At 41.4% G+C, this 72,089-nt stretch overlaps 2 protein-coding genes across 3 annotated transcripts; both read right to left on the minus strand.

The window, feature by feature from the left end:
• Positions 1 to 35,829: 35,829 nt before the first annotated feature.
• LOC121779062 (neuroendocrine secretory protein 55-like) lies at positions 35,830 to 36,366 on the minus strand. The gene has a single exon (XM_042176410.1). The coding sequence runs from the start codon at positions 36,364 to 36,366 to the stop codon at positions 35,830 to 35,832; it is 537 nt and encodes a 178-aa protein (XP_042032344.1).
• A 16,619-nt stretch (positions 36,367 to 52,985) lies between these two features.
• On the minus strand, positions 52,986 to 56,009 carry LOC121778423. 2 transcript variants are annotated; one of them, XR_006045668.1, is made up of 4 exons: positions 55,877 to 56,009; positions 55,656 to 55,771; positions 55,505 to 55,575; positions 52,986 to 55,284 (listed from the first exon to the last, which is right to left on the minus strand). XR_006045668.1 is itself a non-coding variant. In XM_042175778.1 (4 exons), exons 1-4 carry the CDS (start codon positions 55,899 to 55,901, stop codon positions 55,112 to 55,114), a joined length of 378 nt encoding a protein of 125 aa, XP_042031712.1. In that variant the 5' UTR covers positions 55,902 to 55,997; the 3' UTR covers positions 52,986 to 55,111. The 2 variants fall into 2 exon arrangements, 1 of the variants encoding a protein (XP_042031712.1); XM_042175778.1 differs by having other exon boundaries at positions 55,656 to 55,764; positions 55,877 to 55,997.
• Between the last annotated feature and the right edge of the window lie 16,080 nt (positions 56,010 to 72,089).

The raw sequence follows: 72,089 nt of genomic DNA on the forward strand, positions 1-72,089 counted from the left end.
ATGTTCGCGTTATCCATCGGCATAACGTGTAAGTTGTGAGCCACTAAGCTAAGTTCTCCCATCATAAATTCTATGTTCGAGCAAGATTGTGAAAGGTCTATAAGGCCTCCTACCGGTGAGTTTACGTTCATCTTATGTTCAAGTTCATCAACAGGTAGTCTTAAAGCATTCACGCATGAGTGCGATATAAAGGAGTGTGACGCACCTGTATCAAACAGAACAGCAACAGGCATGTCAAGTAGTGTTCCCATACCTGCCAGATTATCTTATTTTGGATCTCCCTGTGGGGCTTTAGCTTGCTTGCGTCCCAAGGCATAGGCCCTAGCTTGAGTTGGGTATGGTTGGCGACGCTGCTGCGGTTGCTGAGGTGGTGTAGGATTCCCTCAAGGCCCATTCGGTGTTCCCCCAACTCCAGTGTTGTTGCTCGGGCACTCCTTGGCGAAGTGTCCAACTCCACCACACTTGTAGCACACGTTGGTCCCGACTCTGCACTCTCCTATGTGGTTCTTCTGACATTTGGCACAAGGCGGTGCTCTCTGACGGAAATCTCTACTTTGGAATGGAGTAGCTTGCTTTCCTTTTCCCCGGGAAGAGTTTGGGGTACCCTGGAACCTCTTGTTGTCAAAGGGTTCGAGGTTCCCGTCCTATTTCCTCTTATCCCGGAAATTCTGCTGTGGGGTCGGCGGTGTTGGAGTAGTGGGTGTAACTGTCTTTTCCCGTGGCATCGCTTCCTCCACGTCCAATGCACGAGACAACGACTCGGCATACGAGAGTCTTCCACGGCATGCCAAAGCCATCCTGATTTCATGCCTCAGACCGGCACTAAACTTTTCCGCCATCTTCTCGTCAGTGTTTACCTGTTCCGGTGCATATCGAGACATGTCACATAGGGCACGGTCATATTCTGTCACGATCATCCGCCCCTGTTTTAAGTTGTAGAACTCGGCCTCCTTTGCCTTGCGGTAGCTCCTTGGAATGTATTTGTCATACAGTTCCTCCTTAAAGTCTTCCCACGTCAGGGTGTCTAATTGCTCTTGCGTCATTGTCCGCTGCTTAGTCTCCCACCAAAATTCGGAGGACCCGGTGAGCTGGTAGGTCACGCACGATAGGCGCTCCTGGTCGGTGCACCTTAAGAACTTAAAGATGCGTTCTATGGCCCGAATCCAGGTCTCGGCCTTGGTTGGATCTCCCATTCCATCGAACACGGGAGGACATTCCTTTCGGAACTCCTTCTCGATGTTCCGTTCCGGCTGTGGCGGTGGTGGAGGTGGTTGTGATTGTCCTTCAGGACCCACACTGCTTTGGGTCTCGTTGCTTGCCTCATTCTCGTGGTGAACGGCTGCAGGTCGGGGAGGCATTCTGTTCAACACATGCGTTAGTACTAAAGTCCAATTTTACCATCACCACACCACACCACACAACCTTTCCAAAAGTGATATCACAAACTTTCCCATTCGAACACAACAAGGCAAAACGAACACAACAGTAAAACAACAGAACTTTATTTAACTTCAAACAAAAGAGGTACTTGATTCCACAAGGTCTTTGCAACAAGAGAACAAAACAAAACTTCGAAAGAAACATTACATAGTTCGTCAAAACAAAACATTCAAAAGCTAACAAACAGCAAAAGAAACACTACTCCTCGGGAGCTCTCTCATAATTCGCCCCTTCCTTGCTGTCAACCTCAACCTCCCTTTCAAGGGGCTCTTCTTCGGGGTCTTCCTCATCCTCCATGGGATCCTCCTCGTCTTCAAGGGGTTCTTCCTCATCTTCGAGAGGATCTTCCTCTTCTTCCTCATCATTCTCCCGCACATAAGTAGCGACGTCGATATGCTTATCGACCACAAGAACTTCCGTCGCGGGAGGTGCGGAGGTACGCATCCCAAGCCTCCTCCTCTTGGGGAAGTTTGGTTGCGGAGTCTCACTCTCGTACCGACCCCCGCTGTAGGGGCTGAGACTCGATGAGGATGCCTCCTTCCTAGGAGGGGCATAGGGTGGTGATCCGTCACGAGCATCGACCAGGGCTTCCAAGAGGACCTTCACAAAACCATGCATGTCTCCTTGCATACTATAGTCGGGGAGCTTATGCCAAATGTAAGACCGTGAAGCCTCGTCGGCCCACCTATTCCAAGGCGCTGGTAGTCCATCAATCAACCTCTTAATCCCCTCATAGTGCCTCACTCCACAGCCATGAGCGTCCCGCCATAGTGTCAAGTAGTCGGCGACATAAGATATCAAAGGGGCCTTCTCGTCCCTCTCGAACCCGCGATACATTTCCACCGCCCACAGTCCATTCTTGACGTACCTTCCCCTTAGCGGTGCGTGGATCATGATCGCCATCTACATGAAAGTAAGTTCCCTTAGCAACCAGTCGCAGAAAAAGAATAAAGCAAGGTAGAGAAAGATAAAACGCGTAGAGAACGTCATACGTGCTACCGTGCATACACCTGTCGATTTCCATAAGGAAAAGTCATAACAATTCTTTCTCTTTAAGTTATCATCTAAGGATAGATGTTTCGTATTTTAAAAACGTGGTACTTTTGCAGTTTCGCCAATCCTTCGTTCTAACGCAAATCGCGCTTCACAAGGTAATCCTTGTCTAGTTATCTCATCATCCCTTGGAATTCGCGCCCTTTCGCGCCCCATTCGCTCTATCACTTCTAATATGCTTCGTTTCAAACTTTTGCCTTCTTTCGTGTTGAGCGCGGTGAGACGGAGTGTTGAGCCTTAAATGGATACTCTTTTAGTCTAGCGAAACGAGTCTAGACTAGATTGAATAAACGACTCTCGGTCTAGAGCGGAAGGAAAAATTGCTCTGATACCATTCTGTCACGACCGCACTTCCTAAGGATAGGAAGCACGGGAAATCGTGACTAGTGGGGAATTAAGAAGCGGGGAAGAACAGGGAAAACACTCAAGACAATGCAACTTAACGATCAAAATATGAAATTCCATTTATTCAAACCAAAGGTTCGAACCCGAGATTTACATAACGAAAATGACAGAGTTCAACAGTTCAAAAAAAAAATAACAGAAATTCTTAAAACATTGAGTAGCGGAAGCAATTGAGAGTTTGACTACTACTATGTATGAGGACACAGTAGTAACCGGAACATTTATTGAATAAAAATCTTGGCTCATTTCTCAACATCCTCCGGCTCCCGTCCTCGCTCAACCTGCACACAGGGAAAACATATGCAGGGGCTGAGTACTTGATGCACCCAGTGAACTCATGCCCGAAATACATTTATCGTTAAAATATGTCAAGCCATCATGGAGTGAATCTCGGGTTTTACTTTAAAAGGCCGAGAAACACTAAAAAAATCATTTCCATAAAAAGGTGCATGCGCATGCAAATATCATCGTCATCCTCCATCATATACCATATCTGAACCATTATGTGAAACGAGACGTGCCCACAATCTCGATCACTGGACCGGCCGACCTAGGGGACGGCTCACGATCCCCATCAGTGCACTAGCCTAAGTAGGGCGTAGACCCTAGTTAGACCCGAATTCGTTAACCATCAAAGTCTAGTAGAGTTTTATTCTAGTAGACAATCAGATAGGCAGTTTCAAAACATAAGCACGGCATGACATACTTATAAAAACATCCTTATAACACCGTAAACATATTGATTTAAGATTAAACGTTAAAGAATAAAGCCCACCTCAAAAGCTTAGGATTCTCGTAAAAAGTTCCTCGTTCCGACTTTTAGCGTGCGTGCGAACCACCTTTTCGGAAAACACATAACATTCATATCAATTCTCGGTAACGAATGTATTTAGAATGCATGCACTCCAATTAGAATCTTTTAATTCTCTTCCTCGGTTTTCATGCGTTTTTGGTTATTCGGCGGTCGCCCAAGGCGTAGCGTGCGACGCCGGTTGGCCGCTTACGCTCGTTCTTTCCTCCGTTGGCTCCTCGTATTTTCCATGTCGTTGAAAATAATTTCTAAAAATTATTCAAGCGTATAGTTAAACTATCGCAATTATTTCTCTTCGCAACTATATTATTTCGGACTTAGGATAGAATTTATTCATACTTCAAAATTAAATCGGGATTTAATTAAATAATTCATCACGATTAATTATCGGCCCAACAATTTATTTAAAAACCAAACTCAAGTATTTACCTCACCTCTTATATCTCAATATTAATTCTTAAAATCCAACAATTTAAATAGAGCCCATCTAACAACTAATCCAATTTAAATTAGAGGCCCAATTCTTTTAAAGAAACAAAAGGCCCAAACTTTATCTCCCTCTATATCTTCTCTCTCTCTCCCCGTCTCTCTCGGCAGACCGAACAAAGCGGCCAGCCGCCGCCTCTCGCCGCCGGATGTACCGCTGCTCGTCGGAAGCTGCTATCGCCGCCGGAGAAAGGAACGTCGCGACGTCGTGCTGCCTCCTCCCTCCGTTCGCCCCCGTCGCAGACCGCAGGGATAAGAGTCGCGGTCGTCCCTCTGCGCCCGCCGTCGCCGCCTGTTCCTGCGCCTCTGCTGTCTCGCCTGGGAGATGAACGTCGCGGTTGTCGCCGTGGGAGGTCCAGCCTCTGAACGTCGTCAGCACCGGCAAGCACGGCATGTCCGCCGCTGCCCGTCGCCGGCGTTGACCTTTTCTGGTTCGAAATTTCCCCGAACAATCCCGAATCAATCCGCAACACGCGTTTTCATTAAAAAGTTAAGTTCTTTCATAGTTTCGGTTACGTACGGCGATCGTTTGGTTTTTTCTTAGTGGATTGTTATATGTTTTGGTTATGGAACAAGAAGGTATAAAAACTTATAAGCAAAGCTAAAATAAACTCATGCTTTGATAGGAATGGATTATACCTCCAAAAATGGTTGAAAATGGTAGAAGAAACACAAAAGATGGTGGCCAAATCTTCCTCCTTTCCTCTCGGCAATTTCCTCTCGGCCCTCTCACTTTCCTTCTCTTTGATTTCTTTGTGGTGTAATGTGAAGTGTTTAGGGAATGGATTAAAGAGGAGTGGTGAGGCTCTTGGATGGTAGCATTGATGGGGAAGATGGGGAGGTGGAGAAAATGGAGAGTCCCCTCCATGAGGAAGGAAACCGTCGGCCATATGTGTGAGGAAGAAGAAGACAAAAGCTTTTGGGCTTGTTCCCAATTGTTTGGAAAGAATAATGGGCTACTAAATTATTTTAAATGGTCTTGGGCTCAATTTAATTGGAAGCCCAAGATTGAAAATAATACTATTATTTGGTGGATTAAAAAGAATAATTAGGATCCAAATTATTTTGTAGTTAATTGGACTCTAATTTATTTTGAAAAGCCCAAAATAAATTCATACTTTATTTTTCGTATTTTCCTTTGTTAATTAAAAATTCACGGGTTTTTATTTTATTTTGTTATCTTGTTCTTCATAACCAAAAATTAAAGTACGGGAAATCGTACATAATTTATATTTGGTGTTGTTCCAAATATAATATTCCTTCAACCGTTCCTCGATTTACGTGCATCACTATCCATAGAAACATATATTCCTTTCCACGTATTTCATTCGTTTTGCTAAACAAATAGCAATTTCATCGTCATTCTTTCTACAAGACCTTCCATATGTCTCCCATCGTTCACAATAAAAAAAAAATAAAACAAGCATGCTCCTTTTCACATTAAACACATAAACCATAATTTTTCCAAATCTCATTTATCGAGAAGCATAGCATTCCGAAATAATTTTATCAATTATTTCGCTACATAAAATTCAAATTCGTACTTTAAAAAGTACGAGCGTTACATTCTACCCACCTTAACAGAAATTTTATCACGAAATTTACTCATTTCTAACGAACAAGTCTGGGTATTTCTCTTTCATTTTATCCTCGAATTCCCAAGTAGCCTCCTCGTGACCATGATGTTTCCAAAGCACTTTCACGGAAACGATTGACTTATTCCTCAACTCCTGCACTTTCCTGTCCAGAATAGCTTCGGGCTTTTCCTCATAACTCAAGTCGGGATTCAAAACCATTTCCTCTTGATGAACCACGTGTTTGGGATCGAACACGTACTTTCGTAATTGTGACACATGGAAAACGTTATGCACAGTCCCAAAACTCGGTGGTAGTGCCAACCTATACGCTACGGGTCCCACCTTCTCAAGATGAGTTGTGTATGGAGTCTCGTGTGCCTCGGTCAGAATTTCATTTCGAAGTCCTTCATCGCTTGGCACACATAAGCTCCCCTCGTAGGTGAAAGCATTATCAACCTCCTCTCGAAATTTCTCTTGTTCTTCCTTCCTCACCTTCAGTCGAACTTTCTCAAAATTTTCAACATTTCATTGTCCTTCTATTATCCTTGTTCGCAGATCGGATGCAATTACCAAGGTGGCGATCTTTCCCTTCATGGTCTCCGGAGGTCTCACTACTTCCAATCGCATCTTGCTAAATTCCCGAATCAACTCCGCTTCCTGAGTGAGAAATGTCGCCAACTGTGGTTGGGCTTTTCGGCTCAATGCATCTGCCACTACGTTTGCTTTGCCGGGATGATAGTTAATGCCACAGTCATAATCCTTGACTAATTCGAGCCATCTGCGTTGCCTCATGTTCAAGTCTTTCTGTTTGAAGAAGTATTTCAGGCTCTTGTGATCGGTAAAAATCTCACACCGAACTCCATAGAGATGGTGCCTCCAAATCTTCAACGCATGTAAAACGGCCGCTAGTTCTAGGTCATGAGTAGGGTAGTTTAACTCGTGTGGCCTCAACTGCCGTGAAGCATAGGCAATCACCTTACCGTTCTGCATCAAAACACATCCCAGTCCAACTTTCGACGCATCAGTGTAAACCACATAGTCTACCCCTGGTTCCGGCACGGCTAAAATAGGTGCGGTGGTCAACTTCTCCTTCAACAATTGAAAGCTAGCCTCACACTCCGGTGTCCAATTGACCTTGGTCCCCTTCTTCAGTTGTTGAGTCATCGGCCTTGTGATTTTAGAAAATCCTTCAATAAATCTCCCGGAGTATCCTACCAGTCCAAGAAAACACCGAATCTCGTTTGGGGTCTTTGGCACCTTCCACTGTTGTACGGCCTCCACCTTTGCAGGGTCGACTCGAATTCCTTCGGCCGTCACAATATGCCCCAGAAAATTCACTTCTTTTAGCCAGAAGTCACACTTACTGAACTTGGCGTACAACTTCTCCGTTCGTAGTGTTTCCAACGTGATCTTTAGGTGCTCCTCATGTTCCTTTTCATCCTTTGAGTAAACTAGCACATCATCTATGAATACCAGGACGAACTTGTCCAAGTATGGATGGAATACTCGATTCATTAAATCCATAAATACTGCCAGCGCATTTGTTAGTCCAAACGACATTACTACAAACTCATAATGCCCATACCTTGTTCGGAATGCCGTCTTGGGTATGTCTTCCCTTCGTACCCTCAGCTGGTGATATCCTGACCTTAAATCCATTTTCGAAAATACTCCTGCTCCCCTGAGTTGGTCTAACAGGCCATCTATTCTCGGCAGAGGATATTTGTTCTTGAGAGTCAATTTGTTCAGTTCCTGATAATCTATGCACATTCTCAGTGTCCCGTCTTTCTTCTTCACATACAGCACATGTGCTCCCCATGGCGATACACTGGGTCGGATAAAATCCAAGTCCAGTAGTTCTTGTAGCTGGATTTTGAGTTCTTCCAACTCCTTCGGTGCCATCCTATATGGTCCTTTCGATATTGGTGCGGCACCTGGTTCCAGATCGATAGTAAATTCCAACTGTCGTTCAGGCGGAGGGCCTGGCAAAGCATCAAGAAATACGTCGGGAAACTCACGTACTACAGCCACATCTTCCACTTTCCTTTCTTTCTTGTCATGTCCTTGTAGATACACGAGATAGGTCGGACACCCCTTTCTAATCATCGTAGTTGCTTGAAGTGCCGATATTACACAAGTCCGCTGATTCATCGAAATCCCGTGGAAGGTAGAGGGCTCCTTCCCCGGGGTTTGTAATGAGATTTGTCTTTCTTGGCATCGGATGGTGGCATAGTTCTCAGCTAGTCAGTCCATCCCCAGAATAATGTCTACGTTATCCATCGGCATAACGTGTAAGTTGTGAGCCACTAAGCTAAGTTCTCCCATCATAAATTCTATGTTCGAGCAAGATTGTGAAAGGTCTATAAGTTCTCCCATCATAAATTCTATGTTCGAGCCAAATCTTTCTCCTTTCCTCTCGGCAATTTCCTCTCGGCCCTCTCACTTTCCTTCTCTTTGATTTCTCTGTGGTGTAATGTGAAGTGTTTAGGGAATGGATTAAAGAGGAGTGGTGAGGCTCTTGGATGGTAGAATTGATGGGGAAGATGGGGAGGTGGAGAAAATGGAGAGTCCCCTCCATGAGGAAGGAAACCGTCGGCCATATGTGTGAGGAAGAAGAAGACAAAAGCTTTTGGGCTTGTTCCCAATTGTTTGGAAAGAAGAATGGGCTACTAAATTATTTTAAATGGTCTTGGGCTCAATTTAATTGGAAGCCCAAGATTGAAAATAATACTATTATTTGGTGGATTAAAAAGAATAATTAGGATCCAAATTATTTTGTAGTTAATTGGACTCTAATTTATTTTGAAAAGCCCAAAATAAGTTCATACTTTATTTTTCGTATTTTCCTTTGTTAATTAAAAATTCACGGGTCTTTATTTTATTTTGTTATCTTGTTCTTCATAACCAAAAATTAAAGTACGGGAAATCGTACATAATTTATGTTTGGTGTTGTTCCAAATATAATATTCCTTCAACCGTTCCTCGATTTACGTGCATCACTATCCATAGGAACATATATTCCTTTCCACGTATTTCATTCGTTTTGCTAAACAAATAGCAATTTCATCGTCATTCTTTCTACGAGACCTTCCACATGTCTCCCATCGTTCACAATAAAAAAAAATAAAACAAGCATGCTCCTTTTCACATTAAACACATAAACCATAATTTTTCCAAATCTCATTTATCGAGAAGCATAGCATTCCGAAATAATTTTATCAATTATTTCGCTACATAAAATTCAAATTCATACTTTAAAAAGTACGGGCGTTACATAAGTCGCGTTCTAGGCTTTGATTACTGAGAATAACGTGCTTAATTGGATATTGTGAGCAAAATTAGTTGCTGAAGTGTGAAGGATATGTTACAAGTCAGGAGGAAAGGAGTCGGAAGGAATTCAAGTGAAAAGGACGCAAGAAGGGTGCAAACTGGTCAGGATGCATGCCGTGGAGCTTGAGCACGAGAAGGAAGGAATGCTAGAAATGATCAACTATTCAGAAGGGCAGAATTGTCATTTGAGAAGAGAAGTAACCTCGGGGATTGGGGCAGATGCCCTATGAATAGCATGAAGAAAAGAAGGACATACTTGGAGACTAGCTCCATTCCACTCTCTTAGCTGGCTCTCTAGTCAAGTCTCCCTTGAAACCTTCGCCCACCTGCCGAAGAGGGAAGTCCGTCATTCCAAGCCAGCCAGTTCATTGTTGCCGTAGCTATAGTTTCAGAATTTCATAGCTCTTAGGAGTCACAAACACTTTATTTTGCTTAGGAGTCACAAACACTTTATAGTTTCAGAATTTCATTGTTGCCGTAGCTATAGTTTCAGAATTTCATAGCTCTTAGGAGTCACAAACACTTTATTTTGCTTTGTTTTATAAGCGTCTAGTTCAAGTACTTGTTTTACCTTGCATATAACGTTTATTCCTAGTTAATCGCTTTTGTTGAAGTACATCTTTAGGTATTGACAATCGCGAATGCAATGGAGGTTCTTTGGTTTCGATTAGAGGTTTACTTACTTTGTGTTTTCTTTCTGCCTAGTTAGATAGATCTAGTGTTTTTTATGTTGAGTTCGGTCGTTTACATGCTTCGTTTTACCTAGTTAGTTAGATCCAGTAATTTCTTGAGTATCTACAAGTTTTAATCGGCTCATCTTTTCTGAAAATGCATGAGTTTGTATTTTGTTTTGTTCCCATCACCTTGGACGTGGGTCAGTTTACGTAATCGTCGACTACTATATGGTTTCGAGTTTTTCCTTGTTCGTGATTTGACTCCCGGTTCAGATCGGGATTTTATAAGTAGATTTCGAGCATTCATCCATGGAGCCTTGATTTTTTTGGTTTTTGTTACTTGGTAGAGAAGACAATGTCTCTGAGAGTAGGATCACTTGAAGCTTTTTGTTACATTTTACTTTTGTCCTACTTTTTCAGCTTTTCTGCATATCTGGGTAGTTGGTTAGTCAGCATAGTCTGTTATTCCCTTTTACTTATGTCTATCCATTTTTAGTAAGTTTTCACTTTTCACATGCACACTAGTAGTCCAGCACACACACTCACGTAAACCCTTCGCATTACATTGCACTTAGAGACATACTGGTTAGGATAGGAACATGTTCCATTTCAATTAAGGTATAGTTGAACTCAACCCCAAAAGTGTGGTAGCAAACCATCCCCAAGTGTATACACTCGAATTTATCCCTGTGGTGTTGATCCTTTACTCCACTAACTAACCAGTAGAAATGGGTTAAGGTTTTGATGAGAGGTTTAGGCATAGAGCCAACGACATGACTAGGTCTACCCTCCTGGCCAGTGGAAGCACACACAACAGAGCTAAAGAGCCAACCAATCCATACCATACAACACTAGCAAATATCTCTCACCACTATCTCTTGCTTTACTAATTTGCATTAAAACTCGTGCCATTTCAAAAATTTCTATTTTTAGGAGACGGAGAGAGTAATAAAATGTTTAGTGGAATGAGTTAGTGGAATGTGAGGTTCATTGCCAAAAGTACTAAAAATTAAAGGTGTCAATTAATTGGGAATAGATGAAAGAGGAAATTTGTACCAATTAATAGGGGATGGAGAAAGTATATTAAATGGGTTTGATAATAAAATAAATAAAGTGATGAGATGAGATGATTTTATTATTAATTTCCTCTTTAAATGAATATGATTTACTCTATATAATTATCCAAACTTACGCAATATATTATTTTTTTTCAATTTATTTGAATTCAGTTTTTCAGTTTATCAATTTTGTAGTCATGTTTATTTGGTTTTTAACGTTAATTTATGTTTGTTTTCAACCAAAAAATGCAGTGCAATAAAAATAAAATAAGAAAAATAAGAAAAGAAAAATATGTCTGAACTTGACTCTTCGCTCCCACATGAGGGATGTCAATTGGGCTAACCTGCTCAGGTTCTGGCCAACTCTAACCCCCCGAGTTTCGGGCTAACCCATCGGGCTATTCGGGCCTAAAAACTTTCAAAATAATCTCTTGTATCAAAATTTTCCTCTATAATGATTTTAAATTTTAGATATTTTTTCTTTCTTATTTTTAGAATCATATAAAATCTTTAAATTTTCATAGTTTTCTTCAATAATTGTTGGAGAGAAGCATTTCATCTCAATCAAGTAGTACAACATAAACAAAGATAAATCATAATTAAATCAATCAATTTGAATTAAAGCTTGTGTTCGTGTCATTATTTTGACATTGTTCATAATTAATTCTTTACAAAAATTAAAAATCATATCTTACATGAATTATTATTAAAATGATAAATATATTGAGATTTTGATTTGTTAGTTCTTAATTTTGTTGGTGGTAAGACAATATTAACAAATGATGGGACGATGAAATAATGAGTTGAGATAGAACTTGAGAGTTGATAGTGTGAGATCGAGTGGAAAAGTGTAGAATGAAAATTGAAGAAGACTAATGAATGTGACACATGAAATTCAAAAATACAAAAAACCTCTAAAACTTAATATTTTTCAATTAAAACTTGCAACCCGTTGGGCCGACCCACAACCCGTTCGGGCCAACCCGTTTGACCCGTCAACCTATTCGGGCTAACATGTTTAGCCCGTTTTGTATTTGGGCTATAAAATTATAGCCCTAACCCACTAATTTCACAGGGTTATTTGGGCCAACCCACGGGTTTCGGGTTGGATTGACATCCTCCCTCGTGATACGGTCAGATCGCTGGACCCACCACTCCTAGACGTTATCGCGGTGGGGATGGCGTCAATATCTTTTACAGACCTCCCTCCTCCCCTATTTCTAGTCAACAAACTTGTTTGTCCGTCGCCTGCAGGCTCCATGGCCACCGATTGAAAACCATAGAGGGGCGGTGGGAAGTAATTCATCTCTTTTTGTCGGAGAAAGAGGAGGCGGCAATGGTTAATCTAGCCATAGAAAAATTAGGGTCTGGTAGAAGATGGAGACATGAGAGGGGGAGAAAGGGGGAGAGGGTGCGATTTCTGTAAAGGGGGCAGAAATTAGGATTTTAGTGTAGACGGCGAAAAGAGAAGGGAAATAGAATTCGGGAGAGAGTGTGAGAGAGGGAGAATTAACGTACTCCCTCCGTTCCTTCATAGTTGAGCCGAAATAATTCACCACAGAGTTTAAGAAATGAATGTTTAATGTATTAAGTAGAGAGATAAAAAAGTAAGAGAGAGAAAAGAGTAGAGAGAATAAAATAGAAAGTAAATAAAGTAGAGAGAATAAAGTAAGATAGAGTAATGTGAGAGTGAGAAAAAATGTAAATTATTACTCCATCCGTCCCAAACGAATATGTAGTTTGGGTTCGGCACGGGTTTTAATGCAAATTTGGTAAAGTAAGAGAGAGGTAGAGAGAAAAAATAATTAAAGTATTATTAGTGGAGAATGAGTCACACTTCATTAGAGAAAACAGAGTTTTCCAAATTATAAAGTGCATATTCTTGTGGGACGGAGGGAGTATTATGTATGAAAATGACTCAACTATGAAAGAACTTCTCAATTTGGAAAAATGACTCAACTATGAGAAAGCAAATTTGAAACATATTTTCTACTCCCTCCATCCCACTCAAGATGGCCACATTCTTGAGTGGCACATGATTTTAGGAATTGTTGTTAGGTGGAATAAAGCAGAGAGGAAAAATGTAATTGAATATTTTAATGAGGAGAGATAAGAGAGGAGGTTATTTCTAAAATTAGAAAGTGATCATCTTGATTGGGACAAACAAAAATGGAAAGGTGGCCATCTTGAATGGAACAGAGGGAGTACATTTGTTTGTTTCTTTCGAAATACTCCCTCCGTCCCCTATTAATTGTCCACTTTTACCATTTTCATCCGTCCTCCATTAATTTTCACTTTCACTTTTTATCATAAATGTTAAGTAGGTCCTATATTTCACTAACTCATTTTACTCACATTTTATTATAAAACTAATATATAAAAGTGGGACCTCATATTCCACTAACTTTTTCAATCCATTTTCCTTTACAATTCTTAAAACTTGTGTCGGAACAAAAGTGGACAATTAATAGGGGACGGATGGAGTAACGATTATCGAATACTCCCTTCGTCCGTGAAATGATGTCCAATTTTGTCATTTTGGTCCGTCCGTGAAATGATGTCCAATTTTGTCATTTTGGTCCATCCGTGAAAAGTTGTCCACTTTGCTTTTAACTATTTTTGGTAAATGGACCCCACTTTCCACTAACTCTTTACCCTCAAATTTTATTATAAAATTAATATATAAATGTGGAACTCTCATTCCACTAACTTTTTCAACTCACTTTTCTTCACATTTCTTAAAACCCGCTCCGAATCAAATTTGGACAATATTTCATGGACGGAGAGGGTATGATATTGCTATTTGGTTGGTTCGGATAATAACCGATGACTGATTAGATAATTAGCATCGGCATTGGCGGACGTCCACGCGGAATTTCCGTGGTGGACGTCCGCCATTGTGCGTCCCTTCCACGGATACGGAATTCTATGAAGGAATTCACAGTTCCGCGGCATTCTGCGGAATTCCGCAGGGAATTCCGTGCGGACGTCCGCCATTGTGTTGACGCCCGCAGAATTCCGCAGGGAATTCCCGTTTAATGCATTAAATGTTTTTTTTTTCAGTTCCTATATATACATCCCGTTGAACTTCATTTCATTCGCACCACTTGTATTAACAAGTTTCTCTCTCTCTAAATTTCTTTTATATATCCGTAATGACCGGTAGTGGTAGTGGTAGTGGTAGTTGTGGTGGGCATTATGAACACATGATGCGGATGATACACGCACGTGTACGGGAGGCCGTGGAGAGGGAGGAACAAGCGGCTTCTGCGCCGACGGTGCCTCGACCCATCCATCGTCGCACTATAGTGCCCCAGGATCACCTCGCTGCCCACCGGCGGTTGTACGAGGATTACTTTGCGCCGGAGCCACGGTTTGGGGAGAACCTATTCCGGCGACGGTTTAGGATGCATCGGCTGCTCTTTATGCGTATCGTGTGCGCTTTGGAGCGTCGATATGAGTTTTTTAGGGTGCGGGAGGATGCGGCTGGTAAACCCGGCCACACGTGGATTCAGAAGTGCACTGCCGCAATTAGACAGTTGGCATACGGAGGTTCAGCCGACATGTTCGACGAGTACCTCCACATCGGCGAGACGACTGTGCGGGACTGCCTGAAGTATTTTTGTCAGGGCGTTAGAGAGATATTCGGGGATAGGTATCTTCGGAAGCCTACCCCCGAAGATTGTCAGGCTCTGCTGGATATGCACGGGAATCAGCACGGGTTTCCGGGGATGTTAGGCAGCATAGATTGTATGCACTGGGAATGGAAGAACTGCCCCGCTGCCTGGAAAGGGATGTACACTACTGGTTTCAAGGCCAAAAACCCCTCGATGATCCTTGAAGCGGTAGCTGACTACCGGCTGTGGATTTGGCATGCGTATTTTGGAGTAGCCGGGTCGAACAACGACATCAACGTCCTCCAGTCGTCGCCCCTTTTCAACGACCAGTGCATGGGCGTTGGTCCGGCCATCAACTTCGTCGCCAACGGCAACCAGCACAACATGGCTATTATTTGGCAGATGAGATATACCTTATGTGGGCCGTCTTTGTGAAGACGATCAGGTGCCCAGCAGATGAAAAGAAGATATATTTTGAGGGTCGCTAGGAGGCAGCGCGCAAGGATGTGGAGCGGGCATTCGGGGTGCTACAGGCTCGATGGGCGGCAGTGAAGGGTCCCGCACGGCTGTGGTATGTTGACAGCATCGCCGACATCATGTACGCATGTATTATCATGCACAACATGATTGTCGAAAATGAAGGTCCAGCACTGACTGATTGGACCAACGATGACGCGGGTCCAAGCCACGGCGTGGCCACTGGCAATGTCCGCATGGGGATACCCCATGACGATGTCTATCGAGTTCGTGCATTCGCCGACATGCGCCAAAAACAAGCCCATGTTCGACTCCAGAACGATATTATTGAAGAAGTATGACAGCGGAGGGGTTGTCGTTGATGTGGGGGTGGACATTATTGAAATGTATTTTTTAATTTGGTGAAATGTACTTTTTTTTTATTAATGGAATATTTTTCCCTATTTGTGTCGACTATTTAATTCCCTAAATTTCTTAATTCCAGAAATTGTTTAATTTGTGAATTTGTGAATTTTTTTATTGTGGGAATTCCGCTACTGTGCAGTGGGAATTCCGTATGACGTGGCAGTGCGGTGAGAAGTCCGTATTACGTGGCAGAAGGTGTTTTGAGAATTCCGCCAGAAATTCCGCACCACTGTTGATGCTCTTAATAATGAAAAGTTTAAATTTAATATTTGCAGAAGTTTGGTGGGGTGAGAGGGAGAGGACGTGGTGGAGTTTGGTAGTTAATGGAAAATGAGGAAGACAGAAACGGAAGCACAAAATCCGGTCGAGATTCCTAAAAGAAAAGTCAGTCACTTTATTGACTACACCCATATATGACCTTGCAGTTGTTTTTTAAATCGCCTTATTCATCATCGTATTTCGCAACTCTCAACCCCAGTCACATGTTACTGTTACTCGTTTGAATTTTACATCTATTTTTTTACTCCTTCCATTTCCCCATTAACGAGCAATTTTTAGCACACAAGTTATTTAAAAAGTTAGAATAGAGAGTAAAATAAAAGAGAGGGAAAATTAGAGAAGTGAAAAGAAATAGATGGGAAAATAAAATTAAAAAAATTGATTTTTTGCTTAAAATGAAATTAACTCAGTTGTGGTGGGACATCTTAAAAAGAAAAGTGACACGCTTATAATAGACTAAGGGAGTATTTTTTTTTCATCTCTTGTTTTCTATTTAATAAATCTCCAAATAAATGACCAAGTTCTTGTAGGGCCATCGGTAGCATATCAAGAGAAAAATATGATAGAGGGAAAATTAGAGGAGTGAAAAGAAGTAGATGGGAAAATAAAATAAAAAAATTGATTTTTTTTTGCTTAAAATGAAAATAACTCAGTTGTGGTGGGACATCTCAAAAAGAAAAGTATGAAATTTTTAATTTTAAAAAATTCAAACAACACACTACCCTACACATTATTTTATTTACAACTTATACCATCACCATTAACATTTATACCATTATAATAATGTGGACTTCACTCTCCACTAACATTATTTCCACTACTATTTCTCTCTTTCTCTCTTACTTTTCCCTAATTTATTAAAACCCGTGCCGAACCCAAAGTTCATACTCTTTGGGGACGGATGGAGTATTAAGAAAAGTGGATGAAAAATAGTTAATGGAATAAAAATCTAACTTGAATAAATTAGTCTTAAATAAAATGTGAGTGAAATAAGTTGGTGGAATTTGAGATTTTAAGGACACTAACAATAGTCTTATAAATCCACTCATCCTTGTCATGTCAGCATTTTATCTTACCCCAAGCACCTGCAATAACATCCTAAATTTTTCCCTTAAATCTGTCAATCCCAATTTTCACTATTATTTTTATTTTTTTATATTACCAAATAAAATAAAAAATTTTAAATAACATAAAATAAAGAAAATACCAAAACATACCTAGATTTTTAAAAAAATTACAAAAATATAGGAAATAAAAAAAATAGTAGAAAAATGTAGAAATAAATAGGATATTTGTAGAGAAGAGATTCGAGTGAAAGGTGATAAATGAGGTAAAAAAAATATGGTATTTACACAGTGAATAATGTAGAATTTTTTAAAATTTTTTTTAAGAAGAGATCGGTGGTTATATCTTCCGAAGGTTATGCAATAGCACCCATCCCTCTGATAGTCCGCCGATGATCGGCGCGTTCGATGCATAGGGCGGGTTTGTCAGCGGTTTCATCGACGCTATTGCGAACGGCCCTATATGGTAAAAATGAAATGAGGCTCCTATTCGTGGTCGGATTTAAATGGAAAAACGAGACTACTATTCACGGATGGAGGGAGTATTTTTGTAGAGCATGAATCACAGTCGCATCCTCCGAGTTTTACGCTGCTATTGCAGGGTTGAGGGGAGCTGAGCGGTCCACCCTTGGGCGCGGTGTTCGCCTCGACGGGGCGATCCTGACGACGATTTTTGCGGTGCTATTGCACGCGGCTCCAATGCGAAATCCGTCTCCAAATTTCAATTGTTCATGTTTTTTACTTTATAAATATCCCACTTTACACTTCATTTTATCATCTTTTCACTTCAATCTCTTCTCATCTTATTTATTATATTTTTAAATCTATGTTAGTTACTATTTTATTTTTTTTACTAGTTTAAAAACTTAAAAAACGGAGTAAAATGGCAAAAAAAAAAGAAAAAAAGTGGTTGATATTTAAAATAATAACATGGCAAGAGAAAAATTAAATTACACTCCATCCGTCTCAAGATAAGCGAAGTACTTTGGACACGAGGTTTAAGAAATTGATATTTAAAGAGTTAAAGTGGAGAGAGTAAAGTATGAGAGAGAGAGAGAGTGAAGAGAGAATAAAGTAGATGGAGAATAAAGTAAGATAGAAGAATTTTTGCTTATAAAGAAAATGACTCATTTATGGTAGGATATCCCAAAAATGAACGTGATTCACTTGGAGTAGCAAATTTTGGAACATGTTTTTGTCCACTACTATGGATGCCATGAATAAAATTATTGCGAAATTTGTGGAAACGGATGTACTTAAATTATTGTGGATTATGGTGAAATAGTATAACCTTGTACTGGTCTGCTAGACGGTTTCAGTCACTTTCAACCTATCAAATACGGGATTTTGTTATTTTGCAATTTTGGTTATATGTTTGTATACATAGGGGAGCACTAGGGCGTATTCTTAATTAGAGTCTCAACGTACTTCCAATCTCGTGCTGCCACGTGACACAAAACATGCAATATAGTAAACACTAAAATGGAATATACATTATATATATATATATATATATATATATATATATATGGTCATGATAATCTACAAACCCTCTATAATACAAACTATACAAACTTTAGGCGTTGACATTGTTAACCGTTGATTACTTACAAGGAGTGTGTAGGATTAAAGTTTGTAGTTTGTATTATAGATAGAGGTTTGTATTTGATCACACCTCTCTATATATATATATATATATATATATATATATATAGTCACATTATTCACAAATCCAGTCTTAAAGACCGAACTAGAGACTAAATTTGGGCCCTTAGATCTTAAATTTGATGGATTAGATGAAATGATGTAGTGTTAATTTTCGCAGTTCATTATGTATACAAATTACTTCAACACGGGGGTATTTACGTCATTTTGCACTGGGGGTAAAAATTTTAGGGTTAAACACATCCAAACAATTTACTCTAATTCACATTCACGTCTATTCTTCTCCCTAGAATCTCCAAATCGAGAGCTGATTCATCTCATCTTCAAATCTCCAAATCGAGTTGACGAATTTGATAACAACAGTCGCTGAGTTCAACAACTACAGCAGCGAATTCATCTCCATCTTCAAATCTCCAAATTGAGTCGGCGAGTTCGACAACTACAGTCACCGAGTTCAACAACTACAACAGCGAATTCATCTCCATCTTCAAATCTCCAAATCGAGTTTCCTGAGTTAGACAACTACAGCCGTCGAGTTCAACAACTGCAGCAGCGAATTCAAATCTGACACAGATTAAAAAATGGCTGAAACAAGCAACTCGTCGAACGAAGGCACGCTGATTAATTTGTTTTCCAATTCTATTCAATTAGTTCATAGGCATTCAATTGTGATCCGAGCATGAAGAGACATAGTAGAAGAGGAAGGCAATCTGAGGTAAGAGATGGTTGCTTGGAATTGTGCCTTTGATGTGTTCGTAGAAATGTTTCATAGAATGTAGAGGTTTGATGATTAAGTTGTGTGTTTTTTTGTTATTTATGTCAGCTGTTCTGGCCCTCCAGTACGATAAAAAAATGGCTGAATATTAATTCTAATGTTTATGATTTCAATGAAGATGAAGTGGACACAGAGAGTGAAGATGATGATATAGCTTATCATTCATGTTTTTTGCTTCATCACTTTGTGATCTTTGCTTTTGATTTCTGACATGACTATTGTTTTTGAAAGCTTGCTCTTGTAAAAATGAATCTATTATGCTAGATGATCATGTCGACTCGACTAGTGGATTAGAAAATTCTTGCTCAAATAAAACTACAGCAGCTGATCATTATTAATTAATTCATAGACAGTGAAAACGCAGGGAAACTTGGTTTTTCGAATGTATATAGCATTTGTTTGATCAAATACTGGAATGAAGTAAAACCGTAGTCCAATGAAGTAATAGTATTTTAGAATGAAGTAAAATCCTACTAGAATGAAGTAATATCTATTCATTTTCAATTTATTACATACCGGAATGATTTGTGTTTGTTATGATTTTTGACTAACAACAGTTAGTTTTTAAATTTTATACCAGTGTCTTGTTTTATTTGCCAAATAAAGTATATGCCCAAGCCTGGTCGTAGATGTGCCAAATGAAGAAATAAAGGATTTGTCCAAGCTTGGTCGTAGATGTGGCAAATACCACGTGGTTGGTCGGCATGAATCAAGAAATTGTGACAAAACAGATGAGAAGAAGAAGCAAATATAAGTGATGAGTTGCTTTATTGATATTCGTTTGTTAGCATATTGATTTTCTAAAAATGATGTGATACATTTATTTGTTTGTAATGTATTAATTCATTCCAATAGGTTTGATACTTCATTCCAATAGTTAACTACTTCATTTTGGCACTTTATTACTTCATTCCACTTTGAATTTGAATCTTTTTAAACTTTTTGCAAACTTTAAAGCGAATAGACTGTATGAAGTGTTTAATTCATATGTTAATACTGAACCTATTCATTTAATGATAACTATATGTGCCTGCATTATTAAGGTATTTGGTGAGCTCGAGATCGACGGATTGGAATTGGATCAAGTTATATTGAAGATAACCGAACCGGTCGGATCAGTTAGCAAATTGTCGTTGCCACTTAATCAAATCAATCCTCAACCGACTCACGCAAGAATATATTTATAAACTCCCAATTTTGCACAACTTTAATAGTAAAGCGGCAAGTTCGGGGTCGATCCCACAGAGAAGTTGGTGTGTCGAGTGTGTGAGTAGTGAACAGGGGGGGTTGGCTGCTGCCACGCTTTAACTTGGGAGTTTTTAACTATTGTCTTTACTCTAGGAAGAATTTAACTAGCTAGCTTGATCAATGGAACTTTAACTACTGGGTCAAGTGAATTGCAGTTAACAGCAGAAAAGTAAATGCGAGAATGTAAACGAAAATAACTTTGATTAAACTAAAAACTGAGTACATCGTGAAATTTAAACTAAGCTAACACTTCGGAAGCTAAGAAAGCGGTAAAAACTGAGAAGAATCTCAGAGGCAAAATTTAAGATAACGCTAACAGAAATGAGTATTCTGCAGCGCTCCCTTCGGTCGCCCTTTTAACTAAGTGATAAGTCGTATTATAGGCCTTGGTTACTGGTCAGTATGATGTGCGTAATTGATTATATCTGCAAAACAGTTGCTCAAAGTGTGCAGGTTGAGTGTTCTAGCCAGTAGGAAAAGCTTCAAATACTTCAGGTGAAAAGGGCGTCAGGAAAGTTACGTACTGACCAGTACAGATGCAAAAATGGCTCGAGATGGAGAAGAAGGATAGTTGGGACTGATCAACCACAATTAAGGGCAAAGAAGTCATCTCACCACAAGGTTTTACCCTGAAATCAAGGGTAAGCCTCCCTATAAAAGGAAGCCACATGGAGAGAAAAAGAAAAAACTCATAATCATTATCATCACTCTTAGGTAGAATTCTCTCGGTAGTTCAGTCCTTCAGCCCAGTCCAGAGTCTCGGTCCTCGCCACATCCATGGTCACTTGAAGATCGTCAGTTCGCCGGAGTTCCATTCTCTCATCTAGTCAGCAAGATCGTAGTTAGAAGTTCCATCGCCCGGTGTGGCAAAACACTTTTATTTCGCTTTCGTAGTTAAATTGCTTGTTTTTCCTTACGCTAGATCTTTGCTTGCTTTTGAATTTCACTGCCTAGAAGTACTTTGTTTGAAGATCCGGACATGTTTTATGCTATGAAGTTGTTTTCTGTTCAGTTTACTTCGCCGATCTCCTTTCCTTCTGCCTAGTTAGCTTAGATCTAGAGTTTCTGGTCGTTTTGAGTATCGAATCATGTGTTTCCAGTTCGTAGTTTATTTCTTCGAGTTAGCATAATCTGTTTACTTTTATTTCATAGAGGTTTGTTTCATGCAAGGTGCAGTTATGTGTTACCTGTTTTCTTCCATGTTGATCAGTAAGCATAATTGCAGTTTTAGTGTTCGATCTGTTGATTTGAAGTTTTAATTGTAGATCTGTGTTCTTGAAGCTGTTAATCTGTGTTTTTATGGTGATGAATCTGGTTTTGCTGGTCTGATTCGATTCACGTTGAAGAAGACAACATCTCCAACCAAGTTTGGGACCACTTTTGCTTTTTGACAACTTTTTACTTTTGTCCTTACCTTTCAGCTGCTACTTTTCAGATCTGCAGACCCAGTCACCTAACTACCACTACCTTCTGATATTCTGTTTAGCCCAAAATAGAAACCTAGTACTCTTCGAATATTTTCTGTTTCACCATGTCCACGTACACGGCTGCATATCAGAGTCCTCTCACGCCTACTAGCCAGTAGGATACCACCTTCAATTTCTTGCCTAGGTAGAGACTCAACCCAAGCATGGTAGCTAACCAGACATTTCCAGAATATCACCACAATTCCAAAAACACATTCATCTCTGTGGGATTCGACCCCTACCTTCACTATACTACCCAGTAGAAGAGGGTTGAGGATTTATTGATACAAGGTTTAGGCTTAACAGGGGATTGTTTCATCCTGATCAGTAGGATACATCCTTGCTTGAACGACACCTACGCAAACCTGCTCTTTCAAATGGCGCCGTTGCCGGGGATGGATGGCGTTATTAGCTGTTATTGTGTGTGATACTTTGGCGTATATATTGTGGATAATTTTTCTCTTTCTTTTTATTTCAGTTTATGAGAAGCAGTTCGGCTCCTGACCAGTGGAGGCCGAAGATATTTCAGCGAGGATCTATACTCGTAACCACTCGATCCGGCTTGTCGACGGCTTTGTCTGACTTAGGTTCGAGTAGTGACGAGGAGCAATACACCATAGAAGGACCAATACCGGAAGAGATACCAAGGATAGAGGGAAACCCGAGAAGGATGGCCACTCAAGGAGAAGAAGATCCTGAGATCGGGACGCTGAACGCACATACCGAGGGAGAACCACCTCAAGCCATAGTTGTGACCCCAGGACAAACTGCCTGTGATGTGAAGCCTCATGTGATCGCAATTCTGCCTACATACTGCGGAAAGAGTTACGAAGGGCCTTACGAGTTCCTTCATGAGTTTTGTAAGATTTGTAGGGCGCAGAGGAGGCCACCAGGGGCGACCGAGGATGATTACAGATTGAAGGCTTTGCCGTTCGTTTTGAAAGGGGAGGCAAACACCTGGTTCATGCGCCTGCCCCCTGACTCCATTGAGAGTTGGGCCGATTTCAAGTCAGTATTCCTAGGCGAGTTTTTCCCGTCATCCAAGACGAGCGCGCTAAAGAGGGAAATAACTAGTGTGAAGCAAGGGTACGATGAACTCTTGAGCGATTATGGGGCGAGGTATATGAGCCTTTTAGATGCATGTCCCAATCATCGCATGGCGGACATTGAGATACATCATACTTTCTATGAGGGGATGAACATAACAACCAAGGACCTGGCCAATTCGTCGTCGGGAAGAAGCTTCACACAGCTATAGGTCAACGAAGCAAAGAGGGTCCTAAGGAAGCTACTGAGTGCGAAGAAGGAGTATGACCATTCAAGGGATGGATACAACCGAGAAAGGGTTGCAAGTGCCTCGTCTACTGACCAGGAGTAGAAGCTTGAACAGAAGATGGACTTGAAGATGGATAAGCTGAAGAAGTCACTCCTGAGCGCAATCGAGAAGAATACACCGCCGGTTTCCCCAGTTGGGAACTACAAGGGTGCAGAACAGGGAAACCAAGGACAGAGCTATGATCAGCCAAACGACTCGGTCAGCATGGAACAGGCTAATGCTGTCAGGTATTTTAACTCAAATGGGAATTGGATCCAGGGGAGACAACGGGACGCACCATGGAGGGATCACCCAAACTTTCGATGGGGAGATGGGAACCAAAATCGAAACCAAAGTCAAGGTCAGAACCAATATAACCCCCACCAAAACCAAAACCCCAACCGTGGACCAGCAAACCCGGACCACCAGTTCAACTGGTCAGGAAGGAACCAACAATCCCAAAACCAAAATCCTGTTTATGTACCACCCCACCAGAGAAACTTCCAAAATTATCAAAATCAGCCGAATCAAGTACCCCAGCACCATCAGAACCAAAATCAGTTCCAAAACCACCATCAGAACCAATATCACCACGACCAGTACAACCCTCCTGGCCAGTATAACCAGTACCCACCTAACCAGAACCAACAAAACTTCCAAAATTTCCAGCCCAACCAAAGTTCCCAGTACAGCCAACACCAAGGCCCAAATCAGTCACAATACCCTAACAGGTCAAGGAGATCCATGGAGGACATGATGTGAGAACTGCTCGCGTCGCAGCAAGGTATCAAGGGCGAGTTGCAATCCCACAACGAAGTAGTGCAGGGGATGCAAAATGCCCAGAAGGAACATAAAGTAAACATGGATATGATGAATAAGCAGTTGGCCCAACTGGCCAATTCTATGGGTGAAATAAGAGGAAATGCAGGGAAACTTCCGTCTACAGTCCAAATACCCGAAAAGGCGAATGTGAGTAAGGTTACATTGAGGTCAAGAACTACTTATGATGGACCTCGACCGAAACAACCAAGTGGAGAGCCGAGTGGAACAAAGATAGGGGGCGACACCATCTCAGTGGAAGAGCTTAAGAGATCCATGCCTCGGAAGCAGGACCCATTTCTCTTGGGGGAGACGCCATGTGGAGGATTAACTGTGCAGAAATGCCGCTTGACCAAGGAAAGCAAGCCCAAACTGATCATGTGGGCGTAGAAGGCGAAAAAGGCTCAAAACAGTGTGGGTTGATCAAGTTGATGTGCAAGCAGTTAGCCGGGGACCACTACATTCCAGAAGAAGGATACGTATGGTCGATGCGCTGGAAAACGATCCTCAATCAGTTATCAAGGACCACTGCGAAACAGAAAGGGGACACGTATCGACGGATGAGACGCGTAATTCCAGCAAGGACGAAGATTCTCTGCCAAAGTTGTTATCACAACTGGAAGTTATTATGAAGAGGCTATAAATAGAGGACGCATCGCTATAGAGAGAAATCTTCCTTCTTCTTTTCTTTTAGTTTTTAGCTTAGTTCCTTTTAGTTCCACTTTTCCAGTTTCGTTTAGAGAGTTAGCAATGGGAGCTAGAGAGTAAGAAGGAGTGCGACAGAAGGGAGCGCGACAGAGAAACCCAAATCTGTTCGGCGCAATTTCAGTCTCCGACCGAGGAACCTTTGGGATTTTATCGCTTTCTTACATTTCAGATCTAGTTACTTAGTTAAATTTCGTGTTTGTTACGTAGTTAAAAATCGTTCTTATTTTGTATTCTGCACCTTCCAAGTTCCGTTTGAATACTGTCTTGAATTAAAGTTATTTGTTTTCGGAAATTTCGTCGACTGTTCTAGCTTAGTTTCAGTTTTAAATTTCCAGATCCAGTGTTTGAATTTGCATAATGTTGAATGGCAAAGTGATTCGTAGATTCGTAGCATGCTTAAGTAGTTAAGTCATTTATTTCAGTTGTCGCTTACCTGATCAGTTCACTGTGACCAGCATTATATGTCACTTGATCAAGTAGATAGTTTACATTCTGCCTAGCTTAATCCAGTAGTTTAAAAACTCTTAGCTTAAAGTGTGGCTGCAGCCAAAATCCTATTCACTAAACACACACTCAATGCATCAGCTTCTCTGTGGGATCGACCTCGTACTTGCTGCTTACTGTTTAAAGTAGTTGCATGTTAGGGAGTTATAAATAGTTTTGAAGTAGATATGGGCGTCTTGATCAAGTCGCAACGACAACTGCAAACTGATCCATCCGATCGGTTATATTTTTGTATTGCTTGATAACTACGTGCAAAAAATCATTTCTATCAAAGTTACTCCTTGATTACATTGTTCGGGCCTCATGGGCTTGTTGGGCCTGCACTACCTATTTTGCGCATGCCCCTCTTTGTCTCACTTTATATTTTCACAGATGCTCCGGTCTACACTCGGTTTTTACCTAATTTTGAAATTATGATTTAATAGTATTAAAAAACACCATTAAAAAGTATAATAATATTGCTGTCTTGAATGGTTCGATACATGCGGATGTATTTCTAATACTTCATTTATCAGTCGTAATCTAATAATGTGACAATTATGTGCCCATTACAACATAGAAGTCACATAGATCGATCAAAATTACTAGTAATATTTTAGAGTGAGTCTAAGAAAGTAGAATAAGCATGTGCGAACAGTGGTGGACCAGGATTTTAACGTTGGGGGGTCCAATCTCCTGATAACAATTGTAGGATATTTTTTTATATCGACGTAATCAAAAGTTCTGATATTATTAAGATGCGAGGGAGGAGAGTTATGAGATAATAATTATTAAATGATAGAGTACTTGAAAAGTAGAGATAATTAAGTTGAATAATGATGTATATATAACCTGAATTTGTTTTTGCATAGTAGTTGAAGAAAAATAAAAAATCATCACAGAAAATAGCTAAAAGAAAATTTTAAAATTTCAATTATTAATAAATTTTGAAATAAGTTAATTAATGTAGTATTCTAAAACAAGAATTTTTTGTGTGTAATGAAAGTAGAAAAATAAAAAATATCATAAAAATTACTAGTAAAAATACAATTTAAAATATTAAAAAGCCAACCAAGCTTGAAGAGAATTGAACACTGCCTTTGAAGATGCTAGACTTTGATGATTACCAATTATGCTATCAAGTGAATACATAGATATTATGCTTAGTAATATAGGAGTACTATATTTTGAAATTGTTGGGGGTTCTATGGGTCCCCCAAACCCCTTCTTAGGTCCGCCACTATGTGCAAAGATACTTCAATCTTTTAAATTAGTATTCCCTTTTTTTTATACTCCATCCGTTCCCTCATAGTTAAAACGAAATATTTCGGCACAAAGTTTAAGAAAGAGATGTTGAGTGTGTTAAATAAATAGATAAAAAAAGTAAGAGAGAGAATAAAGTAGAAAGTGAATAAAGTAAGAGAGAGTAAAGTAAGATGAGGAAAAAATTACCAGTACTATATATGAAAATGACTCCACTATAAGAGAACTTTGCGAAATAAAAAATGACTCAACTATGAGGAATCGGATGGAGTATCTTTTAAATTAGTATTTCCTTTTTTTTAACATGATGCACATTCTTTCTTAGGATGTTCCAAGTTAAGTGAATCATATCATTTTTTGACACTCTTTCTCTTACTTTTTTCCTCTACTTTTTTATCTATCTTAATTTATTCTCTCCATTCAATTAACAAAACTCCACTTTTTTAAAACATGTGCCGAAAAGTAATGCCTCACTTAATAAAGAACGGAGGGAGTATTAACAATATTTCATCTCTTCCACAATTCACAACTATTATGCAATTCAATTTTAGGAATCTAATACAGAGTACTCCCTACATTCTGATGTTGATGTCACACTTTTATTTTTAGTTTGACAAATAAAATATGTCATATTTTATTTTTTTTGCGCTAATATATTACTCCCTCCGTTTTGCAGCAGTGGATGTGTTTCTTTTTGGCACGTAATTTAAGAAAAAAATATTTTAAGTGGATTAAATAAATGAAGAAAAAAGTGGGAAATAAAAAAGGTTGAGGGATGAAGAGATTAGAGTAAGAAAGAGTAAAGTAAATGAGAATAAATGTGTTAGCTTTTACTAAAAAAAACGTATCAAAATTATAAAATAACTCCACTACTAAAGAACAAGAACGAAGGGAATATGATAATATATTTTCTTTCTCAACTTAACACACAAAATAACATTTACTCAAATTTTGTGTCATCACCCAAATGCGACATCTACTTTTCGACCAAGGGAGGGAGTATCATCAACAATATTTCGTATCTTCCACCTTTCGCAAAATATTCATGCATTTCACTCTTAGGAACTTAATACAGTAATACAGTCTTTATTTTTATTTTTTAAAACTTTATATAATTTTGAGATATTATTCTAAAATGCATAACTTTGTCTGTTTTCATTACTTCTTTTGATTTTAATTTTCGAAGATGGAATAAGGAAAGTAAGTTTGGTAACATTTGGAATGACTATGTGAAAGCTTCACTATTAGAATACTGTGTGCGCTTTTGTGCTAAGTCAAGCCCAGAGAATCTGCTAGATCACAAGGTCTAGGAACTCAGAGGATCCTGGGAGTCTCGGTCGTCGAACACACAAAAATACAGCGTTCAAAACCCTCAACCCGCTATACTATGAATTAGTACAGGGAAATAGGGATCGATCCCACGAAGATGGATGCGTAAGAAGGCATTCAAGAGATTCTGGAAACGGGTTTGGCTGCTGCCACGCAAATTTGGGTTGAGACAATTATAACTAGGTTGGGGAAAAGAAAACTGACACTAGACCTAGGAAACTGAAAACATCATGCGGGCATGGAACATCATCTTAACTACAATATCTCAAACAAACTTCCTCGACCTAGTAAACGACTTCCTAAAGTAACTAAACAGAGATCATATATGCAGTGGGGACCATTTCCAGAAAAGGTAAAGTACGAATGAAAAGCTGCAATTAACTAATTCTGAAATTAACAAACAACGATCAACATCTTATCACCTGATTCAAGCTCGGACATGGAGAAAAAACAGAGTAACAACAAATTCAAACAGAACAACATAATTCGGACGTCGGAAAAGTTGCGATTAATCGGAAACTGAACAGATCTACACCTACTAGACTAAGCAAACATAAACACGATAACGAGTCATCAAATTCATGCACAATCAACCAACTCAGCTTCAGATCCACACGTCGGACGGTTAATCCACTTCGGATCCAAGCAATCCGAACCAAACTACAACAAAAAACAACTCCATGAGCTCCGATTCAACAGATCCACTCCGATCAATGATAATCCAACCTCGATTCAACTCCGATTCACCAGATCAAGTGCGAAAAGCATCCATTCAAGTGAACAACACCAAACTCAGAATCAAACATAATCAAAACTCAACATCAGCATCATCATGACATAAAATAAAAGTTCCATAGATAGATCAGGAATATTTCAGCAAATACGAAAGTCGAGCTTTGAACATAAAACTAAAATGAAAGCAGTAAATTGTTTCTTCACCCGACGTAAGGACGGTGGTACACAACGTCAAACCAACCAGGTCAGTTATACTCCCTCTGAGGGCCTTCATCTCTTCTCGGACCTCGTCGAGCTCCTTTCACATCTCGCCCACCTCTTTCTTCATTTCTTCATAGTCCACGCTGGCCACTGCCTCGATTCCGTCTAGCTCCGTCTTCACTTGGGTCTCTATCCTCCCCACCTCGTAGAAACAGACGTCCTTCCCGTGCATGTAAAGGAGCCCTTTGTTGAAAAAGTACTCAACGCTGAATGACTCCGGAGGCTCACACATGATCACTTCAGGTGCGGACTTGGCTATCTTCATGATTATATTACGCTGGAGGTATGCACCGTGAAGATGGCAAGTGTACATGTGGCGAGAAGGGTTGGCGGTCATCTGATGACAAGTTTGAGCCAACCAGTAGCCCAGGTGCACCTTAACACCCTTCGCCATGCACCAAGTGAAGTAGAGGTCTGCTATGGTTAAGGCAGAGTTAGTTGTTCCCATCAGATTGTAACTGATAAACGTCTGCGCGAAGCGGAGGATGCGGTTCTCAATGTGGAAGCCCTTGGAATAGTTGGTTTTAAACATCCCCACCTTGGGATGGGTAACGAATTCCCATGCTGACTGTGCTTTGAAACCAGGGGTGTACTTGGGGTGGGGGCTCCAACCATACGCTCATTCCAGATTCCATCATCGTCCTCAGCGCGGGTGAACAAACCCATCCTTAGGGACCACTCCCTTATGCTCATCTCATATTCGTCGGTGAAAATCCTGAAGGTGATGGAGTCAGCGTCGAGGTCAGTGGTGGTTTTGGGCCGGAAGGTTGAGAAGAATTCTCGGGCTAACGCTGTGGGCACCTTAGTCGTGCTATGGTTCAGTAGCCAGTTGAACCCAATAGCACCGATATATTGGCGGAATTCCTCGGCCGAATCAATTTCCCTCAGCTCCTCTGGATCATACTGCTTCCCAGACATCGCCAACTTTCCAAAACCACTCCGCTCCTTGTAAGTCGCTGCCCTCTTCGGATCATTAAATTTTCCCATGGCCTCCAGTAACCCCTTGGTTACCCAGACCTTCGTTGGCTCATAGTTGAGCTCTTTCTCTTGCACTTCTTCCTCCTCATCCTCAGACTCGCTGGCCGGGCTAGGGCCGACTTGCTCCTTGGCGTAAGGAACCTTGGTTGGGGCGGGGAGTGGAGCCTCATCGTTCTTGACGGATGCAATCTTCTTTGACTTCTTGGGCTGGGAAGTGGCCGCATGCTTCACTTTGCGCTTTCTTTCCGCGGTCAAGCGGCGTTCCTCCTTTTCATCCCCCTCCCTGTCAGACCCAGGAGTCTCCTCCTGCTTGCCCTCTGCCTCTGTGGCAAGGAACTCTGTCTCTGTAGGATGGGCGAGATCATCTATCTCGTCCCGCAAGCACCTTCTGGCTCTGCGCCTGGCCTCTCGCTGGTCCACCGGCGAGTCCTCGTCCTCTGGACCTTCTATCAGATCCACAACTCCCCTTTGCCCCCCTTCTTCGGGTTCCTGAACCTCAGCATCAAGGGGCCTCTTCCCCCACAGACTTTCTAGGGGTTTCCCCCTCCTCTTCCAAAGTTGGGGTTCCTCCCTCAATGTAGACGGGGTTTCCCACTGAAAGAGCCAAGGTGTTGTGCAGGTGTCGCGTCAAGCAAGGGATGCATCCTACTGATCAGGATAGAAAATCCCAGCTAATCCTGAACCTGGCTATCAATAATTCCTCAACCCACTTCTACTGACTAGTATAGTGGATGTAAGAATAGAATCCCACAGAGATGAATGCGCTTTGGTAATTGTGGCGATATTCTGGAAGGGTTGGTTAGCTACCACGCTTTGGGTTGAGATTCTAACTAGACCGGAAATTAATGTTGTTCTCTACTGACTAGGAGGTGTGAGAGATGATTGATAAGAAGTTGTGTACGTTAGAGTAGGGAACATTATGTTTCAGAAATTATGTGGGAGGTACGGGGTTACTATAAAAGGCGAAACGGCATATCAGAGAATAAGTGGTAGTTAGGTGACTAGGCTGACAGATTTCTAGGGTACTAGCAGAAAAGGTAGAGAAAAGTAAAGGACAAAAGCAAAAAGTAACTAAAAAGTAAAAGTGGTCCCAAATTTGGATGTAGACATTGTCTTCTCCAACAAGTATGAACACAAATCAAACAACTCAGATTCCATGAACGAGAAATTCAGGTTAACAAACTCCACAAGAACAGATCTACAATCTAAACTCCAAATCAAAAGATTAAACTAACGAAATTGAAATTACGCTTACTGGGTGACATGCAAGGTGGTAGAAATCACGTAAACTAGCCTTTCACACATAACCATTTCAGATCTAAAATATAACAGCTATCTAAACTCATGAACTCAGATCTATCAATTCGGAAAGGAAAACATGCTTGCAATACTTGGAAATTACCGTAACAGCTAGATCTAAGCTATCTAGGCAGAAAGAAACAGAATCAAACAGGAAACGATGCATAAAAACAACTTCATATCATAAACGTTTGGATCACAACCAAGACTTCAAAATAAGCAAATATCGAAAATGTAATCGATCCAACGTAAGAAAACAAAGTGCGATTAACTAAGAAAGCAATTAAAGATTGTTTTGCCACTCCGGGCGATGAAACTGTTAACACTACGATACACGCTGACTGGAACGAGAGGATGTGGAACTCCGGCGAACTGATGAGCTTCAGGTGACCATGGTTGTGGCGAGGAACGAGAATATGAAGGATAATGCTGAGGGACCGATCTACCGAAGAGAGGTTTCTAACTAAGCGTAAAAGTGATGAACTAATTGATGATGATTCTCTCTCCAAGTGGCTTCCTTTTATAGGGAGGCCTCCCTTGATTTTTAGGGTAGACTCTCTTCATGAAATGACTCTTTTACCCCTTGCTTTCGGCTGATCTTCCCAGCTATCCTTCTTCTCCATCTCCAGCCTTTTTGGCATGCATCCTGGTCAGTATTGCACCCTACTGACGCCCTTTTCACCTGAATTATCCGAACATTCTCATACTGGCTATAACACTTTCCCTGCACACTTTAGCAACTGTTTTGCAGATATATTCCAATTATGCACATTATACTGACCAGTAACCAAGGCCTAGAATACGACTTATCAAACTGCTCACACATACCACATGATTGTCCTCAAGCGTGAAGAACAAACAAAAAGCAATAAGTCGAATTCTAGCCTGGTTACACCCCTGACCGACTCTATCCCAACCTAGACTCTAAACTATGACGCAAAGAAAAACACATAACAAGACAAACACATATAAAAGACAAAAGAAACACTTAAACAAGTCAATCGGGCTATATTTTCAACCGTCCCTCCCCTTTGGGTCAGGTGCAATCCAGCCTTAGACAGCCTTGAACTTTCGCCGCCCCCCTTTTCTTTCCAGTCAGTATATCCGCTCGTCAATATCACCCAAACTCTCGGCCAAACACCAGATTCGCTCAGTCACGCATTCCTCACCGTGGATATTAGGACTGTATTCTCTCATAGCGCTGAACCACAGATGCTTTGGACTTAGATCTCACGTGCGGTTACCGAAGGTCTTTAAAGCTTGTAACGGGGCTATTGGCTTGTAGTGTTTGGGTTGGTTGTTACTGAGGCTCTAGGCTCAAAAATCTCTAATTTATTTCGATGTGGGGAAACTGTGTGCGCTCAGGCTCTTGGCTGTCACCTCTGCTTGGCTGGACCTTTTCTGATGTTGCTTCCCAACTAGTCAGTAGCGTCTTGTGGCTTAGCCACCCTTGTTCCTTCTCAATTTTTTTGTGGTCAAGTATTTTCGACCATTTTCTTTACATTCTTCTTCTTTCCTTTTTGTGGCTTCGCCACCCTTATTCCTTCTTATTTTTTGGGACCTGGAATGACTTCCTGGTCGATTTTCTCCTTGCTTCTCCATTTCTCGCTCCAGTTGGTTTCTTTCTTGCATGTCCTTCTAGCCAGTTGCCTCCTTGCTTTATGCCTTGCACACACAGAGTCTCAGTGGCTGATGGGTTATATCTGGATATATATGGCTCGAAAGTGGGGTTCTAAGGGTTTTTTTTTGGGGGGGGGGTTTCCTACTGCCTTTAGTGTGTGCTACACGCGGTCACTTTACCCTAGACATCTTGTGGCAGCCACTCTTTTCTTTTCAGGATGAGTGGAAAGTGGTTCCACTTTAGGCTTTAACTCATATTTAAGAGGGCTTTTGTGTTCGGCTCTAAGGATGAGTTTTTCTCTCATACTTGCATCATCTACAGTGACTAGGAGATACTAAGGGGGGTGGTTTCCATTGTCCAGCATGTCTTATCTCCCTCAATTCCCCAAACCGTCAGTTCGAGGTAGTTGAGTTTTAAGCCCAATCAACACGTATATAAAAAAAACTAGACCTAGACAAACAATAACACAGACCACACATATATACATGTCATACTGGCCATTGCATCCCACCTCCCGCTTCACAAGTGTCTGCCCTCAGATAAGGCTGTGAAGTGGAAAAAGGTAATGGTCAGTATGGCTGACACACAGACATACCAAACAAGCAACACATGCTTCTACTAAAAACTTTTCACACTTACACTATATAATAGGCTAAGTGGGAGAATTTTAAAACCTAAACAGAACCCAACAAACACACGCACATATATACAAAAACTCCTCACACTTAGGCAACCCAGTGGACTAGGTGTGAGCTAACATGCACTCAAAAATAAAAACACATAAACAGAAACACATGCGCCAAAAATAGCAAACCATTTACTTCTCACACTTAGACTATTGTATAGGCTAAGTGTTATGAAAGGGGTTTGCTCATATACTACACAGATTATACTACCTAAAAAAACACATAAAATACGAAATACGAAAAACTAAAACTTAAAAAGGAAAAGAAAAACTAACTTGTCAAGGGGGGTTGTGGTCACATGTTCCTCCTACTCCTCCGCGGAGCAGGGCTTGGTGCAGGTGGCTCTGCCAGATCCTCTTCCTCGTTCCCGGATGGTTCTTCCTCAGATTCCGCTTGTTCCTTGTTACCTTCTTCCTCTCGTTCTGCTACCTCTGTCTCTGACACCCTGGGTTCATCATCCTGGCCTCCATGGCCACTTGGTCCAGCTCCTCGTACTAACTTTCCTTCCGCTAATTCCTTCAGAATCCCTTCCATCACATTTGTCAGGCGAGCTAACTCCGTCCTAGCTTGCCGATTCTCTTCCGCCAACTCTTCCACGGCCTTCTCTAATCTCTCCTGCCTCTGTTCTTGCTCTTGTGTTCCCTGGCTTGCTGTAGTTCTCCCAGTCGGTATAGCTTCCTCACCCATCGCGTAAAAATGCGGTACTCCTTGCCTCATGTAAACAGTATTCGTTCGGACGAAGAATGGGGTATCAAACAACCCAGGGGGATCTACCATGGTTTGGGGGGATAAGCCTTCAGCCTCTGTGATGATGATGTTGTTTTTGACGAACACTCCCAAGATATGGTAGTGGGTGAGATTTCTCGCTGGATGGGTGGCAATTAGATTGCATTGGTGAACAGTCCAAAAACCCAGATGTAACTTCCTTCCGCGCTGGCGCACAAAAGAAGGTATAACTCTATCATTGACGTTCGTACAACGGAGTTCGACTGCCCCAGCAAATTGAAGTCCAAGTGGAGTTGTACTAGGCGTAGGATTGGGTTATTGAAATGGATGGAGCGAGAGAGAGTGGATGCAAACTTCCCAGCGACCGGGTGACTTAATTCCTCCCATGCCTCCTGGGGCTCGAAGTCTACGTGTCTACATGGAATTCCCCGTTCCCTGCTCCGCCACTCCGATCCTATCGCCTCCTCCAGACTACGCATCCCCAAACGTACTGTCCATTCAATCAGATTCATGCTTATCTCCTCTCCAAACAACTGAAAGCTAATAGAAACCTCGTCCAAACAATCGAATCCTAACGCATTCAAATAAGAGAGAAACTGCTCGCGGGCACCCAACTCATCTAAAGAAGGAATATGAAGTACCTTTCCGCTCTTCACTTGCTTACTCCCTTCATCCTCGCTATCGAAAACCTTTTGTAGTTTCTTAGAGTCGAATAACTTCATCTCCTCCACCAGATCATCAGTAAGATCCACTGTCCAGCGCCGGTACCTCAGTCTCTCTACCGAGGGATGTACTAGCTCCCGATGATCGTGCGGGAGCTGTTTCTCACTATACTCCTCATTCTCCAAGGAAATGTCGCTGTCCGATTCTGACGCTTCATTGACAGCGTATTCGCTATCACTCTGTTCCCTCCGGTGTTCCTGGGCTCGCTGAATTAATGACTATGCCAGTGTTCACTGTACGTGGCTTCTTGTTGCTGGCCTTCTTCTTCATAGTGGCCTTCCCCTTCCGTTTTCTCTCTGTTCCCTCCGGTGTTCCTGGGCTCACTGAATTAATGACTATCTCGCTCGTCTTCTGGTGCCTTCTAAGCGTGTGTTGAAGGCTGGTCTGGGGCAGAGGGTCGGGTCTCAGTACTGATACGAGTACCTTCAGTTCTCGGCTCGACGTGACGGCTGGTGCAGATGCGAGGTCCGGCCCCTCAGCCATCTGCGTCATCTCTTCGCCCTTTTCACTCAGCGTTTGGGAGACCGCTTCAGTTGCCACCGCAGTATCCTCCAAATCAGTAGTGGGTAAGGATCCCTCCCCAGGTTTTGTGGGAGTGGTCCCTTCCTCTTCACTTAAAATCTCCACCGGATCTGCCGCCGTGTTTACCTTTGCTTTACTGGATGCCCACTTCCCTAAGCATCTTTGCGACACCCTCTTCGGCTTCGACTGTTCTGCCCTAGGGTCACCCTTCAACACCAACTTCCTCTTGACAACTTTTGGTTTTATCACTGGCGGTGCCACTGGTCCAGGTACCTTTGTTCTTGCTACTGTTTCCTCCTCCTCAATATGCACATCACTCTTCCCCGCCTCTGTCTGGGGAGTTGTTGACTCTGTCCTTTCTTCTCTAGTCTGGCCTCCCACCACTTCGTCTACTGGCCGTTCGGCTAGGCCTTCTAAGTTGTTCTCTCCATCGTCTTTCTCACCCTCTTCTACTGCCCTTGATGCGAGGTCTAGACCCTCAGCCATCGTGGCGGTACCATCTTCCGTCCGATTTACCTCATCCAGAAGAGCCTAAAATTCTTCATTAGTCATTAGGCCCTGCTTTCTGGCCGTCTCATTTAAATCTATCTCTTCCCTCGCCGTTTCTTGAGGAATGGGCTCCGCTGTCGGCGTTTTCTCTGGTTCATCGCCTCCCTTCTGGCTCTTTTCCTCCTTTCTTCTTCTCGCCTCCCTTTCCTCTGGTTCGGAGTCGTAATAGGCAGAGATGGGGTCAACATCCATTGAGTCGCTTCGTTGGGGAGTTTGGGCGGATTCTGAGGGTTCGGTCGCCGATGGAGGTTCCCTTTCCGGCGCAATTGTTGATGATGTCGGAATGGAAGTGGGTGGTTGTGCTGTGGGTTGCACATTCGGTTCTGATGCAGGTACTGATGGGGTTTCTCCGGTCATGCTCCATTTGCCCCCGATTCGGCTAAAACCGGCCAACTCAGCCGCCCAATCTCGACTTGGGTCCTGCTGTCGAAGGAACTCGGTCATTACGTCCAAAGAAACCATCGTCGGAGCCTGAGGAGTCGGCTCCGGTGGTTGCGGGTTCGGTGGATGCTCTTCCATTGTCGGCTGCGATTCTGGGGTTTCTTCTCTGCGGTTTGAAGTAGGTTTCTCGCTGGTGATTTTCTTCGCTTATTTCTTCTTTCCCATGGCTTAATTCGGTGAATTTCTGGTGGTAATACGGGTGTTGGCTTTTGTGGAGAGAATGGTGGAAATTTCTGGAGAGAGGGATGGAGGTAAGGGTTTGTGAAGTGAAATGGGAGAGACGGTTTGATTATGAGGGTGGAAAATGTAGTTGAGGGTTTGTAACCGGCTGCAGACGGTTTCCAGGTCACGCCGATTCATATGGGAGACAGTTGAGAGCTCTGCCCCCTGTTTGGACGTCGTCTCTCTTTCTCTGCACACGCGCCTTCCCAGTCGCTGCCCCCCTGCAAAGCTGCAACAAACCCCCAAATTCAAACTTCGTCCCTTAATGATTTCCCCCTATATTTTCCTAGATTAGAAACAAAGTGAAATAGACACTTAAATAAAATTGGGAGTTTCAACAAATGGGTATGTTGGTGGTCAGTACGTACTCCCAATTAATATTTGAGGTCCGAAAAAAAAATTTACGTTTTCTTAAAATTAACTTGCATGCAACGGTTTAAATTAATTAATTACCACATATTTACCATATTTCCATCTCCTTTAGGAAAATTGGAATTCTATTGTGCCGGCATATGTAAATCACACTAAAAGGAGCTAGCTCAGTGGAATTCCAATCCCTATCCTACCGGTCAGTATGAAACCTGAGTATGTGGTTGCAGTGGAATCTCATCCACCACAGCCACATCACTGTTGTCCCTAAATACTTTTAGCCTATGTCCATTAACGATAAAAGGTTCAGAGTTAGGAAGACTCCCTGAAATCTCCACTGCTCCATTAGAACGGAGTGCGGTGATGACATAAGGCCCTGTCCACTTCGAGTTGAGGTTTCCAGGCATGAGCTTCAATCTTGACTGGAAGAGTAGTACTTTCTGGCCAACATGGAGATCTTTGGTCCTCAGATTTCTGTCGTGCCACAATTTAGTTCTCTCTTTGTACCACATGGCTGAGTCGAATGACTCCAATCTAAGTTCCTCTAACTTCTGCAACTGCAGCTTCCTTTCCTCTACACAGGCTGTAGCATCCACATTTACTTGTTGTACTGCCCAGTATGCTCGGTGCTCAATTCTAACGGGTAATTGGCAAATCTTTCCGAAAACGATTCTGTATGGAGACATTCCTATGGGAGTTTTATAGGCTGTCCGATATGCCCATAGAGCATCTTCTAACCTCATACTCCAGTCCTTCCTAGAAGGATTGACGGTTTTGTCTAGAATCTTCTTTATCTCTCGGTAAGAGATCTCTGCTTGGCCGTTTGCTTGCGGGTGGTAGAGGCTGGATAATCTGTGGTGCACACCGTACTTATTCATCAAGGCTTCGATGGTGCGGTTACAGAAATGGGTGCCTTGATCGGATATTATGGCCCTTGGTACTCCGAACCGACTGAAAATGTTACTTTTGAGGAACTTGGCAACCTCTCTTGCTTCACACGTGCCCGTGGCCTTGGCTTCTACCCACTTGGAGACGTAGTCAACTGCAACTAAGATATACAAGTTCCCATATGACGAAAAGGCCCCATGAAATCCATCCCCCATATGTCAAACAACTCACAAACAATGATCGGGACTTGTGGCATTTCATCTCGTGCTGATATTCCACCGGTCAGTTGACAACGCTCACAACTTTTACAAAACTCGTAGGCATCCTTGTTGAGGGTTGGCCAATAAAATCCGCTATCCAGAATCTTTCTTGCCGTTTTCTTGGGACCGAAGTGTCCTCCACATGCCAAAGAGTGGCAATGTGTCAATACGTCTCTCTGCTCCCAGTCAGGAACGCACCTTCTTATCACTTGATCTACTCCTACCCTCCAGAGATACGGGTCGTCCCAAAAGTAGTATTTTACCTCACTCTTGATCTTCATCCTTTGAGCCTTAGTGACGTTCGGAACTTCTGGAAGCTCTCCTGAAACTAAGTAGTTGGCTAGGTCCGCATACCATGGCTCCTGCCCTACTTTTTCCTTTCCTTTCTGTCACATCCTGGTCAGTAAGTTTAATCACTTCTTCCCAGTCAATTTTTCTGGCGGCGAAAATCACTTCACACAAGTGCTCTTCCGGGAATCGATCTCGCACCTCCTCGCTATTCCCATCCTGCATTATCCTGCTCAAATGATCCGCAATTTTATTCTCAGCCCCTTTCTTATCTTCCACCTCCCAATCGAACTCTTGCAACAGGAGTACCCATCGGATCAAGCGGGGTTTTGATTCTTTCTTGGCAATCAGGTACTTAATGGCCGCATGGTCAGTATAGACGATGACCTTGGATCCCAACAAGTATTGCCTAAACTTCTCGAATAAATATACCACGGCTAGCATCTCCTTCTCCATGGTATCATAATTCCTTTGAGCTTGATTCAATGTCTTAGATGCATAAAAGATTACATACCTTTTTCCCTCGATCTTCTGACCTAGCACAACTCCCACCGCGTAATCGCTGGCATCACACATCACTTCGAACGGATGATCCCAGTCAGGAGCCCGAATAATTGGTGCATATATCAGCTTCTCTTTGAGGAGGTTGAAAGAAGTCTTGCACTGTTGTTGAAAATTGAATTCCACTTCGTTTTGAAGAAGTCTGGTAAGGGGCTGGGCGATTTTTGCAAAGTCTTTTATAAATCGTCGATAAAATCCTGCATGCCCAAGAAAACCCCTTATCCCCTTCTGGTCAGTAGGGAAATGCAGTTTGGAAATGACGTCCACCTTGGCTTGATCCACCTGGATACCTCTCTCTGACACCACGTGCCCTAGGACGATGCCCTCTGTGACCATGAAATGACACTTCTCAAAATTCAAGACAAGGCTCTTTGCCTGACACCTCTCCAGAATTACGTCCAAGTGATGAAGGAATGAATCGAAGGAGTCTCCGTAGACTGTAAAGTCATCCATGAATATTTCTATGCACTCCTCGATCAGATCGGAAAATATGCTCATCATGCATCGTTGGAATGTTCCCGGAGCGTTGCAAAGACCGAAAGGCATGTGTCTGTATGCATAGGTTCCAAATGGGCAGGTGAAGGTAGTTTTATCCTGGTCTTCAGGGTCCACGTAGATCTGAAAATACCCGTTGTACCCATCCAAAAAACAAAATTACTTCTTCCCAACCAGTCGCTCCAACATCTGATCGATGAACGGTAGGGGGAAGTGGTCTATCCTGGTTGCGGCGTTCAGCTTGCAGTAGTCTATGCACATCCGCCAACCAGTGACTAGCCTTGTCGGTATCAGCTCATTCCTCTCATTTTGAACCACCTGAATCCCGGACTTCTTGGGAACCATGTGTACAGGGCTGACCCACTCGCTATCGGGCACCGAGTAGATAATCCCCAATGACAACAACTTTAAGATTTCCTTCAATATTTCCTCCCGCATGTTGGGATTCACCTTCCTCTGCGAGTCACGATGTGCTTTCGCCCCCTCTTCTAGCCTAATATGATGCATGCAGACGTCGAGGCTTATTTCCACCAAATCTGTAAGGCTCCATCCAATTGCTTTTTTGTTCCTGCCTAGGATTGTCAGTAGCCTTGCTTCTTGTTCTTTCGTCAGGCTGCTGCTAATGATCACCGGGTACGAGTTTTCCTCCCCTATGAAGGCATACTTCAGATTCGTCGGCAGCTTCTTCAATTCAACTTGTGGGGGAAGTATGTCAGCCGGCAGAATGCTTCTTGCAGCATCCCCCTCCTTTTCCAACTCTTCATCTGAAACTTCATCTGTACTAACTGGTAGCTGAGCCCCTGCTGCTCCAATAAATTCCGATTTCTGGCAGAAATCCTTAATTGCTCCTTCTATCTCTTCGTCAGTTAACCCTTGGCTACTGATCAGATCGCACCATGCAGCCGCTTCCACATCAGCCTTCCCATATACATCTAAAGCTTGGAGTTTCTCCTGCAATAATTCAGTCTCAAGAAAATCTTGGACTAAGGGGTCAATTACATCAACATAGCATAGATTTTCAGAATCGATAGGCTTTTTCATGGCCTCATTGATATCAAAGGTGAACTTCTCTCCATGAAAATCAATGCAAATTGTTCCCTCAACCATATCTACAATCGTCTTGGTTGTCCTAAGAAATGGCCTTCCTAACAATATACCGCTTGACTCCCTAGCTTCAGACTCACCCATCTTGATCACGTAAAAGTCAGCAGGATAAGTAAAATCATGTACTCTCACCAACACATTTTCTAATACACCCTCAGGACTTATACATGATCTATCAGCCAGTTGGATCAACACCCTAGTGTTTGACGACGTTACTCCCTTCAGCCGGTTATAGATTGACAAAGGAATAACATTAATACAAGCTCACATGTCACACATTGCATGCTCGACTTTTACTTCTCCTATAGTTATAGGCAAAGTAAACATACCTGTATCGGCTCTCTTGGGTGGTAGCTTTTCCTGCACAATTGCTGATGATATCCCTTCCACCATGATCTTTCCCTCCTCCTGGGCTTTCCCGGCTATGAACTCTTTAATGAATTTCCCAAGTGGAGGTAGCTTCACGGGCTGGAGGAATGGTATGGTAACATCCAGCTTCCCGAAAATTGACATGTAATCCACTGGGTTATCTTTCTTCCTTTTGTTCAAGAAACGGTAAGGGAACAGTTTCTTTCCTTTCTCCTCTTCAACCAGTCCTTCAACAGCCTTTCCGGAGTTTTCCTTGGGTATAATCTGGGCTGGAGTCTCCTTCGTCGGTCCCTTTTCCTTAGGCGAGTCCACCTTGGGCTGCATGCCTCCGGTTTCACTACTTCTCGCTGGTTCCTCATCCAAGAAAAATGGATCCTGCATTTAGGGTAGAGTTCTGCGTAGCTCCTCTTCCGAGACAACGTTTCTCAGCACCTTTGTCCCACTAGGTTCTCCACTGGACTTCTTCGGTTGGGGTCCTTCATAGGTTGTATCGGACCGTAATGTGACCTTGCTCACGTTTGCCTTTTCAGGTACATGGACTGTAGATGGGAGTTTCCCAGAATTCCCTTTCATTTCACCCATCGAACTGACCAGCTGGGCCAACTGCCTATTCATCATATCAATATTCGCCTTATGTTCCTTCTGGACACTCTGCATCCCCTGCACCACTTCATTGTTGGATTGCAATTCACCCTTGATACTCTGCTGTGAAGCGAGCAGTTCTCCCATCATGTCCTCTATAGATCGTCTTGACCTGTTAGGATATTGGGACTGATTTGGCCATTGGTGCTGGTTATAATGGGGGTTCTGGTTGGGCTAGAAATTTTGGAAGTTTTGCTGGTTCTGGTTAGGTGGGTAATGGTTATACTGGCCAGGAGGGTTGTAATGGTCTTGGTGATATTGATTTTGGTTTTGGTTTTGATACTGGGCCTGGTTTTGGAACTAGCTCTGGTTCTGATGATGTTGGGAACCTTGATTAGGCTGATTCGGGTAATTTTGGAAGTTTCTCTGGTGGGGTAGTACATAGACAGGGTCTGGGTTCTGGTTTTGCGGGGGTTGGTTTTGAGGTTGTTGACTGTGGGGTTGTTGGTTTCTTCCTGGCCAGTTGAACTGGTTGTTGGGATTTTCTGGGCCACGGTTGAAATTTTGGTTTGGGTGAGGGTGGTATTGATCTGACCTGGACCTTGGGTTTGATTTTGGTTCCCATCTCCCCATCGAAAATTCGGATGGTCCCTCCATGGTGCGTCCCGTTGTCTCCCCTGGATCCAATGCCCACTAGAATTGTAGTACCCGGCAGCATTGACTTGCTCCATATTCTCGAAGTTATTAGGCTGATCATAGCTCGGTCCTTGGTTTCCCTGTTCCGCACCCTTGTAGTTCCCAGTTGGGGAAGTTGGTGGTGCGTTCTTCTCGATCGCGTTCAGGAATGTCTTCTTCAATTCGTCCATCTTCAAATCCATCTTTTGTTCTATCTTATGCTTTTGGTCAGTAGACAAGGCACTCGCAGTCCTTTCTCTGCTGTAACCATCTCTTGAATTGTCGTACTTCTTCTTTGCGCTCAAGAGTTTCCCTAGGACCCTCTTAGCTTCACTGACCCTTAACTGCGTGAAACTTCCTCCTGACGAGGAGTTTGCCGGATCCTTTGTCGCCTTGTTCATCCCCTCATAAAAGGTGTGATGTATTTCTATATCCGCCATACGATGGTTCGGACATGCATCCAAAAGGCTCATATACTTTGCCCAATAATCACTCAAGGGTTCATCGTAACCTTGCTTCACACTGGTTATCTCTCTCTTCAACGCACTCGTCTTAGATGACGGAAAAAATTTGCCTAAAAAGGCTGACTTGAAATCTGCCCAACTCTCAACGGAATTGGGGGGCAATCGCATGAACCAGGTATTAGCCTCCCCTTTTAGAACAAACGGCAAAGCCTTCAATCTGTAGTCATCCTCTGTCGCCCCTGTTGGCCTTCTCTGTGCCCTACAAATCTTACAGAACTCATGAAGGAATTCGTAGGGGCCTTCATAGCTTTTCCCGCAGTACGTGGGCAGAATTGCAATAATATGGGGCTTCACATCGCAAGTTGTCTGCCCCGGGGTGACTACTATAGCTTGCGGTGGTTCTCCTTCGGTATGCGCGTTCAGCGTCCCGATCTCTGGATCATCATCTCCTTGGGCAACCATTCTCCTTGGGCTACCCTCCAACTGTAGTACTTGTTCTGGTATTCCTCCCTCTATGGTGTCTTGCTCTTCGTCACTACTCGTACCTAGGTCAGACATGGTTGTCGATAGGCCAGAAGGAGTGGTCGCAAGTATAGTTCCTCGCTGGAGTATCTTCGGTCTCAAATGGTCAGGAGCCGAACTGCTTCTCATAAACTGAAAGAAAAAAAAAAGAAAAAAAATTATGAAAAATATATACGCCAAAGTATCACACACTAACAGTTAATAACGCCATTCATCCCCGGCAACGACGCCATTTGAAAGAGCCAAGGTGTTGTGTAGGTGTCGCGTCAAGCAAGGGATGTATTGATCAGGATAGAAAATCCCAGCTAATCCTGAACCTGGCTATCAATAATTTCTCAACCCACTTCTACTGACTAGTATAGTGGATGTAAGGGTCGAATCCCACAGAGATGAATGCGCTTTGGTAATTGTTGTGATATTCTGGGAGGGGTTGGTTAGCTACCACGCTTTGGGTTGAGATTCTAACTAGACTGGAAATTAATGTGGTACTCTACTGACTAGGAGGTGTGAGAGATGATTGATAAGCAGTTGTGTACGTGAGAGTAGGGAACATTATGTTTCAGAAATTATGTGGGAGGTACGGGGTTACTATAAAAGGCGAAACGGCATATCAAAGAATAAGTGGTAGTTAGGTGACTAGGCTGACAGATCTGTAGGGTACTAACAGAAAAGGTAGAGAAAAGTAAAGGACAAAAGCAAAAAGTAACTAAAAAGTAAAAGTGGTCCCAAATTTGGATGTAGACATTGTCTTCTCCAACAAGTATGAACACAAATCAAACAACTCAGATTCCATGAACGAGAAATTCAGGTTAACAAACTCCACAAGAACATATCTACAATCTAAACTCCAAATCAAAAGTTTAAACTAACGAAATTGAAATTACGCTTACTGGGTGACATGCAAGGTGGCAGAAATCACGTAAACTAGGCTTTCACACTTAACCATTTCAGATCTAAAATCTAACAGCTATCTAAACTCATGAACTCAGATCTATCAATTCGGAAAGGAAAACATGATTGCAATACTTGGAAATTACCGTAACAACTAGATCTAAGCTATCTAGGCAGAAAGAAACAGAATCAAACAGGAAACAATGCATAAAAACAACTTCATATCATAAACGTTTGGATCACAACCAAGACTTCAAAATAAGCAAATATCGAAAATGTAACCGATCCAACGTAAGAAAACAAAGTGCGATTAACTAAGAAAGCAATTAAAGATTATTTTGCCACTCCGGGCGATGAAACTGTTAACACTACGAAACACGCTGACTGGAACGAGAGGATGTGGAACTCCGGCGAACTGATGATCTTCAGATGACCATGGATGTGGCGAGGAACGAGAATATGAAGGATAATGCTGAGGGACCGATCTACCGAAGAGAGGTTTCTAACTAAGCGTAGAAGTGATGAACTAATTGATGATGATTCTCTCTCCAAGTGGCTTCCATTTATAGGGAGGCCTCCCTTGATTTTTAGGGTAGACTCTCTTCATGAAATGACTCTTTTGCCCCTTGCTTGCGGCTGATCTTCCCAGCTATCCTTCTTCTCCATCTCGAGCCTTTTTGGCATGCATCCTGGTCAGTATTGCACCCTACTGACGCCCTTTTCACCTGAATTATTCGAACATTCCCATACTGGCTAGAACACTTTCCCTACACACTTTAGCAATTGTTTTGCAGATATATTCCAATTATGCACATTATACTGACCAATAACCAAGGCCTAGAATACGACTTATCACCCACTCCAAACTACCTCCACAATTAGGGGTTTCCCCATCAACAAACACTTCTTCAGAAACAGGGGTTTCCCCCTCAACATCCCTCGTTATCGTCCGTTCATCAACCGCCATGCGCACAAGTTCCACGGCCAGACCATCTTCATTTTCCTATCCACCGCCCTCCGCTGCTCCTCTTTCCGGTGCTCTTGTGCTCGGCTCGGTTCCTGCTTGCGAGATTGTGGGTTGGGCCGTCGAATCCTCTGGAATCGTCAGCGGTGGTGATGCTGCGGTAGGCGTTTCCCTCTCACTCATCGCTGAGAAGAGTACGAAAACTTTCAGTGCCTCCTCCTTACTTCCGAACCTTCGTATCAAATCATCAATGAGCGCCGCCGCGTTTGAACCTGCGGCGGTGGTGGGATTCCCTGCCTTCGTGGTGTGAGCGGGTGCCTTCTCCATGATCTGTCTCTGCAAGATTCACAAGAACTAGGTAGAATTTTTCGACTAGGGTTAGATGGAATGTGGGAATTGTGAGAGAAAAGAATTGGGGGAGAAAATAGAGTAGAGAGAGAATTCGGTGTTTTAGAGATTGGAAAATAAAAGAAAAAGGGGGAAAATTGGTATTTTAGATAAGGAAAGGGAACGGTTGCAGGTGTGATGTAAGCAGCCGTACGCCTCCCTGTAAAGTTAAAATTTGAATTTCAAAAATTTCACAACTTCCCTCCCAAACATCTGGTCCGAAAATCTCTCCTCCCCATGTAAATGCTATTCTCCGCAAAACCACACTTAGAAAAAAAACAAAATTGAAACGCCAGACTCCCAGGTCAAGAATTCAATATGAGACAAAACAATTTCCCTAAGAAGTCTAGTGCTTCGAAAATATTTTTGGAAGATTAGTTTTTTTCTTTGTTTGGATTTTTTTTTGTAAGTTTTTGGAAAAGCAATTAAACTATTAACACTTTCATTTTAGTATTCTCGAGATCCCCTAGTTCAGTGTATAGATTAAAAAAATGCATTCCTATTTACCTGACCCAGGAATTCACGGAGAATACTTACTCACTAAACCGATTAGATGATAATAGAGAGAGCGCGTAGTGGCACTTCCTCCACTACACACAACTCCGAATTATCCCTAAAGACTTTCACTCGATGGCCATTAACAAGGAAATGGATAGAGTTCGAGGCACTTCCCTGGATTTCCACAGCTCCATTTGCTCGAAGGCCAACAATAGTGTATGGCCCAATCCACTTGGACTTCAGCTTTCCAGACATCAGCTTAAGCCTGGACTGGAAAAGGAGCACCTTCTGACCCACTATTAGTTCCTTGACCTGGAGGTTTTTGTCATGCCACAGCTTTGTCTTCTCCTTGTACCACATTGCGGCCTCATATGACTTAAGCCTTAACTCTTCCAGCTCCTGAAGTTGCAGTTTCCTCTCTCCCTCACAAGCCAGGGGTTTCATATTAATCTCCTTCACCGCCCAATATGCTCTATGCTCAACTCCTACGGGCAGATGGCACATCTTACCAAACACCATCCTGTTGGGCGAGATTCCAATAGGAGTTTTATACGCAGTCCTGTAAGCCCACAATGCATCGCCGAGCCTCTTGCTCCAGTCCTTCCTTTACGGGTTCACTGTCTTCTCCAATATTGCCTTGATCTCCCTATTCGAGATTTCTGCCTGCCCATTAGAGTGAGGGTGGTAAGAGGTAGAAAGCATGTGGTGGACTCCGTATTTATTCATCAGAGCTTCTATGGTTCGGTTATGGAAATGCGTCCCTTGGTCAGATATAATGGCTCGGGGCACACCATACCTGTTAAAAATGTTAGATCTAAGAAATTTAGCCACCTCTTTGGATTCACAAGAAGTGGCAGCTTTGGCTTCTATCCACTTTGACACATAATCTACGGGCACAAGGATGTACGTATTTCCGTACGAAGATGGGAATGGACCCATGAAATCCATCCCCCAGACGTCGAAGATTTCACAGACGATTATTGGGACCTGCGGCATCTCATCTCTCTTTGAAATTCCTCCAGTTTGCTGGCATCGCTCACAGTTTTGACAGAATTCAAAGGAGTCCCTGTGTAGTGTAGGCCAATAAAATCCACTGTCTAGGACTTTCCTTCCAGTCTTCCTTGGCCCAAAATGACCTCCACATGCCAACGCATGGCAATGATTAAGTACATCCCTCTGCTCTCATTCGTGAATACATCTCTTAATTACTTGGTCAGCTCCCATCTTCCACAAGTAAGGATCGTCCCAAAAAAATACTTAGCCTCACTCTTCAGCTTCATCTTCTGGGCCCGGGAAATTTCTTGTGAACTTGGCACTTCTCCTGTGACCAAGTAATTTGCTAGGTCTGCGAACCATGGTTGAACGTTCAGCTGACACTTCCCTTTCTCGGCATCTTCTGGACGTGTTATCGCTATTATTGCCTCCAAACTGATGGGTCTAGGAGATTCGCCCATGTAGTATAGGTGTTCCTCAGGGAAGGCGTCTGGTATAGCTTCCTCAGTCTCTCCCTAGAAGATCCGACTCAAATGGTCAGCCACTTTATTCTCCGTACCCTTTTTGTCTCTCACCTCCCAGTCAAACTCTTGCAGAAGTAACACCCACCGGATTAACCTTGGCTTTGATTCTTTCTTCGCCAGTAAATACTTGATAGCTGCGTGGTCGGTGAAAACTATCACTCTCGACCCCAGTAAGTATGGTCAAAATTTCTCAAATGAATACACGACCGCTAACATTTCCTTCTCTGTGGTGTCATAGTTTTTCCGGGCCTGGTTGAGTGTCTTCGACGCATAGAAGATCACGTAATTCTTTCCATCCATCCTCTGACCTAGTACCGCCCCCACTGCGAAGTCGCTTGCATCACACATTATTTCAAACGGCTGACTCCAGTCGGGTGCCCTGATGATAGGGGCAGACACTAGTTTATCCTTCAATAATTGAAAAGTCTTTTTACATTCTCCGTCGAAGACAAAATCAACATCATTATGCAAAAGGTGGGTAAGTGGCTGAGCGATCTTTGCGAAGTCTTTTATGAACCTTCTATAAAAACCAGCATGACCTAGAAACCCTCTGACTTCTTTCTGATTCGTAGGGTAAGGCAATTTCGAAATCACTTTGACCTCTGCTTGGTCTACCTGTATGCCCTTCTCTGATACTACATGGCCCAGGATAATTCCCTCGGGTACCATGAAATGACACTTTTCGAAGATAAGGACCAAATTCTTCTCCTGACATCTCCTTAATACTAAGTACAGGCAAGCCAAACAGGAATCGAAAGAGTTCCCATATACGGTGAAGTCATCCATGAAGATCTCGATACAAACTTCCAGTAGATCTGAGAAGATACTCATCATGCAGCGTTGAAAAGTGTCTGACACATTGCACAGACCAAACAGCATTCTTCTATAAGCATACATGCCAAAGGGGCACGTAAACGTGGTCTTGTCTTGGTCTTCGGGATCTACATAGATCTGGAAGTATCCACTGTACCCGTCAAGGAAACAAAAATACTGATTTCCAGCCAGCCTCTCTAGCATCTGATCAATGAAGGGTAATGGGAAATGATCATTCATGGTTGCTTCAGTCATCTTCCTGTAGCCTATGCACATCCTCCACCCAGTGACAAGTCGGGTGGGCACCAATTCATTCTTGTCATTTTTAACTACCTGAATTCCTGACTTTTTGGGTACCATGTGAACTGAACTGACCCATTCACTATCTGGTATGGAGTAGATGATACCTAAGGAAAGCAGCTTCAAAACATCCTTCAGAACTTCTTCCCTCATGTTTGGATTCAGCTTACGTTGCGGGTCTCTATAGGCCTTTGCACCTTCTTCCAACCTGATGTGGTGCATGCAAAGATCAGGACTGATCCCTACTAGGTCTGAGAGAGTCCATTCTATGGCCTTCTTGTTCCTTTTGATTACCTCCAGTAATTCCTTTTCCTGTTCCTCGGTCAAGTTGTTGTTGACGATTACTGGGAAAGTCTCATTTTCTTCCAGATAGGCATATATGAGGCCTGGTGGGAGTGTTTTCAGTTCCTTCTTGGGGGTACTTGTTTCCTGAGGCAGGGGATTTGTTTCTGTCGCATCAGTTATCGTTCCCTTTGCAGATCCAGAAGAATTTTTCACGCTAGCCACATGGGCTAATCCCCTTGACCTGGCTGACTCCGGATTTTTACAAAACTCTGAAATTGCTTCGGCCAGCTCCTCATCCGTTAGTTCCCTTTTATGCATTGCCTCACACCATCCAGCCACCTCTCTGTAAATAGAGTAACTTAACTCTGAATTATCAATCTGCTCCCGCATCAACTCGGTCTCAAGATACTCCTGAACCAGGGGGTTAATAACATCGACAGCATGCAAATTTTCAACATCTAATGGTTTCTTCATTGCTTCATCTATGCTAAATGTATATTTTTCCCCATTATATTCCAGGCATATAGTTCCATCCAAAACATCGATAATGGTTTTAGCGGTACGCAGAAAAGGTCTACCTAGAAGCACGCCGCTAGACTCAGAGGATTCATATCACTCATTTTAATAACATGAAAATCGACCGGATACAGAAAATCATGCACCTTGACTATGACATTTTCTAAAACTCCCTCTGGACAAATGCACGACCTATCCGCCAATTAGATTACCACCTTCGTATCCACCATTCCTACTCCTACCAACTTTTTGTATATGGAAAGCGGTAAAACATTTATCGACGCCCCTAAGTCACACATAGCATGCTCAATTCTGACATCACCAATGTAAATGGGTAAGGTGAACATACCTGGGTCAGTGCGTTTCGAAGGCATCCTGCGTTTCTGAATCACTGCTGACACGTTCTCTCCAATCAAGATCTTCCCACTAGGTCTCGTCTTTCCAGCTATGAACTCCTTAATGTATTTGCTGAAGACCAGCAATTTCAAAGCTTGTAAGAACGGTAGGTTTATCTCCAACTTTCCAAAGATATCCATAAAATCCACCGGTTCATCCTTCTTCTTCTTAGCCTCTCCTCGGTGCAGAAATGGTTTCACTTGCTTCCCTGCACTTGTAAACCCTCCAAGCTGAAAGCTCGCCCGTTTCCTTCCTCACTACTTCATTTTCTGCTTCTGGCTCTGGTTCTAGGAAAAATGGTTCAGCCACACTAGATAGCGGTTTCCCCAGGTCACATTCCCGAAGGACATCTCCTCTTACCGTACTCCCTATCTTCGAATTTCCAAGTTCAGGAACTGAGTTCTTCCCTTCTTTGCCTTCCGCGGGAGGTGTTTCTTCATTCATCTTCATCACTAGATCTTCATAACCTCGCCCAGATCTTTAAGTGATTTGACTGATAGCCTTATTGAGGCAGGAATCTTTCCTGCCGGCTCTATCTGGTAGCCTTATTGAGGCAGGAATCTTTCCTTCGTTCCCTCGAATTTCGTTCAAGGAGGTTGCGATCTGGGACAATTGCTTTGCCAACATGTCCATTGCTGCCTTCTGCTCCAACTGAGCGTCCTAAAGCTTATGCACCACGTCATTGTTGGATTGCATGTTATTCTGCATATGCTGTTGAGAACTCACTAGATCATGCACCATTTCATCTAGATTCCTTTATGGCTTAGGATTGGGTTGGCCGGGATTCGGTCCTGAACCCAGGTTTGGTTCACTCCCTTGGTTCTGGCGAAAGTTTCCCTGACCTCCTGAACTGTTGTTGAACTGATTTCCTAGCCCTTGGTTCCCCTGATAACTGGGTTGGGAATTCTGATAATTCATTAGGTAGTTCCTTTGATGTGGCGGTACATAAGAGCTCCCCTGGTAATTTTGATTCATGTTCCCCCAATTAGAATGATCGCCCCGATTCAGGTTGTTCCAGTTGTTCAGTCCTTCCTGATATCTCCCAGACCAGTTAGCTTGCCTTTCTGGTTGGTGTGTAAACTGGGTGTTCTGTTGTGGAGGTGGCTGGGTCGGGTCATTGTCAGACCATCTAAAATTGGGATGGGTTCTCCATGGTGCATCCTTCTGTTTCCCTTGATTCCAATTCTCATCTGCATTTCAACTCCCCATCGAACTCACCTGGGCCTGGTAATCTCCCTCTTGAGAGCCATAGTATTGATGGGGTGGAGCTTCTCCTGGACCCGGAGTTTTCTCTTTCTCTCGTGAAGCTGGTGGGTTAGCCTTCTCGATTGCACTAAAGAGTGCTTTCTCAAGCCTATCTATTCTCGCCTCGACCCTTTCGTCATCTTGCTCTCTCAACGCATTCGCCGGTCCTCTCCTCATAATGTTCCTCGGGTTGTCATACGCTTTTTTGGCCTCTATCAACTTCCCCAAGATTTCTCTCGCTTCACTTCCCTTTTTCTTTGTAAAATTTCCCCCGCTCGAGGAATTCATCAGATCCTTTGATTCAGGGGTTGCTCCTTCATAGAACAAATAGTAAATTTCTTCTTCGATCAGTCTGTGATTCGGGCAAGCATCTAATAATCTCTTGAATCGTGACCAATATTGACTCAGAGATTCATCGTACTCCTACTTACACTCCACGATTTCCTTCTTGAGGGCGTTTGTCTTGTTTGAAGGGAAAAATTAATCCAGAAACTCCAACTTGAAATCTCTCCATGTACGGATGGAATCCTGAGGAAGCCTCAGTAGCCATGTGTTAGCCTCTCCCTTCAGGGCGAATGGAATTGCGCATAAGCGATAATCTTCCTTCGTTGCATCGTTGGGTCTTTTCTGAATACTGCACAGCTTACTAAACTCATTTAAGAACTCGTATGGACACTCGTTCCTACGCCCGGAGAACGTCGGTAGAATGCCTAGCACATTTGTCTTAATATCGATGGACCTCTGACGCTGATTCGTGACTATAGCCTGGGCTGGCTCACCATCTAGATGGACAGTGAGCGAACCGATCTCAGGATCTAAATCAACCACCTGTGCCGTGTCTCCGATCTCGTCTGCCTCTGTATCTGTTTCTGAAGACGACTCGGGATCCTCCCTTCCTGACGAACTCCAATCTTCGTCACTTCCTGAACCAAACGTAAATGGGTCTCCCGTAGATAATCTCGATCTGGTGGTGACCGTAGATGCTGTCTCCTTGACTTGCTAAGTAAACTGATCGTTCCTCCACCCAGATGAGTTACCCCAGTGTCCAACCCGTGAGCCTCTGCTAATAAACTGAAATTAAAAAAAAAAAAGAAAAATCAAAACTATATAAGCCAAAATCTCTAAACACAATCATAAACTACGCCATCCATCCCCGGCAACGGCGCCATTTGAAAGCTTCACTAGGTTGTGTGCTTTTGTGCTAGGTCAAGCCTCTCAAGCCCAGAGAATCCGCTAGATCACAAGGTCTAGGAACTCAGAGGATCCTGGGAGTCTCGGTCATCGGACACACATATTCCGCGTTCAAACTCAACCCGCTATACTATGAATTAGTACAGGGAAGTAGGGATGCGTAAGAAGGCATTCAAGAGATTCTGAAAACAGGTTTGGCTGCTGCCACGTAAATTTGGGTTGAGAAAATTATAACTAGGCTGGGGAAAAGAAAACTGACACTAGAGTCTAGAGCTAGGAAACTGAAAACATCATGCGGGCATGGAACATCATCTTAACTACAATATCTCAAACAAACTTTCTCGACCTAGTAAACGACTTCCTAAAGTAACTAAACTGAGATCATATATGTAGTGGGGACCATTTCCAGAAAAGGTAAAGTACGAATAAAAAGCTGCAATTAACTAATTCTGAAATTAACAAACAACGATCAGCATCTTATCACCTGATTCAAGCTCGAACATGGAGAAAAAACATAGTAACAACAGATGCAAACAGAACAACATAATTCGGATGTCGGAAACGTTGCGATTAATCGGAAACTGAACAGATCTACACCTACTAGACTAAGCAAACAGAAACACAGTAACGAGTCATCAAATTCAGGCATAATCAACCAACTCAGCTTCAGATCCACACGTCGGACGCTTAATCCACTCCGAATCCAAGCAATCCGAACCAAACTACAACCAAAAACAACTCCATGAGCTCCGATTCAACAGATCCACTCCGATCAACGACAATCCAACCTCGATTCAACTCCGATTCACCAAATCAAGTGCGAAAAGCATCCATTCAAGTGAACAACACCAAACTCAGAATCAAACATAATCAAAACTCAACATCAGCATCATCATAACAGAAAATAAAAGTTCCATAGATAGATCAGGAATATTTCAGCAAATACGAAAGCCGAGCTTCGAACAACGAAGACTCGGTAGAAATCCGAACAGAAAACTAAAATGAAAGCAGTAAATTGTTTCTTCGCCCGATGTAAGGACGGTGGTACACAACATCAAACCGAAAATTACCCCCCAAAACCCCTAGACTTCCGATGACCCCAAGTGTGTGTAGAAGTGTGTGAAAGTGAGCTTAGAGCCGAAAGTCCTCCTCTCAGTGTTGCATGATCTCTCTTTTATAGATGTGGAGGCGATCTTCTAGAAGCCTTCTCTTAAAATCTCTGTTCTGCCCTCCGGCTAGCGATCTCCTCCGTCTGGAAATTTTTTCCTTCATTATGCTCACTTTCTCGCCAAATACTTCGCCAGACGATTATCCACCTTCATTCCTGGACCTGACGATTTCTTCTACACACCTGGCTTAAAAGATGTGTTATATCCCGTAAATTGTTGAATTTAACCCCCCTAACTGATGCATGAAATTAACCTTATCACTATGCATCCAACTAAAAAATGTGAAGAGACTTTAAAAACACCTGCAAGACTTCAACAATCATTTATTCAATTAGCCTTTGTCTTAATCAATTAGCCTTTGACAAATTGTCCTGCCTTTATACAGTAGTACGTGCCTGACTTGAAATAACTATTGAAGCATGAAATGGACTTATCATAATTTGGACTTTGAAATCAATTTCCAATAATCTTAATGCATATTAATATATATTTATATATCTCTATGTATCTATTAATATTTTCAAAAATAAATTTTTAATTACTAATATTTAATTTATCTCTCTATATATCATATTTCAAAAATAAAAACTATTCAACAAAAAAAACTAGGAGTAGCTCTTATTAGTTCTACGAAGCCAAGATGTCTTTTTCAAGATGATTTTGTAGATTCTACCACCTTTTCTAAGATATAAAAACACTCCCTAATATGAAGAGATGCAAATGGAAAAGCACAATGGTGGTTAGTGACAACAACAAACATTCTACAATCTCATACCAGCAGCATAACTACTACTCATAATTACTACTACTACTACTTAACTATTCCATCGAGACAAAATGAAAGTGATGGATAGATTCTGCTTCTGGGAAAAAAATAAACAACCCCCATTGGAAATGCAACCTAATTTAAGGATACATCATATGCAGCCTCGTCTTTTTCTTCTTTCTTCTGCTCATGCGTCTTATCAAGTTGAATTATTTCAATATAAACACATTCCTCATACATAAATTAATAAGCTTTCACAGTTTATATGCATTAGGAATTGAGAATGTACCTCCTCAACATGTGAAATTCCATTGAGTTGAGCAAAGCTTTCAACAAACGGAATGATTTTTGGTTTAGAAGAAAACCATTTGACACCAATATGCTTCAACATTCCAATGCTACGATCAAACACCACTAGCTCATCATTCAAGCTTGCAAAATACAATAACTTACCGTCCGGCGAAAACCATAACATCTGCCTAATACCACGAGTATGGAAAGCAGATTCTCTTGTCCAAGATCCATCTTTCAGACTCCAAAGTTGGAACTTCCAAGGCACATCATCTTTATCATCCAACCATTCAACAACACTTAACATCCCCTTATACTTTATAATTTTAAACTCAGACTCACTAAGTTCAGGAAAGGGTAAAGTGGACATAGTTTCAGTAGAAAGGTCAAACGAACAGAAAACAGGGCCACTGACTCCATTTTTAAATGCTTTACAATAAAAAACGCCATCCAGGCAAGCACAATCTATTAAGGGAAAAAAGTCAAACTCGGTGCAATTTATTCTCCTCCAGGAATTAGTTTTAAGTGAATACAAGTCAAAGTAATATAACTCGCCGGCATTATCTTCCAACCAAAATTGTTTAAGATTCATCACTTTGACATCTTCAAATTTATGGTCACACCACATTCCATATGACGTTATAAACCACATAAGTAGACCAAGGGGTTCTGCAAGGGGCATAGGCAGGATCTTATACTCACCTGTTGTTGGGTTCCAGAGAGCATGACCCAAGTTTGCATTATGAAGATGAAGTAGACCATTACAAGTAGCCCCAGATAAATAATAGTTTTCCTTTAGAAAAGAAGGAAGACATATGTCATAGTAGGGTGAGATGGTGCCATCCTCTTTAAGGGAATATGCATCAAGAACACAATCATGATAATAAACAAGGGTCTCAGGCTTAGGCTTAGGGTAGATGTCAGGTTGTAAGCATGATGATGTACATGATCAGATGGCCAATTGTAAGCTGCACAACAAAAATGGAAACATTTTAAGAGAAAATTTGTTCTTGTAATGAACAAATATAATATATGAGAATTGATGATTAGGAATGGAATGGAGTGATGTAGGTAATGAGGAGATTAATGATGAACTCTAACAAGAGTTTATATTCTAATTTTAAATTTGTTTCTGAATTCCATCAGTTAAGAATAGAGTGAGTAATTGAGTTTAATATTCAGAAATACCTGGGGGTTTAGCCAATTCACGTTCAATATCCCAAGGTTTCAACTGACGGGGATCAATCTCTTCTAAGTTTCTAACAAAAATTAGAAATTTCCCGCGGTTAGACAAATGCAAACAAGTCAGAATAGTGAATTATTATTTTTTTAATAGAACCTGCGGACGAATCGAGCTTCGGCCGCTGAAATGTAAATGGAAGATCGAACACCTCTGCGTAGAGAAAGGCAGCGCATGGCGGAGGTAGCCAAGCGGGAAGTCATGCTTCCTGTCAGCTGATAACCAAATCAGATTTGAGAAAAACAAGGAATCAAAAAATATACTCTATCTCTGCAGCTAATCTAAATAAGTAACTTGTTTCAGAGAAGGGAGAGAAATACCGCAGTGAAGAAGAAGATGAGGCATCGAGAAGGAGAAGGAGAAGAAGCGCCAATTAGAAATTTCGTGAAGAAGAAGAGCGAGGCCTGGCCGGCGGCTATGATCTGATTTTAGGGTTTGAGTTTGAGGGTTTTCTTTGTTTTTTTTAAGTCAATATTGAGTATTTATTTATTTGGATAAATAAAAAATTTCTTCATTATTCGGATTTTTTTGTATTTTAAAAATAATAATAATAAATGCATTAAATTGAAGTACACTCGCGGGGGCGAGTAGGCATCAAGCCTAGCCCCAAGTCGCACCGCGTAGGCGGGGCGCGTGGTCCTTCGAGAGAGCGCACACTCACCTGCAAGAGCACGTGTGTGCCATCGGCACGAGCACAACGGCGAGCTCGTGCTTGGTCGTGCCGAAGGCATAAGCTGCTCTTCCACGAGAGCAACCATTGTGCATGCTCTAAGGCACAACACCTACAGGCTACAACGGACAACCATACTCTTCTTCAAGAACATGCTCTTTACTATTCACGGATTCTATTATTCTAACATTCAATTTTAAAACTACAATTACTAAAAATATTCCATTAATAATAAAACTTATGTAAATGACATTACAAATTCCTAAAAAAATAACAATTACATAATTTAAATCCTAAAAATTTTAAATTGCACAATCAAAATCCTAAAAATTAAAAAGTACTTCCTCCCTCCGCAAATAGGAGTCCCGTTTTTCTATTTTAGTTCGTCCGCGAATAGGAGTCCCGGTTCACTTTTATCATAAATGGTAATAGGGTTCTGTTAACTTATTCCACTCACATTATATTTAAAACTAATATATACAAGTGGGACCCCTATTCCACTAACTTTTTTTCACACATTTTTCTTAACATTTCTTAAAATTCATGCCGCCAAGAAATGAGACTTCTAATGGCGGACGGAAGGAGTATATTATATTAGGTCAACAAATGAAAAAAACTCTGGCAGCGGGCTTCAGGTCGTCATACTCAATTGCACTTCGAGGGCTTCAATCACCCGAGCATGAGAAGCTTGCTGTTGTGGATTCATCTTGTTGAGGTAGAGGTATGGGGTCCGGTTGGGCTTAGCTCCGTGCGCGACGACAGCTAATCTTTGCCGCCTTCGGCAAGGGCGACGTCGCGAACCGCTCAGACCGGTGTCGTTACAATCCAAGTGAGCTCTGGCTTGCCACCTCGTCCTCGCTGATGTCGGATTGCGACCCCGATTGTTTCCCGGCGAAGCCCGGGGAGGATTGGTTTGTGCATCATCGTTTGGTGGGCCAACATGGCTCTCGTCATGCTGTCGCTCGTCCTCATTTCCTCGAGGTAAAATACCTGAAACTTTTGGAATTCATCGCTTGCCCTACCCAACGCATTGTGCAACATACTTCGTTGTGCTGTATAGTTCAATTCGGCCGCTTGGCGTTGTAGATGTTGACGAAAACTTCTTCCCATTTTGATTAGTGTCGATGTAACGCCCCACTTTTCGAACCCTAAGACGTTTGCATTAATTACTTTGATTGCCGCAATTAAATGACGAATTGTTATGTATTTGCGTTGGTGACCTAATTTTGATTTGACCGAGTCAAATTCGTTGATTGATGACGTGGCCTTAATTAATTGATGCGGAATGAAATATATTGCCGTAAATTATATTTTATTTCGGGGAGTGAGATTTAAATAGAATCATCAATTTTCATCTTGCCTTTTTATTTAGAATTTTCGACCACTATGAATTGTTGGAGATGAATTCTATTTTTTCTGGATTTAATTAATTGCTTGGGATAATTATCCAAATTAAATCCAAAGCCAATTATTCTTTATTTCCTCCATGGAAATTTCGACCCCTATGACTTGTCCATGGAGATTTTCAAAATCTCCTAATTTTTTGGAGAGGAGGAATTAATTATTATATAATTGATTCCTTACTTATTTCTTTCCATGAATAAATAATAAATATTCTAGCCAATCTTGCCTACTTTATTCCATTAGAGATTTGGAAAATTTTCCTTGTGGGAGAGGCTAAAATCACACGCCTATTTCCATATTGTGGGAGGATTTGTTATTAATTTTTCTGCTCCGTATTATTTTATTCTACTCCGTGAAATACCAAATAAAATCATAGGCTAATTAATTAGCCATGATTTTCGAAAATCTCACCTTACTCCTCCCCAAATTCACGTTAATTCTCTCCCCCCAAATCTCCCCTAACCTCTTTCAAATATTCATGCAATTAATTCTTCAAATCTTCCTAATTATTTGAGAGCCTATTCTAATCCTATAAATAGGAAGGGAAGACTAAACCCAAAACCTAAACCTAGCCCCCAAAACTCACGTCTCTCTCTCCCTCCACACGCCCATCTCCCCTCTCCAATCCTCTCCACTTGTTCTTCTACTCCACTCTTCCATTCTTGCCAAGAGTTGTTGAAGAATCGGGATTTATATTTGTTCTACCGATCATTTTAATCAAAGAAGGTACAATCAAACCTCTATTCTTCATCCTCTCCATCCCAACTTTTCTTTTGTTTCCCTCATGCATCTAGTGAGTGTAGGGATTAATGGATGGTGAAACTTGTGTTTGTATGTGTGTATGCATTTTGAATGCAATTTCGTGAAGTCTAAATAAATCATTGGTGAATGATGTGTGATTATATGCAACCATGAGTGTGAAGGCTCTTTTAAGCATATGTGTGTGTTAGAAGCATGAAAAGTTGTGTTTGAATGAATGGGGATAGAACCCTAATTAAAATTTTGAAACATGTAAAACTGTGAGTTCGGACAGTAGGTTCCGACGTGTTTTTAACCGACCAAATGAACTCCTTTTTGTCCGATTCTTTTTTCTGAGTAAACTCCATGGTTTCTTCTGTGTTTTTTATGAATTTCAACCTATTTGGACGAAAGATGGATTTTTGGTGAACTTTTGAAGTTAACTGCGCAGTTCTGCCCCAAAATATTTTCCCGACCAGTAGGTTACGCTTTCAATTCGACCGACCTAAAAAGGTTACTTTGACATGATTTTTAAACTGGAAGTTATTTGATGAGTCTACTGCAGTGTGGTAAAATTTTAGCCCCAACGGAAGTCGTGTGAATTTTTAATGATTTTTACAAAATGATGTCACAGTGCTGTCAGATTTCTATCTTTACAAAAGCAACTATGTTGTTATGTGAAATGATATACATGATTTATATAAATGCTTAAGAACCACTCTATGATGAAGTGATGTGTTATTCAAGGATGTATGCTATGGTGTGTTTCCTTTTGTCGATGGGGATAAAGGAAAAACGTGGGGACATGCATAATTATGAGTCAATGTTTGTGACTGATTGGTGATACATGCTATTATCAAAGGTGATAACTCGTGCACGAAGCGTGATAACAAAGGGAAAGAAGTACTTAAGGTCTAAACGGTCGAGGTGGGCTTTCTTTTAACTACGGACCATGTCCTAATTACTTTATCGATGGAAATTACTATGTTTATCATGTCGTGATTTGTTTTAACGTGCCTATCTGATGTGGCTTTTGCCACTATTATTTAAATCAAATTCGGATCCTCGTAGGGCCGCAAACCCTACTTGGATTAGTGTACACCTATGGTAGATCGTGTGCTAGCGTACGGGCTGGCCGGTCTAGTGACCTGGTTTGCGGCCGCATTCCTTGTCATGTATTGGCAGTTATGGCTAACGTCTATGGGAAAATGACTGATCAGTCGACTTTTACAATGGGAAATGATTTTGAGTGCCTCGGGCCTTTCTAAAGCTAAACCCCGATGATTACTTACGTATGGCATGATAAATAACATTTTTTTATGAAAATGTTTTCGGCATAAGTCCACTGAGTATTTTTATAAGTACTCAGCCCTGCATGTGTTCTCCTTATGTGCAGGTTGAGTGGCGACGAGCGGTTGACGGTGTTGAGCAAACTAAACAAATTGATAGTATTGTCTTGAAACTCCGAGTGTCGTCGTGTCTTCACACATTACTTCACTCTTTCTCTTGGTCGTTTCCGCTGCGATATTTCTTTTACTTATTAGCTATTGGGCTTGAACTTGAATTTGTTCGGTTATTGGATTTTTTAATGTCTTGTTGGATAATGTCAAACTCTTAATCTTTTCCTTGAATATTAATTTCCGGCCCAATTCATTATTTAAACCCGAGTCTTCATCTTATTTTATACTTAATTACTCATTTAATATGTTGGTCAAACCTTTTTGATGAAACCCTAGCCTATTTTCCTTGTTATATTTAAGTCTGTTTAAGTCACAATCGCCACATTTATTATACCCTAGTAGGGCGGTCGTGACAGTTTGGTATCAGAGCCTCAGTTCTTTCCGCTCTGGACCCAAGAGTCTTGTTGAGTCAACGTCTATTCATGTGTAATTTGACAAATTGATAATCATCGAAGGCTCAACACCACGACTCTTCTCCGCCCAACCACGAAGAATGAGGTAACAAGCGTTTCAATAAGTTTGATCTGAACCTGTGAAATATTGGAAAGTGTGATGGGGATATTCCTCTGGTGGAAAATGAAATTATTTCGATGGAAATCGAAGATAATATGATGTCCTTGAAAATGTTGCTTGGAAGTGTGGGATGATGAAAATACATGGATATGAAATTGCTTAATACGTCTATGCCAAAAATGATGAATACTGTTGTGCATACCCCGATAAGGAAAAATTAGCGAATATGTGATTGGACCTCTATGGGTTTGGATAGATGAAATTCTAAATGATTGAAATTACATGAATTGTGAAACGTGGAGTATGAGTGTGATTACTTGATTGCACTATGAAACAACCCCTGTGAGAAATAAGTAAATACTATAGCTTTTGGAAAAGGTTGTGAAGATATGAACCGGGAGACACTATGAGATTATACAATTGTTTTTGTTTAACAGTGAGGCATGATGGCGTTGAATGTGCTGGATATCGAAGCATGATTATGAACTTGTATTGGTTGATGTTGAGATTTTCTATTACGTCCACAAAACTGCAAATTTTACTTGAAGAAAATATATGTTGCTTCCATGAAAGACAAAATTTTATGCCTAGGCGGTTAAAATTTCGTGACTATGAAACTGTGAAATGCAAAGCATGATACGCGTGTAGTTGCGAGTTGTGATTGTAATACAGATGAGCATGAACTGCATGATTTATGAAATGTTATTCCATGGATGATTGATTGACTGAGTGTTGCTATTCACATATATTAATGTACGATGTTTGTTATGTTATGGAACACCAAATGATTCATACAAATAAATGTGTTGATTGTGCAATATATGTATGACGTTTATGTGGTGAAAATTCATGACCGATGAAGTACGAGGTATCGTATAGAACCACTATTAAAGTGAAATGTGGAACTTTTGAACCTTGTTGCAAACGTAGGAGCCATATGAAGCTTGAGTTAGGTAATGATCAGATATACGTTAAAGTACGAGGCTTCAAGCTATGCTTGAAATTAAAGAGTGCCTAAGAGATAGGCCAGTTATAACGTGCTATAACTTAGTTGTAAGTTGACAACTGCAATATCACTTTCCTGAGTGATAAAACCAACGAAAGTATATATTTCGAACTTTGGTGTATCCTCACAATGGCGAGATCATGCCTAAGATATAATAAAACTATGCAGTCTTGTATACCATGCCAAAGTGGCGATGCGACACAAATACGACGACGTTTACGACACCTTAAGACCACGTGTACAACGGCAATGCATTTCGAAAACTACGTAGCATGGCAAGAAGACTTAGAAGATGCCACCATCAAAAAAATGTTATTAATTTCGACGATACGATGAATCTCAACTTGGAATCCACGATTTCATAGAACGATGTTAGCATGTTCAAGCTCGCGAAAAATGTGCGAGGGAGTGCGACCCTCGTAGCTAGAATGAACGATTTTTTAAATCAACAGTACTTACTTGGCTTCTAAGTTCTTTTCGGGACGTTTTGAATAAACGTGAGCCCTTGTCTATTTAAACACCTTGGTTGACTCCCAATTTGCAAGTAATGTCCATTATTTTTTTTCCCTATATCGAGTCATGACTCACTTGTCTCGAAAGTTTATGTTTGCCTTTGTAACGTTGGATAGCTTGATTGAGTAGTCTCCTTTGATTCATCATTCATAAGGACAATATTTTGACCTTATGAACTTCCATCATTGAACTTCATTCCTAAGGTTGTTTACAGTTATGACCTTCAGTATGACCACAGCTCCAGACATGTTTTCTTCAAAGGATGGAATATTCTTCTTGGAACTACTAGCTCACCTCTTTATTTTGTAACCATGTATGTGGCTAGTTCTTTCTTGCAGAAGTGAAATTCTTTTTAGCTCGGTTTTACTACATATATTGCTTCATACTCAATGATTTTTTTTTTCATTTCTGCAACACCAAGTTAAGGCTATCATGTTCTCTTCTTCCTTAACGGGTTGATCGTGTTAAATTTCTGAAAAGTTCCATTCACTTTGAGTTGTCTTTAACAAACCCGCGAACCCATTGATGTGATTTCATCTTTTTCCAATAAAATAATGTTGTTGAACCATCATTTGTACTACTTCATGACATTTGTCTATGTATCTAAATCCTGCCGCGACTGATTATTTTAGGCCTTGACATGTTTGAACGATATCATTCATTGCTGTCCGGAATTTTTGCAAATTGTGATCTAGCAGTCGGTTATGGAATTTGAGAATTTTTGCAGTTTCATCCTGTTTCCATGACCTATCTCATGTTCTTCCGAACTCTCATCAGAAGTAAATTCTCAAATCTCTATGGGTTTTATTTGATACCTCTAAACCATTTAATTCTTAGAATGGACGGGTTGAGTCCAATGGAACTCAATCATTGCATTGTTGTTCTTGTTTCCTTGATTAATTTTGGAGCCTCCCCGACTAAAGACATCCTTAGCAATGTTGCAACAATTTGAAATCTGTTCATATCCAAGTAAGACTGTTGGGTCAAATTTCGAATCCTTGATGCTAGACGGTAGGGAAATGCAGTAGTCGACTCGGATATACACAAGGGATAAGTTTCTATAGTCAGACATGCTCAAAAATGACACACCAACCAGAAGCGTCTACATAACCGACGAGATACATATATGAGTGAATGATCGATCGAACGATAAGCGAGTAAAGAATATGGGAAGATGTATTTAAGGTCACCATCGTGCGAGGAAATTGTAGAGGAAGTACAAGCCCCTTCATAGAGTTTATTGCACAAAATAAATATCGTCAACAAGAGAGAACATTTGAAAGGTGACGAGAAAGAGCCACGGGATGACGAGACGATCGAGAAAAGAAATGTGTGATAATACCATGAATATTAGAAAATTGTATGGGAGTTGGAAGACAAAACGAGGAGAGTTAAAAAAATTTTCTTGGGAGAACTTAAGTTAGTCGCTCACAATTTACAAGTTATGGCGATGGGGGATATCGACGTAATTCTAGGAATGGTTTGGTTAACCACGAATTTTTGCGACGATTCGTTGCAAGGAGAGACAATTATCTCTGCAAGCCTCGGGGAAGGTACCCACCATATACTATGGAATCTCGATGAACTGGCGAACATCTATCATCTCCGCGCTCCAAGCTAGTACGATGGTAAGAAAGGGGCGTCCCGCATATCTTGCCTATCTACAAGGAGAGGAGGTAGGAGAAAGGAAAGTGGAAGCTGTTGCCGTTGTACGAGAATTTCCCGACGTTTTCCCCAAAACTTTGCCTGGACCACCGCCAGATCGACACTTGGAGTTCACAATCGACCTAGAGCCAGGGCGGCGCCTGTGTCCAAGGCACCATACCGATTGGCGCCTAAAGAGTTAGAAGAACTCAAGATACAACTTCAAGAGCTTATGGACATGGGTTTCATTAGGCCCAGTGCCTCACCATGGGGCGTTCATGTGCTGTTTGTCAAGAAGAAAGATGGGTCGATGAGGATGTGTATCGACTATAGAGAATTGAACAAAATGACCCTCAAAAACAAGTATCCACTGTCGCGGATAGATGACCTATTCGACCAACTTCGAGGAGCTGGAGTATTTTCAAAGATGGACTTGAGGTCGAGATATCATCAACTGAAGGTCCGACAAGAGGATGTGCCTAAGACTGTTTTTCGCACTTGTTATGGCCATTATGAGAGTGTCGTGATGCCAGTTTTCATGAACTTGATGAACCGAGTTTTCCACGAGTATCTCGATAAGTTTGTGTTAGTTTTCATCGACGATATGTTTGTATACTCGAAGAATGAGGAGGAGCATGGATGGCACCTGCGAACGGTGTTAGAGACGTTGCGGAAGAAAAAGTATATGCCAAGTTTAGTCAGTGTGAGTTCTGGTTGAATTGAGTGAACTTTCTTGGTCATATCGTGAAGGCTGATGGAATTCAAGTGGACCCAACAAAGGTCGAGGCTGTACAAAATTAGAAATCGCCGAAAACGCCGAGTGAAATCTGCAGTTTCTTTGGATTGGCGGGATACTACCGACGTTTCATCGAGGGACTCTCCAAGATAGCGAGACCCATGACCCAGCAACTCTAGAAGGGGGTAAAAGTCAATTGGACCCCGGAGTGTGAGGTAAGTTTTCAACTTTTGAAGGAGAAACTGACCACCGCGCCAATCTTAGCTGTGCCAGAGCCTATAATGAACTACGTGGTCTACACTGACGCTTCGAAAGTGGGACTTGGATGTGTTTTGATGCAAAACAACAAAGTGATTGCCTACGCATCACGATAAATGAAGCCACACGAGTTGAACTACCCAACCCACGACTTGGAGTTAGCAGCAGTGGTACACGCCTTAAAGATTTGGAGGCATCACCTCTACGGAGTTCGATGCGAGATCTTTACGGACCACAAAAGCCTGAAATTTTTTTTTTCTTCGAGCAAAAGGATTTAAACATGCGACAACAAAGATGGCTCGAATTGGTGAAGGACTACGATTGTGGCATCAATTACCACCCTGGCAAGGCAAATGTAGTGGCAGATGCCTTGAGCCGGAAGGGTCATTCCCAACTGGCCACGTTTCTCACCAAAGAAGAAAGCCTGGTCCGCGAGCTTAGTAAGATGCATTTTGAAGTAGTGAAAGCACCTGAAATAGTGAAAGCGTGAATCGCCACTTTAGTTGTTGAACCTGATCTAAGGACGAGAATTATTAAAGCACAACGGATGGATGTGAAACTAGAGGAGATTCGTGTAGAAGTGCAAACCGGCGAATCTGGAAACTTTAGTGAAGAAGACTCTTACCTTCAAAGGATGACTATGCATACCGGACGATGAGGAGCTCAAGAACAAAGTGATGAGCGAAGCACATGAGACTCCTTACACCGCCCACCCAAGAAGTGCAAAAATGTACCAAGACTTGAAGAAGTCCTTTTGGTGGAACGGTATGAAGAGGGATATAGCGGCATTTGTAGAGCGCTGCTTAGCCTGCCAACAGGTGAAGGCTCTACATCAATGACCCTACGGCAAGTTGCAACCACTAGAAATTCCCAAGTGGAAATGGGAGCACATCGACATGGATTTCATGACGGGTTTGCCAATGACTCTTAAAGGGAACACCGATATTTGGGTAATTATAGACCGACTCACCTACCGATTCCCGTAACGCATGGATCGAGCAAGCTAGCTCAGATCTACATACAGGAAATAGTGCGACTGTTTGGAGTCCCAGTGACGATCACGTCTGACCGTGACCCGAAATTCACGTCAAGATTTTTGATCAGCCTACAACGTGAGCTAGGCACTCGACTGAACTTCAGCACAGCGTTTCACCCGCACACGGACGGACAATCCGAAAGAACGATCCAAACCCTCAAGGATATGTTGAGAGCCGTGGTGTTAGACTGATGAGGAAATTGGGAGTCCGTGTTAGGTTTAGTATACTGAAAAGCATGTTTCGAGCGAGTTCGCACGAATAGAATCTTGCTTGTGTACGAAAAAACTCTACAATCCACTTTTGACCCGATTCAGTATTATTCGAGCATTTCGCACGAATAGAATCAGTATATTATTACATTGTGTTTGCTTGTGCGTTTATAAGATGTTTTATAAACATTTAAATGCATAAGAAGTAAACAAAGCCTAAGTCTTTTGCTTAGTAGACTGGTTGTGGGCGTCGTCCACTTTAAGGTAACTACAGTCGGTTCTATGCAATGCTTTGCAAAAGAAAAAGAAGAATTTCACAACCTAGATAGGCTTTGGCTACCTATCGTGAAAGGTTGCAATGTCAGTCCGATTATTTCTAAGCCTTATTGAAATAAGATGATGTTGGTGTGGTATAGCACTGAATGGATCTAACAGCAAGACGTGTCTTTATGCTATCTACTGAAAGACGAGGTCTTGATAAATATCTATTTCTTAATCAATGTACGTTAGCATTGAGCATACGATATTGAGTATCTACTACTTTGACTTACCAAAGGTGCGGGTTTTTCGTCACCCAACGATCCAGGTATATTGGGTAGTGGTGATCATTATCTAGCGGTGCTAGGATTGCTATTATGTTAAATCGTGCGCGAGGTGAGTCTCGTTTGATAATGTCCTCAAGAGGAGCTTGAACAAGGTTTTATTATTCGGAAACTGGCCAGTTGGAGTTTTATTACTCTATGAATAATAAATAAGTGTTTCTTGCTAAGTCTACTCTTGGAGTTAATAAGATGTTAATTAATTAAGTCCATAGCAGACTTTAATTAATTAATGTGCCTTTATATCTTAAGCGCGGGAAATGAATAAAAAATAAAATGGAAACCCGGAATACTTATAATTTCGGATTTGGATGGGGAGTTCAATATTACGTCTGTAGTGGCTGCTCGTAATATTCCAATATAAGCTTGTATTAAATTGTGGGTTCAATTTAATTAGTAAAAAGCTAATTGGGGGAGCCCATATCCAAAACTTTCCATAGATCCCTGACTGTGCCCAATATGAACTATTATAAATAGGAGAATAAAAGAGACAGAAAATGAATTTTTGAGAGTGAAATTTCGTTCCCCTCCTTTCTACAGTAGGGGACGAAAATTTCAATGGAATTTCTCCTCCGTGAGATTTTCAGCTCCTCCTCCGTGAGAAAGATCTGTCTTCTTTATTCGAGTCCTAGTGTTTCGATAAGAACAGCCCACCCTGATGTCGAGATACAGTTCGGGACACCAGTCAGAAGATCTGTGGTCTAGTATTGAAGATCATCGTGGAGAAGGCGCAAGCAATCGACGATTCTTTGGAGAATCAACGAGGTAAATTGGCTAACTCCGTAGAATTCATGTTTAGGATTTATATTCTATGAGCATGAATTATTTGCGTTCTAACATGCAATTTTGTATTAACATGTGAATTGATTAATCCCGTAATCTGTCAAATAGATCCTACGTCTGATTTATTTGTTTGTACAAGTCTTCCATTGTGTAAGGGGCTCCAAAACTCCAATAATTGGTATCAGAGCCAATTTTTTGCTCTGATTATGTGGATTAATTTCATGTTATATTTGAATTGTTTGAATGCATGAAATAAAGAAAATTACATAGGTTTAATTGATATCAAATTCACGTGAGTTTGAATAATCAAATATGTAATTTTTATTCATTACCCTTTTGAATTAAATTATTTGAATTCGATTCAATTTGTAATGATGATCACATGGGAAAATCATGGTGGCTCCCTTTATTGGCTGATCATGGAGAATCAACGACTCCACAATGTTTTTGTAAGGGAGTCCCGACTGCATTCGCGAAGGAATTCCGAGGGGCAGCTGCTGCAACGCAGAGACAGCAGCCCCGGCGGTGGGACATCGACGCAGCAGCGTCGGAGATGTCCCAGTAGCAGCGAGCAGCGCCGGTTGTGCGACGAACAGCGGCGGTTCTTGGCTGCCGGAGACGTCGCATCACCACGAGACAGCTTTTCGAGTGGGAGCCCTTCTTGGGCAGTTCCCGGGCTCGGAGGAAGCTGTTGTCACAGCGAACAGCAGCGCAGCAGCGACATCGTCACGCAGGCCACAGCAGCGTGCGGAGAAACTATGGCGGCAGTTCGATCGTCGCAGGCTGGCCAAGCTGCGTCGGTAGCCCAGGCTATCAAACTGGGCAGCTTGCCTGATGCAGAACAGCAGCAGCTGTGGTGCCGAGTGGGCTGTCGGAGGCGACGCGCAAGCAGCGACGACGACGCATGTTCGTTGACGTCGAGCAGCAGCGGCATCCCTTCGTGAGCAGCCCCAGCAGCGGATGAATTTAGGGATTCGTCCCATACGACGGCGCATGATTAGGGTTTACCCTATGCGCGACGCTCACGAGGGTGGAACCCGCTCGACGGCGCATGATTAGGGTTTACCCTATGCGCGACGCTCATGAGGGTGGAACCCGCTCGACGTCGCATCGTCTCGTTCCGTGACTTCGATTTCCAAATTTGATTAGGGTTTCCAAATCCTTGGATTCAATTTTGGAAATAATTCAAGATAAATATGGAAATAAGATTTGAATATATCTTATGTGGATTTTATATATTATATGAGATTTGATTATGAATCAAATCATGGATTAATTAGATTCTTTCCTTATTTAATGGATTTATATGGATTTTATTCCTAGATAAATCCTAGTTATATTTGAAAAATAATAATCTAATTTTTATCTATATCTTATGGATTTATATGGATTTATTCCTAGATGAATCCTAGTTGGATTTAGATAATGATAATATTATTTTATTCTTATCCTATGAGTTTATTTGAATTTACTCATAGATAAATTCTAGATGGACTTGGATAGTGATAATATAATATTTTATTCTTATCTTATAGATTTATGTGGATTTAATCCTAGATAAATCTTAGATAGATATGAATAATTATAATATAATATTATCTAATTCTTTGGATTTATATGGATTTACTCCAAGAATAAATCATAGATGGATTAGGATTAATATTTATATTAATTTATTTTATCCAATGGATTTTAATAGATTTAACTCTATTAAAGACAAATCCTAGATGGATTAAAATAAATATTAATCCATGTTATCCTTATCTATTGGATTTATATCCTAGATAGATTAGGATAAATATAATATATAAGAAAATCCTTATTTAATTGGATTTAGATAAACTTATTTATCTAAGAAATCCTAAGTAATGTATGATATATTCTAGATATCTATTCTAAATAGAATTAAGATTTGTATAAATCTTGGTTGGTTGGATTTTATTTATCGTCTGGATTATGATGGAATCGTTTCTGTCTAGTAATATCCTAGAACGACTTAAATAACGACAATCCTAGATCAACGTTATCTTGAATTGAAGGATTTGATTTTATCAAAATAAAATCTAGAATGATCCTAAATGGATTTAGATAGTTAACACTATCTTGATAAATCCTAAATGATTAAGGATAATAATTATCCAAGATAAAACATAATTATTTAATTGATTCTCCCTTGACTAGATTAAATAATTATCATTAATTATCCAGTGTGTTTAAATGCTATGCATTAAAAGGATTTATCTGTTTATTTGGTGTTTATCTTTGTAAGTGGATTATCTGTTTTATCTGCTTATGTGATAATTATGCAAAAACCATATAAAATATCTAAGCGATAATTACAACAAGTGTGTTGTATATGGTCTCCATCAATTGGTCTGCAATTTATGAAGTTTTTTTTCTAATATTATCGTCACCTGCTCTGTGGGGACAATAATCCTAAGAAATAGCGAGTTCATGAGGGCGGATTTCTCGAAAATAAATAGTATGAACTAGAATGTGGTTTCCAATATTATCGCCACCTGCTCTGTGGGGACAATAATCCTAAGAAACTGCGAGATTAAGAAGTTCACACAGAATTTATGAGATAGCTTGATCTTGTTAGCAGCACATGAGCATTGTTATGGGAGTGTGTTGCAGAAATGAGACTCTGTAATGCTCAATTCGGTGGTCTTGCTTAGGCAACATTAGGCGGCCATGCCACTCTGTGGTCTCTGGGCTATTTGTCGGTGTTGTGACCAGTAAAATTGTAAGATTTTAATGCGTATTGACTTCCTCTGGAGGGTACAAAATTTTAATTTTACAGTTGCAAGATACATAATTGTTTTGTGGTTATTTGCGATTATGTATTGAGCATAAGTATGTGATAATAAGTTTATTTGCCAAATCTTCATTATGTCATTCATATTTTGTCTGCGATCTTAATGGAATAAACTCGAATGCCAAAATTATGTGGACTGGAAATGTAAATGGATAAGATTCTCATCGCTAAAACTGGGAGTTTATACTCAATAATTCATGTCCTCCATTTCCTCGACATAATTCTACGAAGATTGTTCGAGAATGCTTTTTGCATGTACTTGACAAGTTCTTTGAGGAATAAGGTCAGGCTATTTTCTTTTAAGTAGCACGACAAGTCTTGGTTAGTGACGATGAAAGTTGGATATCAATAGAATCTGTCAAGATGATTCTATTGGAATACCCTAGAGGGACAGAATGTTTTGATGAATCTTTTGATCACTCAAATAGTTTTCTGACTCAAGTCATCGCCTAAAGTAATAAGAAATGACTACAAGAAGGTTTAACTGAAAAGTAGAAAACCTTCAGAATATTAGTCGTTATATTACTGTTAGAGGAAAGTAACATGATACATGACGAATTCATGAAGGCTGCATTTTTTTCCTAAGTCCTAGTTCATTTGAACAAAAGACTAGATATGGAAATGGGAGAGCCTGAATTGTCATCAAAGTTTGTCTAAAGCGAGTGAAGATGCTTTGTAAGTTGGATTGACCTCTTTTACAGAAGGACAATGACTTACATGACAATGCAACTTCTAAGTAAGAGATCTTGATCCAGTTAGGATTTTGTTGCAGTGGGAGCTTTTAATGCTCAACTATTGTTTTATGGTTGATGTTTAAGGCATCATAGTATTGAAACAATATAGATGCAACAAGATTGAGAATAAACAACACATCGACTTCTTAAACAATGAATGATAAAGTATTTATGGCTCTTAGTCTTAAGGCCAAGAAAATACTTAGTTATTGTTCAAACTGATCTAGACTATCATGTTTTTAACAATTTGTTTGTTAAATAGCTTGAAAGTCAAGAATGTCTATCTGATGCACTATGAGTTAGAATTCTATGATTCAGAAAACTTATACAAGTGCGACATAGAAAGACTAGCAAGTCTTAATGGTTTACACCATAAGAAGACGAGCAATGGGTTATGATCAGTAGTGGGAGTCTAATCTCCATTAACGAATCCAAGCATTCTTTCAAAGAATGGGATAGTTATGTAAGAAGGAATAGAAGTCTTTCTAAGACAAGTTTGATCAAGTGATGAGTTGTACTCATGAAAATCTTATCATTGATGGGATAAGCGTTAGATATAACGAGTTACACCTTAAAGAGACTACCATTATCAGTACCTTCTACAAAACACAAGTTGTGGACTAGAGCGACTCTAGTCTAGCACATCTCATGGTGTAATATTATTCCAATGCATATTGGAAAGGTATCCAAGTAATTGGAGTTGAGTATTGATCAGGCATGTTTTAAGGTTGTCCCAAATGATGTAAGATTATAAGTTCTGTAATCTTCAAAGATAGAACTCTTATATGAAGATCAAGAGAGGAACTAAAAGCCTAACAGCGTGATAACTCTCAGGACAAAGAGAGATATCGAATTTTCCACATTACCAAGGAGTCATACCATTGGAAACTTTTGCACTAATAAAATCAACTTCAACACCTAAGATTGTAAGAACCATGAACATAACAAGTTCATGGGTCTAAGAGTGTCGAAAGACTCGGTCTTAGATTAACCTGAACATAATCCCTTTAACTACTATGTATAATGGTTCATTTGGATATTCATCCTTGGAAAGGTGATAAATTCCAAACTACAATCTTAGATAGAAAACATGTTTTACAAGACTTGCAATACTACCTACAGGCTGTGTCAGTCAGTGGGCGCTAGTACATTTGCAAATGTAAATATGGATCTCAAATGGCTAGACAATGACAATGGGCTATGCCCAAAGAGAAATATCATATCCTCGCTGTTGTTGTGCTAAGATTTGTTCGATCCTATTGTCTATCAGCACTTACATAATTAGAATGTATGTATCATGATTGTTAAGACAGCTTTCTATTAATAGAAGTCTTGAAGAAATCATCTACATGGAACATCCTAATAGGTATGTAATAGAGGGCAAGAAACACATGATTAGAAGCTTATGAAG

The sequence above is a fragment of the Salvia splendens genome, chromosome 19, assembly GCF_004379255.2.
Source record: "Salvia splendens isolate huo1 chromosome 19, SspV2, whole genome shotgun sequence".
Lineage (NCBI taxonomy): Eukaryota > Viridiplantae > Streptophyta > Magnoliopsida > Lamiales > Lamiaceae > Salvia > Salvia splendens.

Coding starts and splice junctions, on each gene's coding strand:
- LOC121778423 (XM_042175778.1), bottom strand. CDS start 55,901: ATGCCTCATCTTCTTCTTCACTGCG. Junction 55,576..55,655: donor GAAGCTCGATTCGTCCGCAG/GTTCTATTAAAA, acceptor AATTTTTGTTAG/AAACTTAGAAGAGATTGATC. Junction 55,285..55,504: donor TGAATTGGCTAAACCCCCAG/GTATTTCTGAAT, acceptor TTTGTTGTGCAG/CTTACAATTGGCCATCTGAT.
- LOC121779062 (XM_042176410.1), bottom strand. CDS start 36,366: ATGGAAGAGCATCCACCGAACCCGCAACCACCGGAGCCGACTCCTCAG.